At 41.3% G+C, this 51,289-nt stretch overlaps 1 protein-coding gene and 1 non-coding gene across 4 annotated transcripts; both read left to right on the top strand.

Moving 5' to 3' along the window:
• The first annotated feature begins 21,513 nt into the window (after nucleotides 1-21,513).
• On the top strand, nucleotides 21,514-46,468 carry CALCOCO2 (calcium binding and coiled-coil domain 2). Of its 3 annotated transcripts, none has more exons than XM_014552098.2 (13): nucleotides 21,514-21,611; nucleotides 28,256-28,445; nucleotides 33,689-33,791; nucleotides 34,070-34,203; nucleotides 35,188-35,313; nucleotides 35,991-36,079; nucleotides 36,457-36,526; nucleotides 37,128-37,250; nucleotides 37,552-37,638; nucleotides 40,709-40,804; nucleotides 42,486-42,621; nucleotides 43,677-43,705; nucleotides 44,246-46,468. In XM_014552098.2, the coding sequence occupies exons 2-13, from the start codon at nucleotides 28,266-28,268 to the stop codon at nucleotides 44,417-44,419; spliced, it is 1,347 nt and encodes a 448-aa protein (XP_014407584.1). In that variant the 5' UTR covers nucleotides 21,514-21,611; nucleotides 28,256-28,265; the 3' UTR covers nucleotides 44,420-46,468. The 3 variants fall into 3 exon arrangements, with proteins under 3 accessions (XP_014407584.1, XP_014407583.1, XP_006176469.3); XM_014552097.2 differs by having other exon boundaries at nucleotides 21,588-21,711; XM_006176407.3 differs by lacking the exon at nucleotides 21,514-21,611 and adding an exon at nucleotides 21,753-22,016.
• A 4,297-nt stretch (nucleotides 46,469-50,765) lies between these two features.
• TRNAP-AGG lies at nucleotides 50,766-50,837 on the top strand. Its single transcript has one exon. It is a non-coding gene; the product is annotated as a tRNA-Pro (tRNA).
• The last annotated feature ends 452 nt before the right edge of the window (nucleotides 50,838-51,289 follow it).

Raw genomic sequence — 51,289 nt, 5'->3', positions numbered from 1 at the left:
ATTATTATATATATATAGCATTAAAGGAAGCTCAGAAAATTTTCTACCCTAACAATGCAACTTTGGCCCTTTTGTATATTCTTTTTTATTCTAAACTTCTAAGCATGATTATTCTTATATAATTGTAACCCTAATATATAAACAATTTTGTATCTGCTTTTTGCCCACTTACGATCATACTATATCCATCCCATTGGTTGTGACAAAGTTGATGTATCTCTAGTTTGGGGGGGTTATTTTTATTTTTTTGGTGGGGGGAGGTAATTAGGCTTACTTATTTATTTATTAGAGGAAGTACTGGGGATTGAACCCAGGACCTCGTGCATGCTAAGCATGAACTCTGCCACTTGAGCTATACCCTCCCCCAGTCTAGTTTTTAATGACTGTGTAATATCATCCCACTGAAGGAACGTAGCTGAATTTAACCAACCCTTGCCCTACTGATGGCCATGTAAGTTGCTTCTGTTTTTGCTATTACATAAACAGCTCTAAAATGCACACTTTCATGTATAGAAAAGCTTTTACGAAGTTAATGAATATGAAAATTATGTAGCCTCTGATGGATGGATGGATGGATGGATGTCACCATGTTATATCCCAGAGTGATTCCAACAGTTTGGACTACCACCAGCCATATGCAATTACAGCAGGCTCCCCCATCACAAGATCTCTTGGGAACACCTGCCCTGGGTACACAACCTTGCTAGCTAGACAACTTTTATACCTTCCGGCCATGTTTTTAACATTACTACATCCTTCCATCTCTCTCTGCTTCTTTCCCAAACCAAGACTGAGAGGGGAAAGGCTCTAATATGGAGGCTACCCATGAATAATTTAATAATAAGCCCTTACATGGGTACAATTCTTAAGGTTTTCCAAAGAATTGTCACATGCACCATCACACTGAACGCTCGTAACCACCCCAAGAGGGAGAGCAGGGTTATTAAGTGGCCAAGGACTGCTGCTTCTTCCTCCCTCCTGCTGAAGGGGCTTCCCCTTATAGCCAAGTCCTCAGGAGGTGACACCTGAGCTGGGGCAGAAGGCGCCATGCTCAGCGCAATTAACGGATGAAACATGGGCCTCGCGGATCGGTTTTGCTCAGTGAACAGGCACATTCTTGGCAAAGTTCAAGAGGACTAAGGTACATGAAATCTTGACCTTGGGCTGCTCCCTTCCTGCCAAGTAAACGGCCAGCTCCCCTCCCCTGGCCTCCACAACGGCTCCTGTTGACCAAGCCCTCGAGGAGGAGTGGCTCCGTTTACCTTCAGGTTAATGTTAACTCGAGGAGAGAAAACTGACCCTGAATTTGGCCTCTGCAGTTGCCGGTTGTCTTTGCCCTTTTTCGAGTCCTGGCCCAAGTGATAAAAACAAGTCATGGCTGCTTATATTATTCTGCCTCAAAGAGAAGGAAAAAAACAACAAAAACCCAACAAATTCTGTTTACTCTTGCACGAGAGGGCCTTGGGCACTAGAGCAAGGAACAGAGCCCGTGACTTCTGTAGAAAATGGTTCATTGTGGCAGTCTGGGCCACCTTCCCTTCTATGACACAAGAGCCACTTGGGTGGCACCCGAGACAGACCCAAGGTGGCAAACCACCATCACTGCCTTGTGTGACTATTTTTGCCTTGTCTTTGGGCCCCTGGATTTCTCTTCTCCGAGCCTTCTCCTTCCTCTTTCATCCCCAAGGTTAAATCCTGCTGACTTCTCTCCAATAGCTCCTGAAAGAGAACACTTCATTCAAAGGTTTCCCACTACGGCTTGCATCCTGAATCTAGCCTGCAGAAGCACTGACCTGGCCCTCAGTGGCATGCTGTCACTGTTACAGCTGTAAAACAGAAGCAGCTGACCATAACTAGGAAACGTAGATGTCTCAGAAAAATCTAAGTTCCCACTCCCCTTGGAAAAGTAGGTCCCCACTGCTTCATGCCAGCAATCAACCAGAGCCAAGCAATGGCTCCCTCTTTAGACGTTTTCCAGTCCACCCCAGTCCCTGTTACTCCCTATTGTCTCCCTGATTCAGGAGCCAAGCAGCAGTTGCCCCTGTGCTATTACTTTCCTGATAGTAGCAGTAAGAGAGAGGGAACATTTTCAGATGCCCCAGATCACACTTCTCTAGTTTAGGCTACACACCTGACCCCATAGACATCTGAATTTACCCACCCTCCACTCGCGTATCTCTACTTCTCTGTCCCAGTCTGAGCGACTACTACTCCCTGCTAACCTGGGAGCTCCTACCAACTCTCCTGCCTTAAAATTCGGTCAAAAGCAGTCTTGTAACCTTGAGGAATCCAAAGAGGTGAGGCCAAAGGTCAAGGCTAAGGAGAATACGAAAGAGGGAAGGGGGCTGCGGCTGGCATCCTGAGTTACTGTACATACATCCTGCTCTAAGGGCCTCTTCAGTCAGAGATGTGACTTTTGAAGAGGCAGCTGTAGTGTAGTGGCTAAGAACTTAAGATTCTGGAGTCTGTCTGCCTATGTTTAAACCCCAGCTCTGCCACTTCCTAGTTGTGACCTCAGGCAATTTATTTAACTTAACATTCCTCTGCCTTAATTTCCTCATCTGTAAAACAGTTTGCCCCAGCTATGGGAATTAAATGAGTTACACTTTCAGTAATACAATGTGCTTAGAACAGTGCCTGGCACATAGTAAGTGCTCACTAAATGCTTTCTATCATTATCAGCCATGCGGCCCTGGACTGTGAACTCCCTGATGGAAGAGGCTGTGTCTGAATTCTCAGCACCTACCACAGTGTCTAGCTCATGGCAGGGGTTCCTATGCTTCTTGAATGAATGCACTGGAAGAATGAATACATGCATAAACTAATTTTGCCTTTTGAGGTTCATTTTCCTCATCTCTGTAAGTGTTGCTGTGAGCATTAAAAAAAATAACATTTTTAAAGAGTTGACCTTGCATTCTTTAGTATAGCAAGCACTTAAAACACGTAGTTTCATTTGCTTGTAACAGTAGCTATGACGTACAACCTACTTACCAAGTAACAGTATTAATTATACTAAAGTACTTTATATACATTCTGTCTCATCTTCATAATATCATATCATAGAGATTATCTTTCATCTATTACAGATGAGAAGACAAACACGGAAAGGTTAAGGTAAGGGGCAGAGCTGGAATTAGAAGCCATGCCTATCTGACCCCTCGGCCTGTCTCCCCTCCAGACTCCAGCCTTTTCCTCTGTGTTGATCACCCATAAATGATCACGATCATAAAGTGAAGCAACTGATTTCCTCGCTGCCAGAAGCAGTCTTGGTGATTTTAGTCCCTTAAGAATCAGCTGGTCCTACATCATTTTCCTTAAAGCCCAGTGCTTTTAAATTCCTGCCCCCAATAAGGGGCCTGGATCTCCCCAGATTTGCCATAACCTGGGACCAGCTCTATTGTTTCTATTTTGTATGTATTTTCACTCTGGTTTTTCCCTGTCTTTCCACCAGTGGTGTCCACACTGTACCAGGGCTCTTATTTGGAATGTAATTCAAACATTTTTCTAATGAAATTCCTGAATATTACAGCTGGGAGGGATCTTGGAGAGTGTCTAGTTCAACCTGTTTGGTTTTTAGAGGTTTTGAAATCCCCCCTCCCAGCTAGCAGAGGGGACTTGCACAAAGCCAGAGAACAAGTCAGTGGAGCCAGAATCAAAGCCCCAGCTTCCCATCCTTGTACATATCTTCCCATTATGCCAGGTTAGTGGGCAGGCAATGTGGACCAGGGGTTTTGGGGATTTAAAAAAGAACACTGGGTGTAAACATGTAGTAAACATAGCAACTACCATCTTCAGTTTTTCTTAATGACACAAGACACATTCAGTTCACTTTCCCAAGTATGATAGTTAAGACAGGGGGAAAAAACCCTGGTGTTTCCTTCCATTCTGGTATAGGATTTGATCCTGAGATCTTCCAAGTCAGGGGCTGCCAACCAAACCCTGGTTAGACAGCATGAAAATGACCTTCCTTGGCCACCAGGGGGAGTGAGTGAGCACCGGGATGGCTCCATGCAAACAAACACAAGGCAGGCTATTTGGAGGGACTCATTCCCACTTCTGAAAGACTAGGCATGTTCACTACTCTTCTCGGCCCTGGAGGTGTTGCAGAAGGGTGGGAAATCCTTGCTTTCCTTCGCAAGGCTGATTTAATACAAGTGTCCTGTAAATGGGAGGAAAGAATCATTTGGTTAAATGTCTCAAGTTTTAAAAACAAAACTTGAAAAAACAAAAGCCAAGTTTTTTCGCCCTGACCTGCACAGCCTTGCTTTCAGCTTTGCCTCTTTGACACAGTATGTCATAAGAAGTCAAGTAATGACTTCTTCCCTCATTTCCTATCTTCTCTGTCATTACAGGATCACCAGGAAGGTAAAAACTTCATATCCAGAAGACTGCTTTAAGCTTTGAAGCAGGCAGGATAAAAGAAGATGCCTTCTATGACTTTTGGCTTTTCATTCTAGCCACTTTTTTAATTTGAGCACAGGGCCTGAAAGGATCCTTAGCAAAATGTGAACAAACAAGGGAGGGATGGGGGACACTCAACTGCTCAGGGCTTTGCCAATAAGTGCTGACAATGACTGGCCACATTCACTGGGAACAATAAGAACCTTGCCAACTCATATGCCATCCTTTGTTCTGCTAGAAATTGAGGGATTCTGCAAGACCGGAAGATGCAATTTTAAGAGCAGGCTCATGCCCAGTCATTTTCTCCACAATAGTCAGTGCATAACTAGCAAAGACAGGTGGTTCTGGATCCAAATCCCACCTCTACCACTTACTGGAAGGGTGACTGGGTGAGTTAACTGAGCCTTTTTGAACTTCAGTTTCCTCATAGTAAAATGAAAATAATATTCATCTCGTGGGGATGCTTTGAAGATTAAATGAGTGAGTATTTCTAATGTTCTTAAAGCAGTGTTTGGTTCAAAGTAAGGGCTATATTACAAAATGAAAACATAATGGTGGGGTTGGTGTACATAGTAAATAACTTATTGAAGTGCCTGGCACACACCAGTGCTTGGTAAATGTTAGCTGCCTTCTTACGTCATCCCCCAAAGTTGCATTTTTCCTAGGGTTCAAATCCCAAAGAACTTTCCTCAAGCCTAGAAGAGTTTTCCTTCAGGAGGGTGAGAACTAACACATGGAAGTGAAAGAAAAAGAGGCTGGAAAGAGGGTAGGTTATTTGCAGAGGGTTGTGCTGCTATGAAAAACAGAAGAGTCTTTCTGTAAGGATTCTCCAGACAAAGGAAGAAAGGTGATAAAAGAGAAAGATCCAAAGATGGGGAAGGAGGAGGTGGAGAGAGTTGTGCGACTTCCCAGGGATCTCTGGTATCTAAGGGACAGCACTCTGGGGACCGGGGTTTGGGAAATCCGGGGAGGGCAGAAGTGTGGGTGCACCCAGAGGGTGACCTGGGTTCGGGAAAGAAGCGAGGACAGAAGGGAGTAAGGAGCCGGGAAAAGAAGGGTAGCTGTGTGAGCAAGGCCCTGGCATCGGGGTCTTAAGGATGAGAAAAGGGAATGAGGGTATTTTAGCGGTGAACTCGAGTTTGCGCGAGGAAGAGGAGGGAGCGTTACCTGCTGAGAAGAGATGGGCTATGGAGCCGAGAGGGAGCAGGGGCTATGCGGCTGAGTGGCTTTTGCCGTAGAATGCCACCAGGGAGGGCAGAGGGGGAAGCCCTGGGGGACAAGCGGGGCACGTAGAACCTGGTTTTCAGTGGGGAGGCCCTAGGAGCCGCGATCTGGGGCCAGCAGCGAGCTTTGGGGCGCTCTTACCCGTGATTCCTACTCCCCTGTTTCTCCCCTGCTCTGCTTCCCGTATCTCTCGCAACCACACTTGCGGGTCCCCTCCTCGAAGGATTAAGGAGACACGCTCCCCTTGGCTGCCAGACAACCCCTAACCCCAACCCGCGCCTCTCCTAACTTGGGGTCCGCCCGGCCCTGCTATTTGCATATCGGGCTTTCTAGGCCTTCGATTGGCCCCTGTGGTAGGCTGACAGGCATCCCCCGCTGCCGAATCCAATTAACCGCCCCTCCGCTCGGAGAGGGAAGCGCCCGAGGTCGTCCCGGGAGACGCCGAGGACGCGATGCCGCCGGACCGCGCTCCGGGCGCGCGCGGGCCCTGACTACCGCTCGCCCTCGGCGGATCCCCGCCCGCCCCGCCCCGGGTTGGCGTCCGGCCAGGCCTGCGCCGTCGGGGCGTCGTGCGCAGGCGCGGCCGGAACGTCGGGGCCGCAGTGGGTCCGACCCTCTGGCTCCGGAGCTACGGTTGTGCGGGTGGAGCTGAGGAAGGGGCGCATTGGTCTTCGGCCCTGTGCGGAGGGAAAACGTCTGAAACCCGGGGCTGGAGGCGCCGTGCGGAGAGCACTGGATTGAGACTCCAGTTAAGATCTCAGGCGTATGTCATTGCCTGTGTAACCTCGGGCAGCTGACGTTACCTCTGGGGCCGAGCTTCTTTAACAGTAGAGTGGGTATCACAAACGTATGATGAACCGCTCAGGCTTATTGAATCATGACACCTCCTCAGAGTGTCGGGGATCCTGGCCCCTCCACTGAACTGGTTAATAAAGAGGGCCGCTTAGGGTTCAGGAGTCTTGGGTTTTCACAGCAACATCTTGTCTACCCTCAGACAGGTGGGAAATCGGAGTAGTGACTGGATTCAGATAATTGTGTTTCCTTTTATTTCCACCTGTCTAAGCCCAGACTCCTGCCTACAAAGGATTGGCAGCAAGTAGAGCTGTTTCTGCCCGGGTTAATTCAGGATTGAGGAAAGATGAAACAAAGGATCGATTTTAAGGTCCTGAAACTTAGTAATTTTGAGAAACTCCCTAACGGCTGGAGCCAAGGATTCTTGTTGCCCATGTCCATCCCCCTCCGTTCTTGAAAATTTTCCAAATGCTTGACTTGGTGCCACTGAAATGTAGCTGCTCCTGTGAAAAAAAAGATTGTTTAGTCCCACGGAGGAAGATTTATGTAAAACTAAGGATCATTACTCTCTATTGAAGGTAGAGTTCTTTTCCAGCAGGTGAGGGGAGACAAGTAAGGAGGAGAAACAGGGCCTTCTCAGAAAACTTTAGTCCAGGAAAGTTTCTTAGAGCATGTCAGCTTCTAGTAGATTCATGGGGAACACTGTGTCCAGTGACAGTACCCAGGACTTCAGATAGGATGTTGGAGAAATGGCAGAAATTGCAGGTGAAGGGACTAAAAAAGACCCTTAAGGGTGGTTTTTACTTTAAAGTGAAAACATTTGAGCTGCAGCAGATACAGAAAGAAATCTTATCTGAACTTCCCTTAGGTGAATAAAGCAGACATTTACAAGGGTCAGCAGTCACAACCCCCACAACCCCCCCCCACACACACACACACCCCAACCCTCCAGGGAGATCTCCAGTCAGGGAGGCACCATCCTTGGATACATGGACATTCCAAAAATAATTGTGTAAACAAGTCTCATCAGAGCCTTACATTCTTTGAAGCCCTGAACCCGCCACCCTTACTAAGCTGATGTATAAACCTTAATCCCTAGCTATTTGGGGGGATTACTCACTACTGAGTGCTCATATGCGTATAAACTTTGTTACCTTTCGGAACTAAGAAGAGGAAAAGTTTTCCTCCCAACACAGGACACTGCCCCTTTAACAGCTGATCTGCCCAGGCAGGAGGGTAGAGGCAAAAGTATGGCTTAATCCCAAGCAGACACTGAAAGCCTGCTATGTGGTGCTTAAATTCACACTGGAGTGGACTGAGGTGGAACCCGAGGCGCATCTGCTGCTTTTCCAGAAACCTCTCTGCCATCCTGTCCTCTTCCCTCTTCCTTCCAGGTGGCCCAGGGCCATCTTGCCCCTCCCCCTTCCAGGGCCTTGGGGACCCAGGTGACCATCGTCAACTGGCCACGCAGCAGATGCTTCCCCAAGACCAACTGTCCCAGCTTTATTCCCCTCCCCCATCCTGCCTCTTTCTTTCCCCAGTGTCCTACCAATCTGCTCTGCCAAGCTCACGCTTTGGTCTCAGGTCCCTCTGGAGTGATATTGTGATGGAAATGAGGGAGAGGATGCAGGAGGGAGCGGCAAAGATTTACAGCTTCCAGAGGGTTTCCATTAAAATCCCTGACAATGGGTTATTTATGAGAGGGCTGTCTGCAGGGGGAGCTAACAGGCCAGAGCCTGGCATTGCTGTCTTTTCAGGGGTGATGATAGAACAAACACAGGGTGAACAGTACAGTTGCCCCCACTGTAGAGCAGAGCAGGCCTCAGCCCTATCAGCCACCCCCTCCAGGGCCAGAGAGTGACAACCAGGAAATCAGAGAGCATCCATAATTTGCACCAGACAAACCAGAAACAGAAAAATCCACATGACAAACCCTGAGGGGTTTTCTGAGCCTGAGTGTGAAGATTGAGGCAGTATGTTGGCGGGTCTTTCCAGTTATCAAAAAAATTGGACTATGTCCCCTCCTCTAAGCTCCAACTCAGAGTGTGTGGGGAAAATACAGATCTGAAAATGTTGTTTTCATTGTCTTTTTGTTCCTAAGTCACCCACGGGACAAAGCAAATAAATAGTAGGCTAATAACAAAACCCCCAGAAGGCTGTTTGTGCTACAGTTGACACACTCTGTTTCTCAGTTTGAGACCCTTCCTTTAAGTAGTTAATGAAAAAAGAGAGTCCTGCTTTTGCTCCTCTGAACCGAGGTCCTACCAAAAGAAAGCCTTGGTATATGTACCAGGGATGAAGTAGGGAGTGGACATGCTGCAGTGTATGAGGGAATGTTGTAGGCGTGTGTACAGTGTGTACAATCACAGAATCAGGATTCTTGTTAAATCAGAAGAGAGCTTTTAAGACCCCCTGGTATTTCTCTTGTTTTCAGATGAGAAAAGGGAGGCCCAGAAAAATACGGTGGCTTGGCCAAGGCCTTGCAAGGGATTCCTACTCCTTCCTTCACTCTTACTACTCTTACTGGCAAAATGGGAACAGCAATTGTTGCCCAGTGCCTCTTGTGAGTACTCGCATTTTGGTATGTGTCCGATGGGGCTGCTTGGCTGGGGGCCATGGAGCTTCCAGGCTTGTTTTTCTCTTTTCCTTCTTGTTCATCTTCCTCCCGCCTTATGGGGAAAATAACTTTCCCTGAAAGGAGCTATTCATGGTTGTTTTTAGGGCACCCTTTTCTTGGTGTAGACGGCTCTTAGAAACAAGTTCCATAGAAAGTGCCCTGACTGCGGGTGAAGTCACAGGCACATTATTTGAACACCTTCTATGTGCAAAGCAGTTGGCTGGGCATCAGGAGAGACACCTAGACACGTGCACTAATCAGCTTTCTACATGTAGCAGAAGGATCCTCTGCAGTCAAAATGGTCTCTTTGCTTTTTCTTCAAAGTGCTTGGAACACCCACTTCCCACGAACACTTATTTTTGGTGGGTCAAACACTGTGTGTGTGTGTGTGTGATATAAGTGTGTTATATGGAGTCCTCTCACTTAGACATTGGTATCATTTTACATGGTAAAGATAGCAGGGATAGTCCAATCCAAGACTTACAAGGTGGTTAAATAGATGCAGAATCTTTCCTTTTTAAAGGTTGTTTAATGAATAACTTAAATATCAATGGTTAGAGAACGGGGAAGTCAATTATGGTAGAGTCACTTATGGAACAACAACCACCCCAAAAATCCCAGTAATTATGAAGTTTTCCAGCAGTATAAAAAAGTTGTTTTTACCTCATGGTAAGTATGAAAGTGAAAAAAAAATTTTTGTAAGGGCTATGACTTAACTATGTCAAACATATATTTGTATGCATGAAAAACTGAAATATTAAGAGAATTTTCACCAAAATAGTTAAGCCATGACTCATACGGGTATAAAAATGAACACACGTTATAGATTTTATTTAATTCATTCAATGATGATAGTCAGATGGTTCAGCTGATTCAAAAAAGGCAGCACAATTTGTCTGAGAAAAGGAATTGCTGACGCAAATAATAGGAATAGAAAAAAATTGTATTTGAGCCAAACCAGGGACCATAGCCTGGGAGACAGCCTCTCAGATAACTCTGAAGAACTGCTCTGGAGAAGTATGGTTTTTAGCACAGTTTTTTATCTTGTCAGAACAAAGAGCATCAAATAAGTCAGGGATACATTCCTTCAAGGTTTCAAAAACACAGATCAGCATGTACCCAGCAAGTCAGGGTGGCTTTCACACCTGGGAAGGGAGTCTTATCATCGAAGGAGGACCAGCATTGGTGTCCCAGGAAGAGAGGCCAATCTTTAATCTTTATTTTTAACATGGACATTCTTTACTTCAGGTCAATGTATCCTTTCCTTTGATGAGTAAAGCAGATATATAACATATGTCTGATAGGCCACAAACAGGCTGTTTTAGTTAGCATAAAATTCAAGTTAAATCATCTACAAGCCAGAATGACTTCCCCCCACCTCTAGATGTGAAAATTTCTTCCATTATTTCCCACTTTTGATCATAAATCTTTGTTTGTTTTTACTGAAATATAGTTGATTTACAATGATGTGTTAGTTTTAGGTGTACAGCAAAGTGAAACAGTTATACTTTTTCAGATTGTTTTCTGAAAGTTATTTTAAGATATTGAATAGGTTATTACAAGATATTGAATATAGTTCCCTGTGCTATACAATAAGTCATTGTTGTTTATCTATTTTATATATAGTACTGTGTATCTATTAATCCCAAATTCCTAATTTATCCCTTCCTCCACCTTTTCCCCTTTGGTAACCATAGTTTGTTTTCTATGTCTGTAAGTCTATTTATGGTTAGTGAATAAGTTCATTTGTATAATTTTTTTAAGATTCCACATATAAGTGATATTTGTCTTTGTCTTAGTTCACTTAATGTGATAGTCTCTAGGTCCGTCCATGTTGTTGCAAATGGTTGCAAATTGCATTATTTCATTCTTTTCTATGGCTGAGTAATATTCCATTATATATATATACCACATCTTTATCCATTCATCTGTCCATGGATATTTAGGTTGCTTCCAATATCTTGGCTATTGTAAATAGTAGTAGTTTTGATTTGCATTTCTCTAATAATTAGTTATATTAGTTAGTTAATATTGTTATATTAATATTGAGCATCTTTTCGCATGTCTGTTAGCCATCCGTTTTTGGAGAAATATCTATTTCTGCCCATTTTTTGATTGGGCTTTTTGAGTTTTTTTAATATTAAGTTGTATGAGCTGTTTGTATATTTTGGTTTTTGTTTGTTTTTAATTTTTGTTATTTTTGTTTTTTAATTTTTGTATAGAGGTAATTAGATTTATTTATTTAGTTAGTTATTTTAATGCGGGTACTGGGGGTTGAACCCAGGACCTCTTGCATGCTGAGCGTGTATTCTAACCACTGAGCTATACCCTCTCCCCTTGTTTGTATATTTTGGAAATGAGTCTCTTGTGGGCCTCATCATTTGCAAATATTTTCTCCCACTCCATAGGTTGTCTTTTAATTTTGTTTATGGACTCCTTTGCTGTGCAAAAGCTTGTATGTTTAATTAGGTCCCATTTGCTTATTTTTGCAACTATTTCCATTACTGTAGGAAACAGATTTAAAAAAAAAAATTGCTGTGATTTATGCCAAAGCGTGTCCTGCCTATGTTTTCCTCTAGGAGTTTTAGAGTATCTGGTATTACATGTAGGTCTTTAATCCATTTTGGGTTTACTTTTGTATATGGTATTAGAGAGTGTTCTATTTCATTCTTTCACAGGTGGCTGTCCAGTTTTCCCAGAACCACTTATTGAAGAGACTGTCTTTTCTTCATTGTATATTCTTACCTCCTTTGTTGTAGATTAATTGATCATAAGTGCATGGGTTTATTTCTGGGCTTTCTACCCTGTTATGTTGATCTATTTGTCTGTTTTTTGTGCCAGTGCCATACTATTTCAATTACTGTAGCTTTGTAGTATAGTCTGAAGTCAGGGCACATGATTCCTCCTGCTCCGTTCTTCTGTCTCAAGATTGTTTTGGCTATTCAGGGTCTTTTGTGTTTCCATACAAATTAAAAATTTTTTTGTTCCAATTCTGTGAAAAATGCCATTGGTAATTTGATAGGTTGATCATAAATCTTTTGATAGAAAGCAATGATGGTCAAAATATTTGTCCCTTGATTCCAGGGTGGTTACTGCCTGCACTGGGACCATCGTGTCCCTTGGAGCTAGGCCTCCTTTTTTGTTTGTTTATGTATGTATAGAGATTTCCCTAGTTATCCACACTGGGGAGAAGCTAATCAGACATAGTGAACAGCATACCAGTAAATGCTGATGGGGAAGCATTTTATAGGCTATACATTTTATCAATTATATCAAAATGTTATATAAACATTGCCTTTAGCAGTAGGCTTAAAGAAAGCAGTGTACATGTCATGAGTAGCTTGATAGCTAGGAAAAGAATAATAATACATACTATGACAATGATACAGACAATCATCTATAAATTAAAGTGGACAAATTGTCTATTCCTGACGGGAGCCAACTAAATAGATCACTTAAAAAGTCAAGGGTTTTTGTTGTTGTTTTGTTTGTTGGTTGGTTTTACATCTTGTAATCATTTTGCCTTTTGGGAAAATTTTTCTAAGCATGTCTCATCTTCTCCAGAGGTATTGGTATAAGTGCAACAAGTAACATGAGAAATAACACAAATACCTCCTTGTTTAGCCAGCAGAAAATCTAAGGCAGCCCTGTTACCTAATACTACTTCAGCTAGGAGTTTAGGGATGTTTGTTGTGCTGCAGTATTTTTTGCAGTTTCTTTGGCTTTTTGACCAATGGTGGCTGATAGATTTCTGATTATCTCTCTGTTTACATATAGTCCTTCACTAGGAATTAAGATTCCAAAAGACTTGGCCACCAAGTATGTTGGTATCCTGTTAACATGGATCTCTTGACTCTGTAACAGGGACAGAAAGGAAGTTCATCTGTTTCCTTGTGTTTAGACAAGGGAGTAACATAATGTCCCAATAAGCATAAACCTTCTGTCTGACCTCTATTAAGACATTTGTGTGCCTATCCTTGGGAAGGTGGTTTAATTCCAATACCACATATGAGATAAAACCTGGAGGGGCACAAGTGATCCCTCCCAGAGTGCTCTCATTGATAGCCTCATTAATTGGAACTTTTGCTAACATGGTGTTAAACCTGCATTTCTCTTGCAGGCTTTCCAAAAGCCATCAATACGGTATTTGGCATAAAGGAGTTGCAAGCATAACTACCTTGTTTTTTCTCTGTAAGACGTTTGTTTACTAAGTAATGGATGGACTGAGGGAGTCCTAGGATAAGTTGTGTCCGGTCTCTAAGGATCAATGATACTATCAGAAAAGGGATGGACATATTAATATGTTGAAGAATTTGAACCTGAATGGTTAGGCCAGAAGGAGGTAGGTCTAGGTAAGTGGTAATGTTAGGAACATCTGAAAAGTTGGTGACAGGATTATGAGGGCCTATATAGATCTTGTACTGACTGGGAAATTTGATGACAGGTCCAACAATCAGTTAGATTGCCCCAGTAGCTATACTTTGTGACAATTTTACTAAAGAATTTTCTTTTCATCCTGAATTTTAGGGCAATAGAATAGCTAGAAGTAAACCAATAACTTTCAGTTTTGATAGGGAGACTAATTCAGTTAGTACAATGGGTCTTACAGGCCTGGTCCGGATTCTTGGGTCAGCTGTCTACCACTGATGTTGTCTTCTCATCCTCATGTGGGTGTCGATTGAGGTCACCTTTTTATAGACCAGTCCAGTGCAGAGACCCTTCTTAAGTGGGAAATATGAATTTTAAGAGTCATTTCTGTTTTTTATCACTGTGCATGAGCTACTTAAGAATACCTAATAAGACTTCTTCCATCTAGGTTGGAGAGAGACCTTTAAATGATGGCTTTTCCAGTATGTATAATCCCCTGGTTGCAGGTCATGGAGCATCTGATCTTCATTGAAAGAAAGATTACTATAATTAGCTTCAGAAACAAGCTTAGATACAACATCAAGAGTGAACCCAAATGTAAACTATGGACTTTGGTTGATAATAATGTGTCCATGTTGGTTCATCAATTGTACCAAATGTGCCACACTGGATGTTGAGGGTAGGGGAGTATATATGTATGGGTGGGGAGGGCTATGTGCAAACTCTCTGTATTTTCTGCTCAATTCTGCTGTGAACCTGAAACTGCTCTAAAAAATAAAGTCTATTTGGAAAAAAAAGAAAAGAAACAAGCTTAGAATATCCTTTTAAAAATTTAATTAAACTTTACAATAATGTAACAACAACAAAGAGGCATCTTGGACGTATAAAGTATATACAAAACCTCAATATCCACAAAGTTATATTATTGAAATATAGTTTTTCTTTCTAAATTACCCTCATTTTTATCAAATATAGTCAAATTAAGACTAATTTGTTTGCAGAATAAGTCTGGTTTCAATAAACTTGGCCTGCTTATTTACATAAGTGTAATTGATCATATAGGCTCTTTTAAATTTGGCTTTGCTGCAACTTTTATTTAATTGTATTTGTTTATTTAGTTATTTAAACTGAAGTATAGTCAATTTACAATGTTGTGTTAGTTTCTGGTTGCTGGAACTTTGCCAAAGCCATGGCAAAGACTTGCCATCCGATTCTGCCTGCAATTCCTACACATTTAGATGGCTTCCTCTCTTCTCAAGATCCAAAATATCTTGAAGTCCTTTTCATTATTCACTTGGAAACGCTGCTGGGAACCTAAGAGTTTCCAAATTCTGGAGGGATCAGGTAGAAAGAAAAAACAAAATGCTTCAATTCTACTTCCAAAGGTATAATTTAACAAATTGCTCTAAGCCATAGCTTTCCTTATATCAGGGAAACAAAGATTAAAAGCCAGAGTATTTCTGAGGGGGAAGGATATAGCTCAGTAGTAGAGTACGTGCCTTGTATGCACAAAGTCCTGAGTTCAAGTCCCAGTACCTCCATTAAATAAATAGATGAATAAACCTAATTACCCCCGCCAAAAAAGGTTAATAAAAAAGCCAGAGTATTTCAGACAAAATGTCACAAAAATCATACTCATATTTACTAATTAATCCAATCCCATGTAATTGATTTTTGTTCTGCTTGAGTCTAGTTTTTCCATTAGTTTTATTGACCTTGCCCAATTATTGAGGATGATAGGGACAGTGATAATTTCAATGTTTGAAAGGTTTTTGTTAAGGCTCCTATGATTTGCCCCGTGAAGGGGGTGCCTTGATTACTGGAGATTGTGGAAAGCATATCTTAAGTGGAAAATACATTTTCTAACAGTTTCTTTGTCATGTGAGGACATCAGCCTTGCAGCAAGAGAAGGCTTAACCCCATCAAACAAAAATACAGTTCGCCAGGGAGCCAGAAGAGCCAAGCAGCCGTATTGGGTTTCCCAGCTTCCACTGTTTCATTTACAGCTATAGTTTACCCATCTTAATTCCTCTGACTTAGGAGCAGATTGTTGTCATGTTACAAGGCATAGGATGGCAAAAGTCTGACAATGAGGGGCTTATTTTTGCAAAAGCAGAATGGACTTTATCTACACGTGCCATAATCTTTACGTAGTCCCTTGTTGTTGCCTTGGCATGAAAGTAAGCTAAGGCATTTCCCTAATACTCAGGTTTAGTCCCTTTTGAGTGAGCCTCAATTTTCATGACAGATAACATTTTTCTGCGAGGACATAAAAGACTTTCAGGAATTTCACATAATTTCTGGAACGTTTACAATATATATTTATAAAGACATAACATAAAGAAGGCTTAATGTTACTTCTTACCTGACAATGCTTCCCATGTAATTTAACATACCGAATAAGCCTAACTAGCTTAATATCTCTCTTTGAGGCACTTTAGGACAAAATCATCTTCTTTTCCTTTAACAAGATTTATTTCCTTTCCTCATACCTTCTTCTACTAAAAACACACGTGTTAATTTTCCTTGTATACTGAAATGTTTCCCTTATTATTTCTAGTGGCTTTAATTACATATATATTATAGTTTTTAGCCCTAAAAAAACCTTAATCTCTAGTGAAAACCAAGAAACAAGCAATTTGTGAACTGTTTGTCATACCAGCATTTCCTGATTGGCAAACTCATGAATACATCTCATAACCTGTAGAAACATATATTTTCTCTTCCAATAAACCCAAACATCTTTAGTTTTTCTCTAGTAAGAAGACAAAGTAGGCAAGCTTAGACTTGCTTAGCAATTAATGTTTTAGTATTTTATCTTAATTGAAAATGATCTGGATATTCAATGAGTTCTATTATTTAAATTAATTTAGAAAAACTCTAAAGTTTTGAGTTACCAAAAATCTGGAGAACCTATTTTTAAGTAGACATACCATAAAACATAATTATTCTTAAAGAGTTCACCTGAGAACTCTTATCCTGTTTGTCTCTATTTTATTAATTATGACAATATCATCATATCGAGTTAATTTTCTTGTTGACAAATGTTATAACAGAGATAACCATAAGTTTATCGGCTTTCAGTATACCTAGGATTAAAAGTATTATACTTAACGTTGATGACTCTAAATACATGCCTGTATTAATAAAACCAACAACTTAAAACTTTTTTTCATTCATGAAAGATTAATCCTAGATCACATAATCCTTTAAAACATTGGGGTTGGTTTTTTGCTACATTTAGAAATATTTGATTTGTAAGTGTTTACTTTTAAGTCAAATAGAGCTCTTTTACAAATTAATTTTGATAACATCAGCAGTCAAGGCAACATGGCCTGTGTTTGCATTTCAAGGACTTAGTAAGAGTTGTAACTTCAAGTTTTCTCCCAGGGGTAGTTTTGTTCTCTCTGGGTCAGAATTTTGAAAAGATGTTTTATTAAGCCAGCTGTCTTTTTTGGGGGGTTGGGGGTGGAATTAGGTTTGTTTGTTTGTTTGTTTGTTTTAATGGAAGTACTGGGGATTGAACCCAGGACCTCGTGCATGCCAAGCACACACTACCACTGAGCTATACCCTCCCCACCTCAAGCCAGCCTTCTTTAACTGCACATGCTAAAACCAGTTTTGGAATGTCAAAAGAACTCCATTCTGGCCATTTTAGGGTTAGATAACTACTTGCAAGTATTGGCTTGGTAACAATTATCCATGAAGCCAGCAGGAGTTCCAGTGGGTGGGCAGTTCCAGTAGGTACCTATCTGGGAGCTGGTAGGCTTTAGAAGCATCATTTCCCACGTTTTTTGGGGGTTTTTTTGTTGTTGTTGTTGTTGTTTTGTTTTTTACAGTTTCATTTTATGATAAAGTATAAACCTTTCCAATTTTAAGCCACATTAAAAACAAAAAGTCAGTCAACCTAGTTCACTCCAGAGTTCCTTCTAGCCCTTTCCTGCCTAGAAGTTTCTTCTAGGTCCTTTGCCTAAAAATTCCACCTAGGTCCCTGCCTAGGAATTTCCCCCAGGTCTTCTGCCAAGGAATTCTCCCTAGGTCCTTTTCTCCTGGGTGATGAACTGTTACCCATTTAAAACTCCAAATCTTAAGATAACAGCTCAAGTAAAAGTCATGGACCATCACTTAATAAAAGGATATCCAGATAGCAGGAAAAAGTCACCGAAGCCCCTGAAGAGTGCTGTGAAGCCCAGGAGGGATGGTGGGGCGGCAGGAAGGGGAGTCCTCAGAGGGCTTGGTACCAAGTGCCAGTATAAAGTAAAATCCAAGCTGTTTTAGTTAGCATAAAATTCAAGTTAAATAAATCATCTATAAGTCAGGATGACTTCCCCACACCTCAATATGTGAAAACTTCCATTAGAATGTTGAAAGAAATTGCCATTGGGGGCAAAACTGATTTTTTTCCACAAGGAAAGGAGGGAAAACAATCAAACGTCTATCAGACCAGTCAGAAATTGCTTGCCCATCAATTACTTACAGCTTACAGAATTGTGAAATAGTTCCCATTTCAATTTGAATCGGCTAATTAAAGGAAGAGTGTGCCACAGGCACATTTTTCTCTACACATAGCAGTCTTGAAAACATGGGTGGGCTTATGGAATTTTTTTAGTCTATTTAATGTAATTTTTTTAAAAGAAAGATATCCCTCCCAATTTTTTAAAAGGACCATTGCAAAGCACTTTGAAATATTAACATCCCCTGAAGTGCTTGGTAGGTGATTTGGTTTGCCAGCACATTTTAGAAACATGTGGTTAATGTGAGGCATACCTGGCTCCTGTTTCTCCACCATATTTGACCTAATTAATACTGTCCTTCTTCCCATTGCTTAATCAATCCTCTTTTTCAAACCTTGGCACAGAAGCTACCTGTACTTTAACAGCCATCAAACTGCAGAGTCTCTAGGTGGTTACTGAGACAGCAAGCTTCAGGGATAAATTTCTTCTCACCTTCTGTTTCCATGGAGTTGAGAGTCTAAGGCCAGAGTCATTGCTGCTGGGCAGGACTGGGCAGGGCTGGAGCTGATGGCACAGGTGAAGGTAGCAACAGCCGCTTGGGCACCTTCTCCGGGGTTGCCTCCTACATCTCCTTCCCATAGTCCATACCCCTGTCACCTGATGCTGCAGCTCTGCACTGGCCAGGACAGTGATCACATAGACCTAGTTAAATTTACACTAAATAAAAATCCAGTTCCTAGTTGTAATACCCACATTGCAGATGCTCAATACCCACATGAGGTTAGTGGCTACTGGGTCAGATAGTACAGATACCAAACATTTCCATCACCGCAGAGAATTCTTTGAAACAGCACTGCTGTAGATGACCACTCCCTCCCTCCATCTCAGATTTCTCTCCCATTCCTTTTTCTGCTTGCCATGCTTATTCCAAAAAAAAAATGTCAAGTGTCTGACAAAGACTCTTTGATCAAACTCTAGTTAGGCTTCTCTGAGCCCTATTCTCTATTAAGCCTCAAACTTGGGTTTCTGTATCTGTCCTTGCTAAGTCCAGTTTTAGCAAAAATCCTAAATCAGTTTAGAGAGAATTTTGCACCCTTGGTATTTGATCAGTCCCTAGCCTGACCTCAACAAGAATCCTATTAAGTCCGTTTGGTAAGAATCCTCCCTTACCCTTGATTTCTTCTCTTAGTAACTTTCCATCCACTAACCCCCTCACTCTGCTTGATGGCTGTAAATTCCCAGTTGTCCTTATTATATTTGGAGTTGAGCACATATCTCTCTCCCCTGTTGTAATGTTCCTATAGCATTAGTCCCAAATAAAGTCTTCCTTACCATTTTAACAGGCTTCAGAATAATTTTTTCTTTAACACCTCTTCTATGAAACCTTCCTTCTTGCCCCAAGGAGAAATTAATTCTGTCCTATCTTAGCAACATCTCAATTCCTCTTCTAAAGCCAATATCATGTGGTATTATACTCATTCATGTATCTGTCTTCCCTTTTGGATTGCTGAACTCTCATGAAAAGTGTAGTTGAGTACAATGATTAACAGTGCACCTGAGTCAATATGCTGGGCTCAAAGCCTTCTAATGGCACTTAGTAGCTGTGTGAGGTTAGGCAGGTAACTTTGTCTCTAAGCCTCCATTTTCTCATCTGTAAAATGGGGATAATAAAGGTGCTCCTCTTATAACGATTAAATGAGATAACCCTATCAGACAGAGGGTAACTACCTCAAGCCCCAGTCTCTGTTTGCCTCCATACCTACCAGTTGAAGACAGAAGCATAAGATTTTCTCTGTAGGTCTAAATATCAATTCCTATTTCTTCAATATCCAGTTGTAAAAAGTTGTACTTGCAGCCTTCCCTTGACACTTCTATTGGAAAGAAGTCACACTGATTAATCTTTTTTTTTTCATTCTATGTAGTCAAATTAAGCTCCCCAACACATCAACAAAACACCCTGTTGAAAAGACATAACTGAGTTTATTCTTATTGCAGTGAGGAAGAATACCACCTTGGCAGAGCTGTAGTACTAGCCCAGAGGTGGTAGGACAACTGACAATCCGAAGAACGAATGGTTGGGTGCAGGGGTGTCTTTCAATGTGGAAGTAGGAGTTGGTTAGAATTGGGCAAGGGTCATGATATAAAGTTTAGGATTGGAGGACACAGCAAAGCAAGGATTCTGAGGCCAAGGGTTCTAAGAGTCTTGGAGTGTACAGAACTGTCAGTAATGCTTTCTATTGAAGAGTTGATGGTTCTTTCAGGAAGTTCCTAAAATGAGTAATGGGTTTATTTGCATTTTTAACTTCCAGGCAAGAGTGTTAATAGTTGTCATGTTTGTGTAGACAGTAAGCTGTGTGTGTGTAGGAGGTGTCAGTTCTCGTGCTTTTTAAAAAGCTAGAAAGTAAAATTAATGGAAATATTTCCAGGATTTTGAAGTCACTTATCCCTGTAGACTGAGTTTAAAATGGAAGCATATTATTTTATTAACTCAGAAAGTAAGATGAACTTTCAACAGAAGCCCCACTCCTAAGTTTACTTGTTTTTTCCCACTAACCTTTCATCTCAGCAGAGTGCAACCAGTCTTGTGAGAAGGCAGAATTAAGAATGTTCATTCTCCTGCCTGATACCTCAAGTGGCCTTGGGGACAAAAATTCCCTGGTTAGATAGCATGGAAAATTTTCTTTCCAGATTGAGATAGATGCTACCTCTTGGAGAAGGGACACTTCTGAATTTAATCATCCATAGATAGCACATGCAATATTAAGAAATAATTATTCTGACACTTGTTAAAACAGTATGACAGACTTGATCCAGGACTATTGCAGTAGGGACATTACAACAGGGGAGAGAGACTGCACTCAACTTCAAACACAATAAGGACAAGTGGCTGGAAAAATCACTGAGAGGAGATACCACAGGTTGGGGGATTGTTGTTAAAGCAACACAGGATTCTTGCTGAAGGCAGGCCAGCGTTTGATCAGATATCAAGGATGGGGAATTTTCTCTAAACTGACTCAGCAGAATTCTTGCTGAGTTTACTCTTACCCCATTAGGAAAGGTACTACTGGGGGAGGATATAGCTCAGTGGTAGAGTGCTTATCTAGCATGCACAAGGTCCGGGGTTCAAACCCCAGTACCTCCATCAAGAGATAAATAAATTAAAAGACCTAATTACCCTCCCGAAAAAATAAAACAAAGCGGGAAGAGCACTACTTAGAATTAAGACTAAAGAATAATTTCTTTCTAGAAGGGGAATGATAAAACACAAAAACTGGGGCACCCAGGGAGATTGCTGGAGAGCGCAAGTGGGAGGCATGATTAAATGCAAAAGGGATTCTCATTTATGATACTCTTAGTGAAGTGTTACGTGGAGGCAGGAGAAAAATAAAGATGACCTCTCAACGGCCCTTCAAAAGTATGGAGCTTTCTCCTTCAGGACTGAAAAAAATATAGGATTTTTTTAGAAAACCAAAACGTAAATAAACGGCTCGTTCAAAGGTAAGAAATAGGCTCCTTTGGATGTGACCGCTGCTCCAGACTGGGGAAAACCCTAAAGAGCAGCGGAACAACGCCGGATCCCAGTCAGCTGTGCACTACATGTCCCTACAAGCACCGCGGTGAGGGCGGGGCTTGCTGGCCGTTATGACCTGGTGGGCGGGACCAAACGGTACAGCTTCCCCCTTGGGTTTTTCGCCCCGCCCCTGTCCCCTTCTCCGCCCTGTTGCCGTTGCGCCGCCGCCGGCTGCAGTATCCCGGTGAGTCCTGGAGTGAAGGCGGGCTGTTAGGGACAGTTGGGCCGTCGGGTTCTCCGACTTCACATTTCACGTCCTGAGAAAGGACCATGGACGGTTGGAGGTGCGGCCGGTTTCGGTTTTCACCCTCTTCCATCTTTCTAGGGTGACAATAAGTGGGAGTGGCGTCATGGAGCCCCGGGAGCCCCTCCGCGGCCGTGGAGGACTGAGGGCAGTTTTCTCTCGAGGAGGGCAAGGCTTCAGTGCCAGGGCTCGGGTGGAAGCTCCTGGGGCGATGAGTGTCTTGACGTCACGCCTCATGCCCCCTCTCGCGGTCCGAGGTCGTGCTGCTTCCTTAGTCCCTGTGCTTGACGTCATCGCTGTCTGCTTCCAGGCCGAGGCGGGAAGCAGAGTGCCCAGTCACCCTAGGCAAGTTACTTTCTCTTTGAACCTCAGTTTCCCTGTCTTGATGATCCTTGAAGCCCCTTTCCTTGAGTAGAGGCCGTCTCTAATTGGGGGAGATGTTCTAGACAGAGAAGAAAGCTGCTGAATGTAGTGACTTGCTTCTTTACCGTTGGTCTCCCTTATACCCCTCCCCACCGCCACCATCAGCACGATTTGTTTGGGGGGAGGGGGCTAATGTCCCTACTCTCATGATTTCAACTCCTCCTGAGCATGTTAACTTTTTTCTGACACTTGGATTCTTTTCTCCTGATGTCAGCAGCCAACAGGTGGCCATGATTGGTGCTGAGTAGAATAATACGGATGCTATATATTATAACATACTCACTATTGCAAAAACCGTTTAAAGTGAAGGGCTTTAAATGCAGTAGGTCTTTGTAGATTATGTAGAGCAGATGTTTAAGGAATATCCAGGTGACTCGCTTTCAGGTATTTTGAGAGAGCTACTACCTGAAACTCTACCCTTTTGCAGACATGACAGCTGTGGAGTGGAAAGAACCCTGAGAAAGGTAGTCAGTAAGAGTTATGTAGCACTAACGAGTCATGTTGTCTTTGGAGTCAGTACAAAACAGGGCTCTTTAAAATGTTTGGCTGTGCTTATTAATATAATACCATGCTTTCTCATTTTCTTAGATGAAAAGAAATGCTTTCACTTCCTTTTTCCTTCACTTGGGATCTTATAGCTGAAAAGTTTCTTAGAGATTTTCAAGCCTGATCCATTTTACTGATGAGGAAACAGATCTAAATGGAGGCGGTGTGACTTGGCAGAGACCTCAGAGCTAGTTAGCGACAGAACTAAGACAGGTACCCAGGTCCCTTGGCTCCAAGCCTAGTCCCCTTTCCACTGTGCTTCAAACACTGTCACTATCCATGTCGCTTCAAGAGTTAACTCTCTCATGGAAAAAGTATAAAATCTCAGTAGAGTAAAATGGAATAAAATGAAGATTGAGGACACAGTTTTGAGCTTTTCACACAGCTCCTGCTGGTTGCTGCATCTCATGTCCCAGAACTATTTTTCTGCCCTTCCTTAGTACTGTTGGCCCTGTGGTGGTGTGGGATGTGGTGGAATGAAGGCTGCTTGGAACAAGCTGGGCGGCTAATCCAAACAGTTCTTAATGAGTGGTATGGAAAGTCTCCTGGGGGTATAAAATTTATCTAAGGCACTCTGAAAGATTTTACGAACTAGAATGAATTTGAAAAATTTGGATTAGATTGAGTGGCTCTGATAATTTGAGGACGAGTGACATTGTGTCTTTGCTTTTGCTTCCCATCTCAGGACCATCTACACATCCATAGTATTGATTGTCAGTGTTCTCTGAAGGGTGGTTCTGGGGGAGCATCTCTTCCAGGGCCAGGGAGGAGTGGGATTCAAGTCAGTTCATCCATTATGCTAACTGCTAATAGTTTAATAAGTTAAGTAAGCAGAAGGATGAAGGAATTAGATTGAATGTGGGTTTAGTTTTTACTTATCTTTTTCACTGTTCCCAAATGAAGAACTGATTTGCATCTCTCTCTTGGCTGAGCATTTGGTTTCCTTCTGTGAACCGATACCAACTGTCTATAGTCTTCATTTCTCTTGAAACATATGCCTAGTGGTATAAAAGGCTAATGTAAAACTATTGGACATTCTTTATGGTAGAATTTTATTTTTTATAAGGTTATTGCTTCCTCGTGGTTCAGCATACATGAGGGAAAATCTTTAGGAAAATTGGTGTGTCACTTTGGTTGAACATTTGCATTGTTAGGATCTGAACCAGGAAGCTTAAGAACATTTTTCAGTTTTTCTGCTAAGAAGTATATCAGTGTAGTTTGCAGATTCATTCAACAAAGAGCAGAATTAGAACTGGCTGTTTGTTCCTTTTCTTCTAAGAGAATCTATGCTCCCATGGAACAGTCCTGGGAGTAGTATATTAGACTTGAAAAGCTCATTAGATGAAAATATGTCATGTTTTCTTAGAAGCCAGGAGCCAGTTCAGGGAACTCATTTTAAAATACATTGCCTATTATTGCCTGCCTCCTCTGAGGACCCTAATTATTTTGGAAGAGGAGTAAAGGGCCTCTGACAGTCTGTGGAATCTCTGCATTCTTTTCCCATGCTTGACGGTTTGTTTTTAAAAATCCATGTTTGTTTTCTCTGGCCACTCCTTCTGTGGCCAGTCTTTGACCTGAGGATAGGAGTAAGGAATTAGGTGGAATACTATTCTGTGATTTCTAGGGAGCCAATTCATCCCACTGCTTTTTCATGACTCAGTAACTCTCTTGGCTTCTAAATTTAACTTTTGCTCTTCTTATATTTCTTCTCTCTTCCTTGCCTCTATGGATGTTGCCAGAATTAGAAGTGGATGATGGACAGGTTCTGTAGTGGGAAGAGTGGTTCAAGGAAAGGGAAGTTGATGCTTAAATCATTCTAATTTTCCTTCCACATCCTTCCTGCTCCCCTTCCCCCACAACAGACATTTATAAACTGCTTTGTCAGAAAGGCAATTTCCCAAGCCATTGTTGGAGCCTCCTTCTCCCAGGGAATTTTATCACTGGGAGGAAGGACAAGCTTTAAGGATCACTGACCTTAAAAATTAGTAGATACCTTCCTTCTAGGAAAAGTTGAAGGAAGTACCTCCTCACTGACCCAGTTCAGATTGCTATAGTTATGCTTGAGGTTTCCCCATGACCTTTTCTGTCCTGAGTTTTGGTAAGAAGCAGAGAAGAGAAGCCACTGCTGTTCTCCTCTGCCTGCCTCCTCAAACCCTTCCCTGGTCTTGGCAAAGGAGAGTTTTTTTAATTTCAAAAATGATTGAGTTCTGAATACCCAGAGTGCCACCGGGTGCCCTCTGAATCCTTCTGGGAAGTGATGAGATCTCTGAAATGGGAAACTTCATGGAGTCTCTTAAATTTTTGATAAGCATCTAACTTTCCCAGGTAGATAATTAAGTTTTCAGATAAATGAAGATCAAATTTCCGTGGACTATACACTCAAGGCTCAGAACATGAGCTCTTTCTTGTCATTTTGTATATATATCCTGTCCTTTCTTCAGTGTTCTGTTCAGGAGCCAACTTATAGGTTGTTTTTCTAGAAAATAAAGAGAGGCTGGACCAAGCTCCCCTACCCTTAGCTGGTCTTGCCTTTCAGCGTAGCATACATTTTGGAAAACAGCTTGCCAGAGTTTGAGTGTGTGAAATGTGGGCAATGGAGTGTGAATTTTATGGGTCCTTGAGGAAATCAAATCTGTGCCTTTTGTTTAGCACCATGCTACATGAACCAGCTCTGCCAGCTGAACTAGCCGTACCAAGAACTGACATAGCACTTGGAGATTATCATCTCCTCACCCTGCTTTAGAAAAGAGAAAGCCAAGAAACAGCAGCTTCTCCTGATTTATCCAACAAATTAAGAGCAGGGCTAAAAATATTAGCGCCAGCATCATTCACACCATTGTTTACCTATAAGGCCCTTTCCTTTCACTTTTTGATGAATTGCATGCATATCTTATTCATTCATTTATTCAGTGAATACTTAACCAGCCTATGGGCCAGGCATTATGTGGTATATATAGTGGTGGTCGTGTTCCGAAGGAAAAGAACAGGGAGTATGGTACTTAGGTTAATTAAGAAACAGGCCCTGAAGTCACTCTTACTAGTGTTCTCATGATCCATAGTCAAAGGACAGATTAAGTCAGTTTACACACCCAGATAAATGGTGCTTGAAGCGTAGGACAGAGGAGCTGTGCCGGCCTCAGTGTGACTGAAGACCGCTGGGAAAGACAGGCGTCTGCAAGCTGAGAAACCTCCCTGCCCACGCTCCCACAGCATCCCACAGATCAGCAGGCAACAGCTTATCATGAGGAACAAGTCCTGGCCTAGAGTGGAATGTGACCTCTCTCTTCCTCAGAAACACTGATCTGAGGTTTGAGGTTGAGGATGTGGCTAAACTGTGTCACAGACCAGAAAGCCAATACATTTCTCAGTTCCTTAGCTCAAGCCCAAGAACAGAGAGTTCAGTGCCTCAAAGTCCCCTTGCCTTCTCTGTGAAAAATTTGTCTTCTGTGCAAGTTGGAAGAAGAGGAACGGTTGCTTAGAGTTCAAAATAAAACCAGGAAATAAGGGGGTTGGGGCAGAGCTAGAAGAGCTACTGTGTTTTGGGGTTATTGCACTTACTGTATTTTTAATTGTGTGTGTTTGTGTATGTGTGCAATCTTCCAGCATGTTCCAGCAGCTAAATTTGTAAGGTACCATGTAGTGTTTGCATATGTACAACTCTTCCTTCATCTGGTATAGAGTTGCAATATTGTTTTCATTTCCTGGTAAAACTGGATTGAGAAACATAGACTCACTCAATGTTAGACGAGGGAGGCATTTCCAAGACAAGGCATGTTACTTTTGAGGGGCAGGAAGTGTCAGGTCCCAACAGCTCAAAAGACTTTGTTTCTTTTATGTATTGTTTTTACCTCCCAAATAGTTCCCCTACCTTTGGTCACATTTTGTCTGAACTATGACCTAGAAAGTTGAAATACAGATTTTACAGATAGGGATCCAAACTTGCTTGCAGTCCTCCGAACATGGGCTGCATTTTTCTGTTTCTTTGCTTTTATGCATGTTGTTACATTCATCTGGAATTTCCTCACCCCCAAACCCACTATCAAAATCCTAATCTTCCTTAAGGGCTTATCTCGGATTCTACTCACTCCTCAAAGCTTTTCTTCATTCCTCTAACCAGATGCATCTCTCCCTCTTTTGAACCCAATAGCAGTTTACACTTATTCCAAACATTTGGCAGTCACTAAAATTCTCATCTAACCTCCATGTTGGATTGGGACCCTTTTGAAGGCAAAGACAGTGCCAGAAAAGAAAAAAAAAAACAATAAGTAATAATCACTAACATCTGTTAAACCCTTTCTTTATGTAGACTTTGTGCAAGTACTTTATTCTGTCATCAGCATGACTTGACTTTGTGTGAATTGCCTACTCTATGGCAAGTACTGATTTAAGGACTGGACACTGTACATTGCAGGCATGCCTCATTTTATTGCACTTCATGGTACTGTATTTTTTATAAATTGAAAGTTTGTGGCAACCCTACATTGAGCAAGTCTGTTGGTGCCATTTTTCTCACAGCATTTGCTCACTTCATGTCGCTCATGAATAATTCTCGCATAATAATGCGAATAATAATGAAGAATTCATGGTAATTCTCGCAGTATTTCACACTTTTTCATTATTATTATATTTGTTATGGTGATCTGTAATCAGTGATCTTTGATGTTTTACTATTGTCATTGTTTTAGCATTTGTTAGCAATAAAGTGTTTTTAATTAAGGTATGTACTTTTTTTAGACATAACGCTATTGCACACTTAGTAGACTATAATATAGTGTGAACGTAATTTTTATGTGCACTAGGAAACCAAAAAACTTATGTAATTTGCTTTATTGAGATACTTGTTTTACTGAGGTGGTCTGGAACTGAACCTACGTATCTCTGAGTTATGCCTAGATTTCAGTTAATGCTCACAAAAAAACAAATGAGGTAGATGTTATTAGTCGCATTTTACAGATGAGGAAACATGTACAGAGCCCAGTTAAGTAAATTACCCAAGGTCGTGCATTTAACAGGTATTGAAGCTAGAATTTGAACTCCAGCATTTTGATTTCAAAACCCATGCTTGTCACCCCTGCAAGTCAAGAATCTCCTCACATCCTGATCTTCCTTTCTGCACCCATCCCCACCTCCTAGCAGAGTGCCGTAATATATGGAAGGACCAGATAATTATAGGATAGATGGAATTGAATGGAGAGGCTGAACTCTATAGAGAACTTGACATTCCAAAAGTCACAAGGCTTGTTGGGATGAAAAATCTAGAATCTAGGTCTTACAGTTCCCAGCTCAGGCCATTTACCTCTGGGCTGCCTTACTTATTTAAGGCACTAGAAGAAGGGAGGCAAACTAGCCATGAGCAGAGGATCAGGGTATGTGAGGGTGGTGGTGCCTGTGGTGAATATGTCAGAGATCGTCTCAGAAGATGCTTATAGAATAGGAAGCTATGAATGCAAAATGGCTCATAGTGAAACAGAAAGCAAGTTGTGTGATCTCAATACTTACCAGGCTTTGGCTTTTCCTGACTTACCCCGAATGGAATGTTCCCTGGGTGAGAGCCCAGAAATGTCCAGTATTTCAGACAATCCTTGAGCCTTACTGTATCCCATGTCTCATAACAGGACCCCCACCATGGAAGAGACAATAGAAGATCCCCCCACATCAGCTGTCTTGCTGGACCATTGTCATTTCTCTCAGGTCATCTTTAACAGTGTGGAGAAGTTCTATGTCCCTGGAGGGGACATCACATGTCGTTACACCCTCACGCAGCATTTCATTCCCCGTCGAAAGGATTGGATTGGCATCTTTAGAGTAAGTGGTTAATTTAGTACCAAGTGACTCAGAACTAGAGGTGAATCGTAGTTACCTGAGTGTGTGACTATCCTTGTATTATAAGCATTTTGCATGTATATCTGGCCAATGTGAAAATCCTAAACTAACCTCCTTAGCATTTCCCCCTTTACACACCAACATGTGCTGTGGCACTCAAAGTTTAATCTCATTCTTAAGCTAAAATAAGATAGCAAATCATAAAATCCCCAAGTTACTTTATACTTTCATAGACCAAATGTAATTTTTTTTAATTATCCCATTTTGAAATACTTACGTGTGACTTGATTGGTATAGGTGGCCCCTTACATAATTTCTGTGAATTTAAACATCACTTTCTTACTTAATACAGTGTTTAATTTATTTTAATATGAGTATTACAAATCTGGAAAGGATGTTGAAAAACTACCTTGTTCAACATCCAAGAAGTTTGTTCCTGAATAAGCGTGTCTTGCTTCTTTGTGAAGGTTTCCAAGAACAGAAAGTTTACAGGCTCCCTTGGTGACCTCTTGCAGTGTCTGCTCACCCTGTCAGTTCAAGTACAGAAATAGTACTTTTTTATAATAGCCAACTTACTCTCTACCTCCCCACGTCCCTGCATCTGTGTCTCTGTCTCTGACATCACACACACACACTCACACACTTACACTTTCACACACCCTAATGACAAATCTCCCTATTTCCAGAGACAAGATAAAGGTCAAATTAAGTAATTTACAATGCTGAGTCCCAACATCAGTGACCTTTGTTTCCACACCTCAGTATGTCATGTGCTTGTTGGCCTACACTGTTCATCCTGAAATTAGACATCATTCTTGACTGTACTGTGAAGGAGCTGGTGCGCATTCACATCCCTCACTGAATTCCTTTTCTTTGATTGTTTGGAATTCCAAGCTAAGTGGCAGAGCGATGGAAGCTGGAGGGAACAGGGCTGGTGTTTAGAGGCGGGGCTAGTAGACAACTGGAGGGACACTGGCAGGTGTCATGACAGCTCCTGAGACTGCAGGCGATTAAGTCATTAGACTAAAGCTGTTCTAACACAGAAAACTGACATACCAGAATGTTTTCTGTTTTGGAAAGATGATAGTTGTTTCTCTATTCCCTGTATATAGCAAAGCTGTCCAATAGAACTGTCTATGACCAACACTAGCCAGTAGAACTTTCAATGATCAAGCTACATCTTTGCTGTCCAGTACAGTAGCCTCTAGGCACATGTGGCTAATAGCACTTAAAATGTGGCTAGTGTGACTAGGTAACTGATTTTTAAATTTTACTTAATTTTAATTCATTTTAATTTAAGTAGCCTCATATGGCTCATGGCTAGCATATTGGACAATGCAGGTATAGATAATTTTAAAAGAATGATTCAAAATTACGTATATGTTTTGAAATGTAATCTAACTTTTTTTGCAATGCAATCATATTTCCATTTTGCTCAGACTAATTGTTTGTAAATCTCCAAGAACTTAGCAACTTGCAGTGAGGACTTCACTTTAAACCAAATGAAAATCTTTTGCTCTTTAAAAACAAATGTTTAGGAGGCAGGGTATATAGGTCAGTGGTAGAGTGCACACCTAGCATGTGTGAGGTCGTGGGTTCAATCCCCAGCACCTCCATTAAAATAAATAAATACATAAAAACCTAATTACCCCCCAAAAAAATTAAACTTAAAAATGTTTAAAAGCATTTTAAAAAATATTTGAAATACTTCATGCATTTCAGCGGTATTGCCATGCCACAGTCGTGGTTAGTCCAGAGAATGCCCTATGATGTTCTTTATCCATAAAGCTATTGATTTGAACACCAACCCCAAAGCCTGAAAGAAAATTTTAAGACTGATAAGGAGAGAACACAACCTTTTTGAGAACATACAGTGTGCTAGGTCTTTGATGAGTTTGTGTGTGTGTCTGTGTATGTGTGCGTGTGTGTCTGTGTCTCTGACCGTGTTTCCTAATTTCATCCTCACAGCACAGCAGCGCCCTGGGGTAAGCAGTATTACCGCTTGTGCACAGATGAATACAATGAGTATACTCAAGATGGGGACTTCCCCAAGGTCTCCCAGTGGTTAAGCAAGCTGGTTTGACTCCCAGACCTCTGCTTTTCTTCCCCTTTTCTGCTGAATTCCTTTGAACAACAGATGGTGAATTAGACAATTAAGGGTTGAATGTGGAGTTCTGGCCTTCCTATCTAAAGCGCTCCCAGGGTTCCTTCAGTGTTGTCTTCATCACAGTCCTCAAATCCTTATCTCCCCTAACGCTGCCAGTAATTCCTGCCTCCAGGTAGGCGCTCCTGAGGTGTTTCTGAATGTGCAGCACTACATCTTCTCCATACCGCGAAAGCCACCACCAGTGACAAAGCCTGAAGTGGGTAGGAGTCAGCTTTGCTTCCTTCAGTGTGTAGCCCCGTGGTCCGTCACCTGGGCATTTACGTGTTCCAAGATTTCAGGGAGGGGAGACAGCAGGCTGCAAGAGGCAGACTGGGACAAGCCCGATGGAGGAGCCAAGGACAGAAATTGCAGGTAGCTAGAAGTTGTTTCCTTGTTCCAAGGCAGCAGTAATTCTCAGGCCTTCCCAGATGATATTTTGGTCACAGTGCATTAAGAAACTCCAGGATGTGAATGAAGACTCCATAAAATTTCTGCTTCCTGTTCCACCACAGGCTGCCGTGGCTCTGCGATGCTTACAGCAATGGGGTGTATATTAATGAGACACTAAAACATGCCCTGGTATGTTCAGCTTTTAGTGTCGCCTTTTCAACCCTGCTCTGATTCCTCAATATATAAGCATAGAATTTATTTTTAGTTCTTTTCTCTTCCCACTGGGTTCAGACAGGGTCAAAACATGACAGTAAATGTAATTTTGCTTCTCACTTGGTGAGTGTTCTCCCCTTGAAGACACAACGGCTCCCTTTTTATTCTCTGGGGGGTCTTATCTTCCAGAAATGATTTGAGCCATCTTTTACCTCTCTTCGTATTTAATGAGAATATTTTCCACTTAGCCAGCTTTCTGCTCTGGGGCATATTTTACAGTATCCTTATGTTTTATGACTTACTATATTTTGTACCTAGAAGAGGCCTTTATGACTACCAGATTGTTGTTATCTTTACCACCAAAACGCTTTCACTAAGCAGGCATTAAGAAAAACACTGAATGGACAGCTACATGTAAAAGAATGAAATGAGAACATGGTCTAACACCATATACTGAAGTAAACTCAAAATGAATTAAAGACCTAAATGTAAGGCTGACTACTATAAAACTCCTAGAGGAAAACAGGCAGAACACTTTGTGACATAAATTGCAGCAATATTTTTTTGGATCCATCTCTTAAAGCAAAGGAAACAAAAGCAAATATAAACAAATAGATTAAAACAAAACTTAAAAGCTTTTGCACTGCAAAGGAAACCATCAACAAACACAAAGATATTTGCAAATGATGGACTAATAAAGGGTTAGTATCCAACATATATAAACAGCTCTACACAACTCAACATCAAAAAAACAAATAACCCAATTTTAAAAATGGGCAGAACTAAATAGACAGTTTTCCAAAGAGGAAATGTAGATGGACAACAGGCACATGGAAAAATGCTCAACATCGCTAATGAGGGAAACGCAAACCAAAACCACAGTGAGATATCACCTCATACCTGTCACAATGACTGTCATCAAAAAGAATACAAATAACAAAACACTGGTGAGGATGTGGAGAAAAGGGAACCCTCGTATGCTGTGGGTGGCAATGTAAATTACTGCAGCCACTGTGGAAAGCAGTATGGAGGTTTCTCAAAAAACTAAAAACAGAACTGCCATATGACCCAGCAATTCCATTCCTGGGTATATATCCAAAAAAAGACAAAAACACTGATTTGAAAAGATACATGCACCCCAACGTTCGTTATTATTTACAGTTGCCAAGATATGGAAGCAACCTAAATGTCCATCAACAGAGGAATGGCTAAAGAACATGTAATATATATATGTGTGTGTATACACACACACACACACACACACACACACACTGGAATACTATTCAGCTTTTAAAAAGAATGAAATTTTGCCATTTGTAGCTTCGTGGTTGGACTTGTAGGGCATTCTGCTAAGTGAAATAATCAGAGAGAGAAAGACAAATACAGTATGATATCTCTTATATGTGGAATCTAAAAAATACAACAAACTAGTGAGTAAAACAAAATGGAGGCAGACTCACAGACACAGAGAACAAACTGGTGGGGAGGGGGAAAAAAGGAAGGGTAATGTAGGGGTAGGGGAAGAAAAGGGTTATGGGATTACATGAAATCATGTTTGTGAAACTTGAAAATTGTAAAGCACCGTAGAATTTAAAGAATCATTCAATTTTTAAAAATTAACATTAAAAAAGAAAAACACTGAAGAAAGAAAACTATATAGGCTGGACTCAGTTATCTGGTTACCTTATAATCTAAGAACTCTCTTGCCATCCAACCCCAACACACATTATTTAAAATTATTATTTAAAATGCTTTTTTAAATGCAATAATATAATCAGGTTGATATAGGTGACGAGACTGAATTGGATAAGGGAGAGGACAAACCAATGGAAACCAAGATCAGAAGTGCTTTCTCATTATGATGTTCTTATATTGTTTGTTTTCTGAGGTGGGGGTAATTAGGTTTCTTCATTGATTTCTGCTTGGAGGAGTTACTGGGGATTGAACCCGGGACCTCTTGCATGCGGAGCATGCACTCTATCACTTGAACTATAGCCTTCCCCTTGATTAAGATGTTCTAAGAACACTGTTATAAGAAAATAGTGGGGTCAAAGTTCACATTCCCACAAATTCTTTCCAACCGCTCTCAGTTTAGTATCTGAATTGGAGATGGAATTTTTGGAATTCTTGTCCTGGGTGTTGAATGGCCAGTTTTTGTTTCCTTCTCAGACAAGTAACATGGACTGTGTGTGTGCATACCAATTTTTAATCATATACATAGTTATTATAAGAACTAAACAGACATTTTTCCAAAGAGGAAATGTAGATGGACAACAGGCACATGGAGAGATGCTCAACATCGCTAATCATCAGTTACATCAAAAAACAAGATTTGATCAATGGTGGGTAGATCTTGTCATAATGAACTCATTTGATTGTAATTTCAATGTAAACAAATATTAAGAAGACATAGTCAAAATAAGAAGAATCCACTGAGCACTTTCAGACACTGAACAAGAGCCCCTTTTCATTGCAGGTGGGATGGAAGACAACCCGTGAGTATTACACCTTCATGTGGGTTACTTTGCCCGTTGACCTAAACAGCGAATCAGCCAAACAGGAGGAAGTCCAGTTCAAAGGTGAGAAAAATACTGGATCAAAGGTGAGAAAAATACTGGATCAAAGGTATTGAAGACCGGGGTGGATATAGCTCAGTGGTATACAGCACGGGCTTAGCATGCAGGAGATCCTGGGTTCAATCCCCCACGCCTCCATTAAAGAAAAAAGGTACTGAAACAGTGGCCAAGACTAATTAATTGCCTTGAGCTTGAGCTTTCTGGAGCAGATAAAAGACTTCCAGGTTTTTAGTTTTCTGAATAGACCTTATTTTAGATTAAAAATCATGTTCTGTTTTCAGCTTACTACCTGCCCAAGGATGATGAGTATTACCAGTTCTGCTATGTGGATCAGGATGGTGTGGTCCGGGGAGCAAGTATCCCTTTCCAGTTCTGTCCAGAAAATGAGGAGGACATCCTGGTTGTTACCACTCAGGTCTGTAAACATCTCATCTCAGTCTCCTTCTGCCATTAAGAGCAGCAGTTCCAGGGTAGGGTGGAATTCTAGTCAGTAAGCCTTTATTGGATATTTAACAGATACTATTGGGAAAAACGTATACAGTACCCACTCAAACCCAGCATTCCTAAGGGAATGACTTCAGAATGTTAACAAGAATCATAACAGTGAGTGATTTTTCCTTTATCTAAAACTTCTGTAACTCAGTTGGCATTCATTTATTTCCTTCACTTTTCCAGTTACTTAAGTTTTGTCATCTGCACATCTTATCACCGCAGTCAATTTTATAAGCTCCTTCAAGGAGAAAGTTACCAAATATTCTTCTTTGTATCTTTTAGTTCTGGCCCCGAGCTTGTCATATATGAACATTAGATTCATTTACTTACTCAGTTATTTACAGGACACCTGCTTCCATCCAGCACTATGGTAGGCACTAGGGATGCAGTGAAGAGTCAATTAAAACTGTGTCCTGATCTCAAGGAGCTAAGTCCAGTAGGAGAAACAAACAGTGTTAAGTGTTTGCAAGAAAAAACATTCTTCTATCATTCCCTCTGTTTTTTTTTTTGGAGTGGGGAGAGATGATTAGGTTGATTTATTTATTTACTTTTAGAGGAGATGCTAGGGATTGAACCCAGGAACTTCTGCATGCTAAGCATACGCTCTACCACTTGAGCTATCCCCTCCCCCCTTATCATTCCCTCTTTTAAGTTTTTGTGGTCTCATTTTTAAAAAAATCTTTCTTGGTAATGGCAGGCTTAGTGCTGCAGTTTTATAGACATACCTCTCTTAACCCCTTCCCTACACACTGAGGAGCTGATTCCTTTTGGGGTACTGTGCTGACAGTGATAGAGAATCCCCCAGACCCTCGCCATCCCAGCCTCTGGGAATTTTCTGCTGGAGGGACTTGAATATCCACTGAGCTATAAAGGGCCAAATACGAGTTTATAGAACGCTTTTTCGTAGGGTGAAGTGGAAGAGATTGAGGAGCACAACAAGGAACTTTGCAAAGAAAACCAGGAGCTGAAGGACAGCTGCGTCAGCCTCCAGAAGCAGAACTCAGAAATGCAGACTGAGCTCCAAAAGAAGCAGGTAAGAAGCTGCTTAGAGGTGAACTCAGCGTATGGAGATCAGAATTGGATGGTGCCTCTTACCCAGCACCATTTTCTGTTTTGCTTGTGATCTTATTCCCTTATAAGAATATCTGGCACCGATTTTAGTATGTTAGATATTTCCTTTTCATTGTTTACTTATTGAAATGATATTATAGATATCTGGGATTAAATACGTAGATTATGTTTACATATTGAAATGATATAGATATTTTGGATTAAGTACATAGGCTATTAGTAAAATTAATTTCATCTATTTCTTTTTACTTGTTTTAATGTGGTTATTAAAATGCTTTAAATACATGGGTGGTTTTCATGAATTTATTGGACAGCACTCTTTTAAGAGAAAAAGCAACTTTATTTCATCCAGTGTTGTGTTTGCAGTGCCAGAACGGTGTTTGGTACATAATAGGCGCTCATTAAACATTTGCCTAGTGAATTAATGGACAAATACAAGCTCCAGTAGAAGAGAAATTAAGGTAGATGCATTTTTAATATAGGAAGAACATATTTGAATATTTTAATATGGAAATCTCTTTACTTGGATATTTCATTCACTGCTATGCCTGACAGTAAGTGCTTAAGTATTTGTTGACTGCCTGAGATACTAAACACTGTCTTAGAAATGGTCAGTCCGTTTGACGTTTCCAACTGCAGGAGGAGCTAGAAACCCTGAAGAGCGTCAATAAGAAGCTGGAACAGAAAATGAAAGAGCAGAAGGACTGCTGGGAGACAGAGCTGCTTCAGTGAGTGTGATCCTTGGATGGGAGGAAGTTTTGTGTTACAGATACCTTTAGTTGGGTCAGATTAGATTTCTAGAATTTGTTAGAAAACAGTCTTCCTATCATGACAATGATAAGTATGGTTCTCCCTCTTTGATTCATGAATTCTGATTCTAGGTTAGAGAATTAGAATGGATAGGGACAAATTACCTGAATTCAAGTATTACTGTTAAATATTGAATTCTTGCAGTTTGAGGTCAGGAAGCCAAAACAGGACTGAAGAAGAGACTGGTGGATTTTAAATGCAGGCTTAGGGCCAAGGCAGCCTTAAATCATTTAAGGTCTGGAGGAGCTGACCTGGAATTAGCATATTTTTCACATAGTCATCTCCACCTCCACAGACTAAAAGAACAAAACCAGAAGATGTCCTCAGAAAATGAGAAGATGGGAGTCAGAGTGGATCATCTTCAGGTAGGAAACGCCAAGCCTTTGCCAAAGTATGTTTTCTTAGCCTTGCCACCACTCCAACTCCGGTGGCCCAGGAAGATGCAGATCACTGTAGCTAGTGCCTGAGGGTGGACCTTTCAGAGCAGCAGACTACACTTTCAGAGTGTGTGTTTGCCAGTCTTAGCCCCCCTCACCCTTGTTTTGTTAGTCACAGTCCCCAGAGAACTGAATCATTTGCTCAGTTTGTATTTATCGTGAACTCTTAAGATGATGACCAGCCTCTATACCAATACTAACTTTTTTCTTTTAACTACAAAATCTTTTCAAGCAAAATCTCACTCAGAAGCCTGGAATGTAAAGCAGGTAGCAGCAGAACTGTTCTCATTTTTAGGAAGCTGGGCCTTAAAGAGGGGCTGTAAAGGATGGTTTGTTGAATTTTTCCCACTTGAATCTTAGATTCTTAGAGTGTAAGGTAGAGCTGAAAAGTGCAGAAGTTCTACGGAGTATTTGGCATTTGGGAATTGCTGGGGAACACACATCTCTTCATGTTACTCTACATTGTAAAGCATTCCTGTTTAGTTTTTATTATTTTATATCTTGGTTATATTCACTGTTTCTGCTTTAGGCCCAACTGTCAACACAAGAGAAAAAAATAGAGAAGCTTGTTCAGGAAGTTCAAGATAAGACAGAGCAGCTGGAGCACCTGAAAAAGGAAAATGGCCAGCTCTTTCTCAGTTTGACTGAACAGGTAGAGTCATGGAAGACAATCATACTTTTTAGGCATTTGTGAAAAAATATGTACATTGCTCTTTCTTTATTGTATCATGTACCTGGATATCAGTGGCTTTAGGAAAGGTCTCAGAGGAAGCCATCTGAAGTGAAGTATCTCCTGGCTTTTCTTGGGAGCTAATAAGAGAAGACTTGCTTCTCTGCCTCCTGCTTGCTCTTTAGCTCAGCAGGCCCTTCCCCAGTGCATGCATGCATGTGCGTGTGCGTGTGCGTGTGCGTGTGTTTTCCCAGCAGTGGTACTGAAATCTGTTTTTATGCAGAAGGAGCACCAGAAGAAGCTTGAGCAGACAGTGGAGGAGATGAAGCAGAAAGAAACTGCCGCAGTGAAGAAACAACAGGAATTAACGGCATGTCTGTCTTTGCATGGCTATGTGGGAGGGAGCTAAAGAAAGGAAGGGGTAGGGTCTATTTTCACGTGGTGGAAAGCATAGATATGACAGATTAGAATAGCATTTACCTCTGGACTCTTTCTCTCCAAAAGGATAGAGAATCTGCCATTTACACACTGTTTAGGAAAGATGGGCATTTCTAATGCGTGATGAGTGATAGGGAAATACTAGAAGTTAAACTTCATGACAGGGTGTAGTAAATAGAGCCCTGGGCTAGAAAAAACACAGAATAACCCCTGCCCCCTCCTTGAGGAGTTACTGATTAATGATTATAAATTGAACTCTATAATTAGAAAATATTACAGTGGTCAAAACAAATTTTGTTATAATTAATATAATGTTAGCAATTATCATCATTATAAATTATTCTGAGCTGTATAATATAGTAATGAAAGCCTAACTGACTAATCATTTCCTATAATATATTGTTAGAAAAGAGGCCTCATGGTGATGACAGGTGCCTAGAAGCCCAGTTTTCTGCACTGATGTAAGGGCGTGAGAAATCCTGATGCGTACTGGGAATGTAACCAATACATGCATCATTTATTCACTCTTAATATTCATTCAGTTATCGAGTACCTACAATATCTAAGAAACTGTGTATTTTAGCATGATACAATAAAGAGTGGGTCCAACAGAGTGTGAAAACCAGCAACTCAAAGGTTAAGTATAGCCCACAGAAATGTTTGGCTTTGGCAGTGTTTTCTTAAAAATTGGATTAGTTACCAACACTTAAAAATGGAAATATTTCCCATAAAAAATTTTGTATTTCCAGCTTCTTGAAAAATTAGAGGCTTTGGCAACATTTGAGCCCACATTCTCACACAGCAGTAGTACCCGGAGCTGAGTAACTGCTGCCCCTTTAGGTGGGTCTTGGTTCTCCATTGGGCTACAGTCCTCACTGTTTCATTGCATTCAGTTCCTTCGTTCAGTTACATTACTTGCTAGGCCCCTATTGGCACTTTTGAGTTTGTGATCTCTTTTTTCTTTTTCTTTTTTTTTGGGGGGGCAGGGGAAGGGAGGCAATTAGGTTTTTATTTATTTAACAGAGGTACTGAGGCTCGAACCCAGGACCTCGTGCATGCTAAGCATGTACTCTACCACTGAGCTCTACCCTTCCTCCTGAGTTTGTGGCCTCTGATGTAGCAAAGAAATTACTGTTTTAAATAATCTATAGCCATTCAAGGGAACTATATTCAATATCTTATAGTAACCTATAATGAAAAAGCATATGAAAAAGTGTATATATATCTGCACATAGCTGAATCACCATACTGTACACTAGAGACTAATACAACATTGTAAATTGACTATACTTCAGTTTAAAAATAATTTTTTTTAAATAAAAAAATAAAACAAGGCAGATCTCATGTTAAGTATTCTTATCACACACATACACACAAAAGGACACAAGGAAACTTTCAGAGATGAGGGATATATTTATTACGTGGGTTCTGGTAATAGTAATAGGAGTGTAATACATATGTCCAAACTCACCAAATTGCATATATTAATTATATGCAGTTTTCTATATACCAATTATATCTCAATAAAGTTAGAGAAAAAATTTTTTAAATTATAACTAAATAAGTCATCTATAGCCATTCAAAGGGTTGAACTCCTTGTGGCAGATATGGGTTTCCTTGGTTTTTGCGGAATACTTTTCAAGACCCAGGGGCTCCCCAGTTGTCTCATAGCCATTCTTTATTCTTCATGCATCCAAAAGGCCCTTAACTCTGAGGACTGTGTATCTTATGCTTCAGGAGCCTAGGAGCAAGAAAGCAGCAGTGGAGGAACAGTTAGTACAAGAGGTGGAACGCCTTAAGGCAAAGGTAGAGGCCGGGAAAGCCTGTTTCTTAGAGAAGTACAAAGAGTGTCAACGGCTCCACAAACAGATCAGGCAGCTCAGGGCTGCCACACGGGTAGGTGACAGATGAGGGGCCCAGGAAGCAAGGGGTGTGAAGGTGTGTGGTTCCTGGACCAAGCCCGGAGGATTGCACACCTCTGTTAAGGAGAGGAATTTATCTTTCTGCCAAAAAGAGGAGGGATGGAGTGTGCGGCCAAAAACCAGCCTGGGGATACCCAGAAATAGAGACCCCCAGCTCAGCCACGGGTCTCAGGGAAGGTTTTTGTAACTGCAGGTTTCTGTGCAGTCTCAGATAGTCCTTTCTTATTTCTGCCTTTTGAGGAAGTGAAGCAGGACCAGAAGAGCCAGCAGGAGCCAATGGGGATGGGGAGCCAGGAGCCTGCAGTCAGCACTGTCATCGGGTAGCCCCTCTGGCATTACTACCTCAGGGGCGGCTAGAAGCGCACAGCAGTTTGGGCACCAGCATTCAAATAAAAATCTTGGAAAAAACACCACAACCAGTAGGATTAGCTTAAGTGTTTTTGTGAGGTATGCGCATGTGTCCGTATGTAGGCAGGAGACGGGAAGCGCTGAAGCATGCCTGTGAGTTTTGGGTCCGTGAAACTAGTCAGTGAACCCATCATACTGGGGAGCCCAGGACCCCAGTCTGGGTTCCTTGTGGCCTTGGATAAACGCCTCCCAGGATTCCTTCTTCCTCAGTGTCACTTGAGTCCAGATGCGTATCCTCACACTGGGAGGGAGTCACACCAGCTTGACTCACTGCTTCATGCTGCACTGAGTGAAATGTTTATTCACGACAAAGCTGATTGTTTCCATGGTTGGGTGGGGTTAAACAAAGCTCCATTTATCCCTAATTATGATAAGTCAGTCTTGAGGTTTTCCCCAAGCTAATTTTTTCTCTCTGGTCACTTAACTCCCAGCTAAACCAAAAGAAACTGGCATCTCGATGCCAGCCCAAGCCTTCAGGCATTTTATTAAATCACTTTTCTGTAAGTCAGCATCTCCTCATGGTGCAACTCCTCCCTACCCCAGTTCGTGTCTCCCCCGCCTCAGTCCTGCCACTTTGGAAAGCCAGATCCTCTACAAACTCCTTGTTTTACCCCACCTTGATCCAGACTACAATATGTGATCCTAATCCTAATGATTTTTTTTTATTGGCAGGACCAGAACTTGGACCTGTCAAAGAGACTGAGTGAGAACAAGATTCTGTATGATGGTCTGCAAAGAGAGAAAGAGACGATGCAAAAAAAAAATGAAGTAAGTGTGTAAAAGACAGTAGAAAATCCCAAGGTTTTAACAGGAAGGAGCAGGGTGACCCAGAGACGTGATGATAAAATAAAAAGTTAAATAAAAGAGCCCTTTCTGGAACAGCTCCTAAACAAAGAGCAAACTGAATCTGGTTTCCTAATCTGCCGCAAAACCCACACTTCGTTCTATGACTAAAACTTGTTTGGCATGGCAGTAGTCAACTTGAAAGGAACAGCCTTGATGAAGACCTAACTTATTATTTTTGCTTTTAACTTGACAGCTCTTGTAAGTACTGTCTTTGGGGAGTAATATCCTACACCACTTTTATGCTAACTGAGGGACCCCTTTCCTTCAGCACAACTTATTTTCTTTTTCTCTGCTGCCAAACCAGAAGCAGAACTGGTGGTCTGTACAAGAGCTGGACCCATGGTAGGCCCCAAATAAATACTATGCATTCATTCACTCATCAGTTCATTCATCCAACCAGTGTATTTTCCTGCTGTGTGCTCAACACAAGTTACTGATTAATTGAGGATCACAGCAGCAAATAAAGAGGTTGAACTTGAAGTCACTCTTACACTCTTGTTAGCATCCAAGAGTAGGTGCCCGTGCATTCTGACTGTTCCTCTGATCTACACCTCCAGCCATTCTCCATCTCCACCCTCTCTGTCACCCTTCTGGGCTAAGCCCTCAAGTGATCATTTCTATTTTTGATAATATCATTTACGCCAGTGTGTTTCAGTTTTGCAGAAGGCCTTTGGGGTCTATTTCTGGTCCTGTCATTCTCATCCTTTTTATTTAGTTAAGTGACCTTGACTTTGAAATTGTCTGATGGTGCCAGGGGGCTGGGAGGCGGGGCAGAAGAGGGAGAAGGAAGAATGCACACAATTTGCAACGAGAAGAAAAAGATCCGATATTTGGAAGCTTTGTTGAGAACTATAGTAAAGCCCTCTTAAGATGTTAGGGGGAAGTTTACTAATTTTCTTTCTTCTAAGAACTTTAAACATGGTCTACCCTCCTTGTAGCTTGTCCTCTTTCACTCTTTCTCTATCACCTTCCCTCCCTCTCTTTCTTCTTCCCTCTCACTCTCAGCATATCCATTTGATGGGATAAAACATGAAGAAGGGAAAATTATATCAGGTGAATATTCACATTGTGTAAGAAAATTGTTCTTGGAAAGAGACTAAAAGCATTCTGAGGAGGGAGGGTATAGCTCAGTGGTGGAGCACATGCTTAGCATGCATGACGTCGTGGGTTCAATCCCCAGACCTCCACATAAAAATTAAAAAATGAATAATTAAAAAAAAAATTTTTAAAGCAGCATTCTGCTCTCCATACTGTACAACAGGTTCCATCTTATTAATGTAGCCCCTGCCACCCTCACATACCCACACAACTTTTGTACCCCCCTTCAGTTGGTATATATTTAAAGATTTTAGTTTCTTTTTTGCATTAATTCTAAAGAAAATTCAATATACTTTTAAATTTAGATATTAAGAACTCAGATCTTTGAATATTGAGGCTGCTGCTTCCACTTTTTAAGAATTGTGATTTATCATTTCCTGGGCTCTCCAGTGCCACGTTGTTAATTAAACTCTACCTAGAAGGGCCGTCCCTGGCCAGTCGGTGTGGCCATTCTTTGCTGTTGTCTTTCAGCGTGTCTGTAAATACTCTATCCTCTCTATCCTAGCTTTTGAAGAGCGAGAACAACAGATTGCTGAGTTACATGGGTCTGAATTATGACTCTTTACCGTATCAAGCGCCTACTTCAAGTCAAGGAGGTGCAAGACAAAACCCAGGACTTGTCTATGGAAACCCGTATTCTGGTAAGACAACTTTACCATCGAGCTGGAAGGCCCCTGCTTGTATCCCTTTCCCCTACTAAATTTTGTTTTTGTCTGAGATGCTAATTAAGACCAAACTCATTGTTAATACTTGCTGGGCAGAAGCTGAGTATCCAATAGAAAGATTGCTGGGCAAGTAGTGTTAATTGAGAAATAAATCTGAATCTAGAAGACGCAAATCAGATCATTCGCCTAGAGGCAGCAGACACAAATTGAGTCCCGTGGCTATATTCCAAATATATAAATCAGAGAAATGTCTCTGTGTAGAAGATATACACATACAAAGCTGAGGAAGCTAATTAAGATTTGGAAATGGAAGCGTGAGCGGCGGGATATGCTGCCCAGGAATGGGCTGTTACAGGCAGCCGCCCCGATGGCCTGACCAAGGGTAGTAGGCGTGTGCCCCCCGGAGACCCCTGGGGGGCTTGGAGGACAGGAAATGGGGGTGACACCCAGTCTTGTCATTCAAGGAACTGGGGGTCAGATGTCCCTGCCAAACAGGGAACTTTCCTCCTTTTTTGTCTCCAGAAGTGATCTGAGACCTCATTTGCTTTTTTTGGACAGTTTAAAGCAGGCATGTTCTCTTAACAGTCACAATCAGATCTTTGCAACAGGCGGGGGTACAAGTTTATTTTTTTTCCTTAAAAATATTTTTAAGCTTTTCATTTGAAACATAACTGTTTGCCTGGATTCGGTCTTAAAATCTATTCCCAGTCTGCTTCCTTGTTAAATTGTTACTGTTTTCACTAAAATCTCATTTTCTCTACACTGCATATAGGTTTATTGTTCTTCCTAATTATATAATGGGTATTGAAAATGCCACTTCATTATTTTTTCCCTCCATCGTTGACCTAGATCCCCTCCACCGAAGTCAGTGGTGTTTATGAGAGAGAGAGAATATGGCAGTATCAGAGAGGGATAAAGAACTGGGAGGGGAACAGTGAGGATTACAGAAAACAGCTGCTAGCACACAGTTGGAGAACGCGTTCTAGGGATGATATTTTTTCATTGAATGAAATCTTCTTTATCACCCTCAGGTATCCAAGAAAGCTCTGCCCCTGACCTGGTGAGTATTTGATTCGTAAGATTGCCCACATCAAATCTTTGAGAAAATTTCCCTTCCTGCTCCATCCAGTTCATGGGAGAACCACGCATGGGGAGACTGGTTCATTTTGATAACTCCAGACTGAGTCAGCTGGATCAGTTTGATCAGTGCCTAAATCGGAGAGAGCCTGTTGAGGTGGGGGATGCACAATTCATCATCCATCAGCATTCTGCTCACGACCTGCACCTGTGAGTTGAGTTGAGTAGCAGGCCTCGGGAGGCCATGTGAACCGGGCAGGTAGCCAAACAAGGTATAGCCCATGCCCCATTCAGGCTGCAAGTTATCTGACTACTTCAGCAATATTAAGCCCTTTGAGTCTTTGAGTTAGAGAAAGCCCCAGTGAATGTCTCCAGATATGACTTTGTTGATTCATCCTCTAATTCTTGATCACCCACCATCTGCAAGCATTACAATAGGTGCTGAGGACATAGTAGAAAATCAGACACGGTCTCTGCCGAGTATAGCTTACATTCAGACTGACCTCTTTGCTCTTCCTCCCAGCTCTCCATCGAGCCATGCCCCACCTGCACAGCAGACTTTGCTGATGACATTTTTGATCACACCTTGGAGCAGCACAAGCCAGCTCTTTATTTGAATTGTCCAATTTGTGGCAAGACCTTCCCAGCAAAAGAGAAGCAGATCTTTGAAGACCACGTGTTCTGCCACGCTCTATAAGTGTCCCAGCCTCTTGGATCTACACTGTACATGGATTTTTATAGAGTAGAACCTGTAGCTTCTGCTATGAGTTATGCCCAAGATCCTGCCTAACCTGAATTATTAGGGATTTACTTAGTCCTGCTGCCCTATAGGTGGAGCCATGTCGATTACCTGAAGCATAGTGTTGAGGGCTGTTACTTCCATCCTGTGGGTAACTACCTTTTAAATCGCTTAACTCTGGCTGTGTCAGCCTGTCACCTAAAGTGCCCATTCTTCCGAGCATCTCCAGTATAAGGTCCCTGGGATGGAACTGACCTGGCTATTCACTCCAGTACTAAGTGAGTAGTTTTCCAAGTTGTCCCACTCCATTCAAGGTCAGGCCTTGTACTCAGTCGTCAGTTCTCACTCTGGGATTGGCGATTGATCAGAGGTTGAGAATTTCTTCCTCCTCCTCCTCCAGCCTCTTTCTCTAACTGATAGTGTTAGAGTAGCCAAAAATGGTATGCCAGAGAGCTCAGTCATCTAGTTTGGATACCAAAGGTTTCTCATCTTGATTTCTTAGCTCCCAACAGAAGCATCGTATCCCTGAACCATGGGCATGAAAAATTATTTCAGTCCCAGAAAGTCTTCTTTCTCTCTGGATACCTCTGATTGGCATTTTCTACCCTGATTTTCCTTGTGCACATAACTTTTATTGTTATAAGTCCTTTCTTAATGGTTAGTAGGACTTTGTTAGAAACTGTATGGGTTTGCAACTTTCTGAGCAGGTGAGTTTAAATATGAGTAAGTCAGAATAATGAGAACTATTGTTAACCACTTTAATACTAAAAAATAAACTAGTCCTCTACTTCAGGGACTTTGATAATTTAAAATAAACCTTGACTTTATGTTTTTTTTATTTTTAAGCTTATGGGAAAAGTGTAATCAAAAGGAATGTGGGAATTACAGACCCCACCAGTGATTTCTCTCCACCTGTCTTAACCAGTCAGTGAAAGTGTGTCCCGGCTGTTATTTTGAGGTGGAGAGGGAGTCTGAGAAATCTGGAGCCCTGACTTCTTGGTCTAACTTCCTATGCATTATTGAAAGGGAGTGGATTTTGGCATCTTTTGTGAACTAAGGTCGATTCCCTCCATCCAGCTTTGCCTAATCGAACTATAAGAAAGCAGTTCCATTTTCTATACCCCAGGGACTGAACAAATGGAAATGACTCCCAGGCAATCAACCAGCTGGTCACTATAGAGACTTTTACAAAAACTTTTGAATGATTTGAAACATGATGTTGTGAATCAGGTGGAGCCAACTATAGCTCTACATTCCTTCTGGGGTTTTCCCTGATGTGACTGGCATTATACCTTAGATTGACTATATTGTTCTAGTCACAGCTCCTAGCCTTTATTCTCCTTTAATAAACTGAAGATAAAGCTATACTCCTCCTCCTTCTGTATCTCCATTCCAATGAGATGTCTCTTGGACTCATAAGCCTCTGTCCCTTTAGAATCAAATGTGACATTAAGACAAATTCTAGAATGGAAATATAATGGGAAGACAATAATGCAGTTTCTCTGGCAGATACCTTCCTCCCTGCAAAATTTCTGTTGCTCCCCAGATAATTCCAGTGAAGAATTGCAGTTTCATTTATTTTGTACTAGTCAGCTCTTAATTAAGCACATGAATGGAGAGGAGCAGTGGTGCGCATAATCCAAATCGGTGAATACCATTTTCTAGTGAATTACCCACACCCCTTTGCCCCTGCTACCCCGAGGGTTACCGTGATTATCAGCAGCAGCAGGAGCACTTCCACAGACTTGGTAAGAAAACAGTCGAGGTGTTAATGAGCCTTTTTGCTGGATGTAAAGCAAAGCATCTTTAACCATTGTTCATTATTCCCAGCTGCTCTTACCAAGGCTTTGAAGGGGACATTATGTAGCAGGCAGCTTCCAGTGGTAAAGAAAATAATCCTTCTTAAATAATCCAGTCCTCAGCCTAGTCTTTTGCTTCTATATCCCTTGTACCCACAGATTTTACAGCTGTAAAACACCTGCAAAAAAATAGGTTGTGGGAGCAAAATGGTATTTGTATCTAAATTGAATTTTAGAATCTTTGTACTTGCTATGGCAACTTTTCCTTCCTGATTCATTTTCTCTCTCCTAATAGTAAAGTGTCTTTGCATTACCTTTGCACACTTACTTGCTAAGCAGTAGGAAAACAGTCACCCTGGCACACGTGAGTGTGAACGAGTGGTGAAGGTGAACACTAACCTAAAATCAGAGAAGGGAGAGCTGGCAAGATAGTAAACCTAGGCCCCTAAGAACACCTGTAGCTTCAGCCCTTTTCCCTCATCTTGTTAAAAAATGGGATGAAATGAAACTGCCTTGATGTTTAATCATTCTCCTATGATTCGAGTGATTTTTCTACAGTGGATTGCACTGAGCTAAGCATACTCTAACCTGGTCTCCTAGCAACAACTGTTAATGAGATGATAGGCCGGGCTAAAAGATGCAGTCCATTACCTAGGAAAAAAAGGCAAATGGACTCAACGTAGGGATCAAACCCGAAGAGGTACTCACCTAAGTCCCCTGAGTTAACTATAACACGTTACACTGGCTCCAGTGTTCTCCTTAATTGATCTCATATAAATATTAAAATAATATCTACATGCATGTGGTGAAGCGCCGCTTTACCGTTTATTTCATATTATTTCATATACTCCGTGTGTACTTTCAGTAACCCTTTGAAATAGACAGTTATTAACTCCCATTTTTATAGATAACTAAGTTGAAACATGGAGAAATAACTTGCTAAAAGTTGAAACAACCCAAATGGTCATCAATTGATGAATGGGTAAATAAAATACAGTATATATATACACATACAATAGGATACATGTATATATGTGTACACTATGGGGTATTATTTGGCAAAAGAAATGAAGTACTGATATATGTTACAGCACGGATGAACCTTGAAAATACGCTAAGTGAAAAAAGCCAGTCACAAAAGACTGCATATTGTATGATTCCATTTATATGAAATGTCCAGAATAGGCAAATATTATGTTAAAATAAAATAGATTAGTGTTTTCGTAGGGCTAGGTGTTGAGGGAAACAGAAGGTGACTATTAATGGGTATGGAGTTTCTTTTGGGGGCTAAAAAAAGTTCTAAAATTTATTGTGGAGATGACTGCACAGCTCTGTGAATATACTAAAAACCACTGAATTATACACTCAAAATGAATGGATTTTATGCTATGTAAATTACAGCTCAAGTTGTCATGTTTTCAAAACATTTTTAAAAATAACTTGCTAAGGTCATATATACATTGGCTCATGATAAGATGTCTTTTTTTTTTTTTTTTTTTTTTGATAAGATGTCTTAAATACAGCTACAGAGCCAGTTAACACTGTTGACCTTGGTTAGAACACACTTAGTACAACCCCTGCCTCCACAGTATCTTGGGTTGGAGGCAGCGCTTCCATTGTAATTATCAGGGTCGGGCCAATTAATAGGAGCCCACCATTTGGCCGGCAGCATTAGTAGCCTCTGGGAATATCTATTCTGTGGAGATGAATGTACCCAATAAAGTCGGGGGAAATAGTCACCAGCCCACAAATCCCAGGTAATCATATTAAGGGATCCAGCCTGCTCTGCCTAATATTATTACTTTCTCCCTGTGGAAAGAAAGATTATGACACTCCAGAGGACCAAGTCTATTGTTTACCCAGTCAGTCAACATTTACCCAGCACCCACCAGGTGCAGAGCTAGTTATCAGGTCAGCATTTAAAAAAATAGAAGACACGTTCTTCTCTCGAGGGATCTACAAGGTTAATGAAGACATTCTCTCTGCCCTCAGTGAGCCCTCAAACTGCTCGGGGAGAGTCTCAGGTTTCAGGGGTCTCCTACTCCATTGGGGAAAAGAGACAAGCACCCACAAAAGCAATTTAAGGATATACAGATAAGTCATCTTGCAAACTGAAGACATAAGGGCTATGAGACCTGGGTGTCAACTGAGGTGCGGTCAAAGCCCAAGTTAGCATTGTCTTAGAAGAGTGTGCTTTGGAAGAGGCCAAGGGACAGAAATGGCAGATAAAAATGGGGAACGCATCCTGAGGGTCTCTACAAACCAGGGAAGAGACGTGGGTCCAAATGCCAAGGACTTTAAAGCAAAAGCACGGGCATATAAAAAGAAACCAGTTTCTGTCCTGAAAGACACTACAATCTAGTTGAATCATACCAGCGATCTCATTTGAGCTCAGAAGGGACAGGAACACGGGTGGCTGAAGGGCGGTGGTCACAAGGATATAGGAATGTCTCAGAGGCCCCAGGCTTCAGGGCTCCCAGTCCCGGGGCTAGAACACCGTGTGACACAGAGACGCATCTCTTACCATCTCTCATCCTGCTGCTCTGCCTCGGAGTCAAAACTTCCCTTTCACTCCAGGCTGGCTCTACCTCCCAGACCACAGGAAGTTAAATGGTTGCTGCCTGTAGCTCTGAATTTTTAAGCTACTCTGCTAAAAACAAAAACAAACCAAAAAACAAACAACAAAAACGAAAAACAAAACAGTTGTGAAAGGACAGGATGGGAATCTCAGTCCAACTCTAGATTCCCTGAGGAAGGGACTCCTTGGCCCTGCTAGGGTAGACAAGTGCCCACATCTTGTTCAATCAACTATGGCCAGAGGATGTGGTCACCCTGCAGTAACGTGGCTGCTCTAAGCCACAGTGAGACTGGGGAGGGTTGGGTGTGGAGAGAGGAAGGTACCACGGAAGACAGTGTGAACTGAGTGTACAACAGATAATTGCAATAAAACATAAAAAATGCTGGGGATAGGGGAGTAGGATTTGAATCTGATATTAAAAGATGAGTGGCCCTTAGGTGAAGAAAACTGAGGAGGATGCCATAAAAAGGCACAGGACGGAATACTACCCAGCAACAAAAGGGAACAAATCTGGTACATGCAATAACTTGACTGAAATCTCCAGGGAATTATGCTAAATTTGAAAGCATCTTAAATTATACTACATATTCTATTTAGTTAACACTCTTGAAATTTCAAAATTATAGAAATAGGGACTGGGGAGGGTACAGCTCAGTGGTAGAGCACATGCCTAGCATGCATGAGGTCCTGGGTTCAAGCCCCAGTACCTCCATTAAATAAATAGATAAATGATTACCTCCCCCCGCACAAAAAAAAAAAAAAAAGATTAATTAGAAATAGGGAGAAGAGATTAGTGATGCTAAGGGTTAGGTAGAGGCAAGGGGAGGGAGAAGAGAGGGGGTGTGGTACGAAGGCTATGCCAGGAAGGGGTCCTTGTGCTCTATCTTGACTATGATGGTGGATCCACAAACTACAAGTGATGAAAATGCATTAAGCCAAACACATAATGAGAACCAGAAAAATTAGAACTCTGAGTAAGATTGGTGAATTGTATCCATGTTGATATCCTGGTCACATTAGTGTACCAAAGTTTTGTAAGATGTTACCATTGGAGGAAGCTGCATTAAAGGTGCATAGGGTCTCTGTATTATTTTTTACAACTGCACATTTATCTACAATTACCTCAAAATTAAAAATTGATTTAAAAACAAAGCAGGATTGTTGCAGCCACTATGGAAAAAAGTATGGGGGTTCCTTAAAAAAAACTAAAAATAGAGTTACTATCACTCCTAGGCATATATCTGGAGAAAACACTAATTCAAAATGATACATGCACCCCAGCGTTGATAGCAGCACTATTTACAAAATAGCCAAGACACGGAAGCAACCTAAATGTCAATCGACAAATGATTAGATAAAGAACTTGTGGTATATTCAGTGGAATACTACTCAGTCATAAAAAAGAGAGTGAAATAATGCCATTTGTAGCAACATGGGTGGACCTGGAGATTATAATATTAAGTGAAGTAAGTCAGAGAAAGAGAAATATCATATATCACTTATATGTGGAATCTAAAAAAAATGGCACAAGTGAACTTATTTACAAAACAGAAACAGACTCACAGACATAGAAAATAAATTTATGGTTACCAAAGCTGGGGGGAAGGAGAGGGGATAAATTGGGAGCTTGGGATTAGCAGATACAAACTATTATATATAAAACAGATAAATAACAAGGACCTACGGTACAGCACAGGGAACTATATTCAATTTCTTGTAATAAGCTATCATGGAATCTGAAAATATATGTATAAATATGTATATGTATAACTGAATTGCTCTGCTGTACACCTGAAACTAACATTGTAAATCAACTACACTTCAATTTTAAAAATTCAATTAAAAAATAGATAAACAACGAGGACCTACTGTATAGCACAGAGAACTATATTCAATCGCCTACAATAAAAACCAATATGAAAATGGGGAGGGTATAGCTCAGTGGTAGAGCACGTGCTTAGGATGCATGAGGTCCTGGGTTCAATTCCCAGTACCTCCATTAAATAAGAAAATAAATACACTTAATTCCATTCCCCCCAAAACAAAAACAAACAACAAACCTAGTGGGGCATAGAAGACTGCAAAGAAGGTTGAAGGCGGACTGGGAAGGGCCTTGTACACCATTCTGAATACCATTCTGAGGAATAATCTGGATTTGGTCCTATTTTAGGCAATAGAGAGCTTTTAAAATCTTTTAGTGGAGAGTGATGTAGTCAAATTTATATTTTAGAATGATCTCTGTGGTTCTAGGTTGTAAAAGCACCGTGGAGGATGAACTGGGTGTAGGGATAGTAATCAGGCGAAGCGTGGAGGAAGGAAGCGTGGAAGGAGGAGACCACTGCGGTGCTTCAGGAGAACGCAGCAAGGGCCTGGATCAGACAGTGGAGATGCACAAGGGAGGAAATCAGAGCTAATTTCGAGCTGAAATCAACAGGATTTTTGTGATCAATT

Source organism: Camelus ferus, chromosome 16, assembly GCF_009834535.1.
Source record: "Camelus ferus isolate YT-003-E chromosome 16, BCGSAC_Cfer_1.0, whole genome shotgun sequence".
NCBI classification, from domain to species: domain Eukaryota; kingdom Metazoa; phylum Chordata; class Mammalia; order Artiodactyla; family Camelidae; genus Camelus; species Camelus ferus.
This window is presented reverse-complemented; position numbering and strand designations above follow the sequence as displayed.

What these genes read in the sequence shown, in the direction of transcription:
- CALCOCO2 (XM_006176407.3), top strand. Translation starts at nt 21,778, where the DNA reads ATGGAGCCCCGGGAGCCCCTCCGCGGCCGTGGAGGACTGAGGGCAGTT. An exon ending in TCAGAGTGGATCATCTTCAG is followed by an intron (nt 36,527 to 37,127) that starts GTAGGAAACGCC and finishes TTTCTGCTTTAG; the next exon opens with GCCCAACTGTCAACACAAGA. An exon ending in CGATGCAAAAAAAAAATGAA is followed by an intron (nt 40,805 to 42,485) that starts GTAAGTGTGTAA and finishes TCTCTATCCTAG; the next exon opens with CTTTTGAAGAGCGAGAACAA.